Genomic DNA, 72,089 nt, shown 5'->3' on the forward strand with positions numbered 1-72,089 from the left:
GGTTTACCTCTTTTCCACCAAAGCCCATTCACCCCACACACAACCCCATCACTTCTCCTGTAAAATCTGCTTTCCCAAGGACTTCAGCCCCTTTTTTTTGTTAATTCCTTCTCCATAGAATTAGTTTTCTAATTCTAGCTGTTTTGACAGGAGGTCACAGGTCTCAGCATGCCTCCAGCACTCCTCAGCCTCCCTTCCTTTCTCTTAAAGAGCTACTTGTCCTGTGCATTTGCCAGTAACATCAAACCTTCTAGCTTCCCTCATCACCTACCTCTTCTTAGCATAACCACGTTCCCATGAGGACAGTGGGAAAGAGAAGGGTTCACACCATGCCAGCTCTCCCTGGGTGCTGGTGACTCGGAGAGGGCTTGCTAATTGCAGCCAGCTGCACACATCTCTCCTTGCCCTCCTACCAGTGACAGTGTGCTGTCACATCTCTTCCCACGCATTGCCTGACCCTCTGACAGACAAGTGGCCTTTGACAGTCTCACTATCTCCTTGCCCACACAGGATTTAGAGCTGGCTGGAGGGTACTCGGCTGCAAGGCCCTACCTTTAGTGGTATGAAACCCCACAACACTCCCAGACCTTTCTGCTCCTTACAAGGGCCTCCAACAGCTTCACTTAATCTGCTTACCAAACATTGTTTGCAAAGTGCTTTTGGGAACTGAGAGCTACCTGAGAGCAGAAGTATTTCAAAAAGAGTCATCCAGATAAAAAGCTATTGGTTTACAAAGAATAAGCCCTGTGCTCTTGCTCAGCTCCATCTTGTTATCTTCCTTGACTGCTCTGCAGGAAAGCTATTTAAACTCCACTTAGGAGGTAATATAGTCACTCTTGCTTTTTAGTGAACACATGCCATGCCCTGTAGTATTAAACTTAACACAAGCTATCATTTCCTAAAGCAAACACCCTAGGTGAGATTCGGAGCTCTCCTCAGACTGAATTCACCGTTCCTACTGAAAAGGACTATGTGCCTTCAGCCAGTAACCTCTTTGTGTTTTCTTCTCTCACTGATTCTTAATTCAATACCAAAGCCCACAGAAAAGATTTTTTTTTCAAGGCACATATTGGCCTGCATAACCTAAACAGCTTTTTCTCCTACCTGCAGTAGATGTGGCTCTGAAGTCTGTCCCATAGCAAAGCAACTCTTTGGTGAAGCACCACACCATTGAAGATAACCGATTTGTGAATGGTCTGATGGACATCTGATGTGTGGAACAAAGATGCTCAATGAATAAAACTGGATGGCCAGGCCGAAGGGGATGAAAATATGTGCTGTGGTCTTTGATTGCTCCTAGAAGATAATTCTGCTGTCTAGAGACAAGGGTGTTATTGTGCCCCCAGGACCAAATAGACCCATGCAATTTTCTCAGAAGAACATACATTAAAATCAATGAGACATCAGTTCGAGGCATAGGAGCAGGTAGAAGAGAATCCAGTGAGGTGGATGATTGTTCTGGCTGAGAAAATGAGACACTTGGATAAGCTGCTGCAGGGAAGATGGAAAAAGAAAGGTTACAGTAAGGCTTTATCTAGATAATTGGGAAACAAAACCAACCTGAACAGCTCTTTGTTTTTTGTTGTTGTTGGGTTTTTTGGTTCCTCCCCTCCTCCATAGGAGGGTGTATGAAGGAACAGGGGTGTAGAGACAAGTAATCTGAAGTTCAAAATCAGAATTATATTGACAAAATCTACATTAATCTAAGGAGAAATGTAAAAATATCAGGATAACTTGCATAAAGTCAAAACAGCAGGAAAACTGGATGACACCCAGTTACAGTACAGGAGCAAAAGGACACTGAATCATACCAGAAAGTGAAATACTCAAACCTAAAGCAATGCTTTTGCCACACTCTGTATTTAGAAGGTGAAATTCTCTACCTCAGGATATCATGAAGGCCTTGCACTTGGCAAGTTTCTGGGCAGGAGTAGAGTCTTGCATATAAAGAACTCTCCACAGAGTTCCATTCGGATACAGAGTTCCACAAATCTATATAGAGTTTTGATATTAGGATGTAGAGATCTATAACATCCATAAATTCATTTACATATGTATATTTATTAACATGAATTCTGGAAGGATAAGGCTTCATCCCTCAGGAAATCAGCTAACCACTCATTTAGAGGAAAGGATATTTTCTAACTGCCTCAGTTACATTTTTTTTTCCTCTCAGTAAAATGCTGTAAGGACAATTTTTAATATGTTAAGTTTTCACTCAACTGAAAATTCCAAAGCTAAAAGGTACCTAAATTTTAGGTATGTGAGGGCAGGGCAGCAGAGAAGTCTGAATTTCTCTTTTAAAGTTCTACACAAGTGCTTCACTTAGTTATAAAGTTGCTTCTCATTGACAAAAAAGTTATGGTTTTGATCAGAGCTACTTAAAGTCCTCAAGGTCTAACTAAACTTCCTGATATAGAAAAGTGAAATTATACCGTTATCTTAGGAGAATAAAAACTTAACATATAAAGAAAATAACATCACAAAACTAGTCAACTCTAACTGTGAACAACAACCTGCATCTTTACCTGACCCCTCATTTATCATCATACTGGTAAGGCAAAGGTGCATGGACAGCAAAGAAAATCCCCAGCAGTCCAATTAAGGGAGGCTATTCCAAACAAGCAAGTATCAGTTCTGAACAAGTCCTACGGAAAGACCCTATGGAATAAGCCAAAAACTGGACATGTTTTTATAATGTTTCTCATTCATTTTATAATATTTAGTAGAAATAAGTTTTTGGTTTAGACTGTCACTAGACAGAGGATGAAAAATCAATAGAGTGGTAGACACTCATAAGTTTTGTATTTCCCCTAAGAGATATTCCAACTAGCCACAGATATTTTTAATTAAGTTAATTTCAATCATCTTTGGTCCCATTTAAGTTACAAAACCACATAGTACAGGCACTAAACACATACATAGAATGATTTCCAAGTCCTAGGAATAAATATTTAGATAGCCAGCAGTGTTTACTCAGAACCAAATGCAAAGCATCAGGTAGTCCATCTGTGAGTAATGGATACACATCAACAAGAGAAAGGTTAAAAATATGCTGTTGGACATTGCATGAGGGAAAGCATTACATTTATTTGGCACAGCATCTCCTACACAGGCACACTAAAGCAGCGTCAGCTGGTTCATAGTAGGGTCAGTCCATAGAAATGATGGACTTTTGACTTAACTATCACATCACCAGCTCCCCATACCAACAAAACCATACTACAGTGTTTGTCAGTTTCAAGTTTCTTCCCCTTCTTCCTCCCCAAGACAATCCAAGCAGAATCCTTTTAAATCTCCTCTTAAATGAGTTACTTTGTTCATTTGAAAAGGAACAATCTTGTAATGGAATAATCAGGGGCTGTATTTTGCATAACAATGGCCTGTCTCAACATGAAAAACATGCACAAAAGATTAGTTGCTGGAAGCACTGGTACCTGCTGTACTACTGTTGCCTTCCAGCTGCCAATGTAGCCCTCATCCGGATACACTTAGTCAAGCCCTACAACAGTAAATTACATAGTATTTGTAATACCTGGCAGAGACTGATGTGTCAGTGGCAACTGACAAAATGTGTGAGACACCAGTAATGTGTAATTTGTCATTAATGGACTCAGCTTGATAGCATTCATGGCCAGTTTAAGAAACTTAACTCGGAACAAATTCATTCATACAAACATGACAATCAGGGAAGTCAATCTCTGTCCCACTAAGTGAAGAATAAAAAGATGATTTAAATATGAATTCCTATGAGAATATAGGTTTGGCATGAAGTACTCAGCTCTGGAGAATAAAAACTTGTTTATCTGCTGAAAAGTATCATACCAAGAGAGGCAGTTTCTCCAAAACTGCATTTATTTGACATACTCCTACAATGAACTGGTGAAAATATTTTCAGAACAGAGAGAAGCTCACTGTTTTCACCCTGACAATGCTGTTTAAAAACAATGCAGTTAGCAACTCTTGTCATGATAGTTGGTGTCTTAGGTCCCCCAACCTTAATAAAAATTGCATAATAGATACTATGCAGGATTATAAACAAATATCTGAGATGTGCTTAATTATTACCACAATGAGGTACTTGAAACAGAAACACTCATTTCTGCATTTCACACTTTGTGACACATTCATAACCCCATCAAGGCTGTAGATAATCACCACTTTTGGACCTGTTCCTGCACAGAGAGTATTTTTCCAAGAGGTATTTCAGATTAAGACCATATGGTACCAGCAAGTCACCAGCACTGTTAAATTCCTTTCTTTAAAAGTATTAATATGCTTTTTACTGATATATGTATATGTCCCTCCAAACACCACTACTCATTTTTGGGATGATTCGGAGATGGAGAAGAGAACTATATTTCTAATGTATTTTGTCACATTTACACATCAATAAATTACAAAAGGGTTAGTGAAAAGAGCCATCAAGTTACATAAACATCCCATTCTGTATCTTATAGGTTGCGTGTAATCGATAGTGGTAATATTGAAAATGCAAACACATTTGCAGGGTCCAAGATGTGTGCAGCCATTCATTTCACACAAGGGAATGGCAAAGGAGGGATGCAGTAGGACTCAGGAAGTTTGCCTAGAGGTGTAGAAATATCCCCACACTTGAATTACTGTCAAAAACCAAGCATCTATTCTACGGGTACCAGTGGCCTGTCTGCTTTAGGTGAAAGACATGAGGCAGCAAACTGATAAAGGGTCATCTGCAAATAGTAGTTCCTAATTACTAAGTTACACAGTTGTAGGCTGATGCTGAGTAATTAAAACAAACCTCCTAATTTACAATTCCATGGCTAGCAGATGCATATGTTGGCCACATGGATGCCTAAATCTGGAAAGCAGTATTGAATTTATTCACAAGGAACCCACGAATGCAATGTGTCCTGAAGAAGCACCAGTATAGAGCAGAAGGGAAGAGATGGGAAGCAGCCGACGGTTTAAATAGTAAGCAATACAAGGCTTCAAACATGGCACGTGAGATTTTTAATTCTTTTAAAATAAATAGCTGACAGTTAATGCTAAGCATAATAAATTTGAGGATACAGTGAAAACACAATTTTGTATTGCATGAGATCTTATTTATAAGGCACCAATTTGTAAGTGTTCCATTATCCATGAAAAAGTTTGTTCATTTCCTTGCCTCATGAATTCTCAACTCATCTCTTGGTTAATCTGAAAATTTCTACCTGCAATTCAGTTTATTTTTCACTTCAATCTCTTGCTAATTACTCAGGCTACAGAGCTACAAAATACACAAGTGAAGTGAAATATCTAAGAGGCAGAGTTCAAAAATATTCTTTCAAAGACTTCTGTAGATAAACATCTACATATAGGTTATCTGCCAATATATTGACACAGAGCCAATGGCAGATTGCGAACTTTGACTAAGTAAAAACAGGAATTCACATGCAGCAGCATGATTTTAAACTAATAGTTCAGTGACTTGTGCTCCAATGGTAGATATACTAAATAACTAATCCTGTCTTTTCATTCTATCCTCCTAAGACACTTTCCTCAACTTCCTATAGTCATCCATTCCGAAGATGACAGCAAATATGCTTTCCCACATTGAAAACAGAATAGTTTATCTATGTCTGTGACCTACTTGAAAAAGTTTATATTTAACATGTATGAAATTCTATTCACGAAGGATTACCTTGTTATTCTGTGTCTAGTTATACAGAACAGAAATCACAAAACTTCTCTTGACTGCTAGTTACCCTCAGGATTACATTTCAAGGTCTTACTGTGAAGGCTGTAAAGGACTGGGAAGCAGGATTTCCTCATTCTATTCCTGACTATTGGCATTTTACTGTATAACTCTGTGGAATTTCCCTGACTTCTGCAAGCCTTACATCTCCTGAAAAGGTGTACAAGAGAAAATAAAAGAAAAGATAGATTTAGTGATGCTTGAAGGGCATTTTGAGATCCTCCAGTAGAAATGGTTCAGTGCAAATCTGTACAATAAAAAATGCAGCACAACTAGTCCAAAAGGTTCTGAGTCATAGAATGATTCAGTAGAAAGGACGGGAAAGATCTCTTCGTCTGAAGAAATAAGGTATTGCCAGGTACAGAGTATGCAGTATTGAGAAAAGAGTGGACAAGTTTAGACCATACCCTTCACCACACCTTCCTTTTCTGCAGTCCAGAACTACCAGAGCCAGCTCACATCTTGCTAACAAGGACAAAGACCTGCCACGTGCTACCACTTCTCCAAGTCACCTTTGGCCATGCCTGAAAAAGGTCTCTTCAACTGAATCAACACTACAAGTTTTGTAATTACACAGGCAACTTCAGCTTCCACTGAGAACAAAGTCATGGAACAAGTATTTCCCTTACAACAAAAAGATTCAATCTTCTGAGCCTAGATCATTTTCATGTGGATTACGTAAACTTGTAGAAAGTGCTTAGAAGATTGCAGTGAGGGACAGGAGTCCAGGGGACATCCTAACACAAAAGGAGGGCTAGAGAGGATATTTGTGGAATGAAAAATGCATCTGTACCAAGCGGTAAGTTGGAGGGGAGAGTTTGGCACTAAGAACAGGAAATGTTAAGGAGGGCGATAAATTCTGTTCTTTTACTTTATCCTTGATTAAGTCTGAGGTTTAATGCATAAAAAGGAAGCAGCAATTTCTTTCCCTTATAACCTCTTATTCTTTGATCCATCCATGTTCCATCTGCCCAAACACTGAATAATTAATATGCTAGCTTCACCTGTAGAAATAATTTCAGTTTTCAGAAACATTTAGGAAAAATATTGCCACCAGAAGCCTTGTAAGCTGTTTTGGTAGCAGCAGCCACTGAGAATGCAGAAGAAAGTGTGGCATGAGACTACTTTCCTTCTCCAAGGCTCATGTAACCTAAAAGGGGAAAAACATCTGACACTGTTCTACTAAACCAGCTGACAAATGCAACTATCCTTTAGCCAGTGGAGCAATGTTAAAGCCCATGTGCAAGCACTGCATGGGTAGTGTCTTAAACACATTTTGCCTTCTACCATCTTCTTATGTCCTCCTTCTATTACGTTAATATCCAAGCTTTTAATCCTTAGGAGTGGTAGTTCCACATTTTCTCAGAACAAGAAAAAATAGTACTATCTTTATAAATATTCCTGTGCTTAAGACCACATACATTTTCTGGCAACACTGGAAATTCCAGTTTCAACTACCAACAGCCCTTGCCTGTTTACCATGCCCTTCCATGCATGCTACAGTTTTCTGTCTGAAAATGAAAGAGAGGGAAGACTGCTGCATAAATTAACCTCAGCTGTCAGGCCAATGCTTTGTTCTTTCTTATATGAAAAGTGAGAGCATTAAGAATATAGACATCCCATAAGTAACTACAACTCCTCAGCAGGAGACATGTTTTTCAAAGAGGACACAAAAACAAATACCTGTCAATACTTCAGAGTCAGAGCTGAAAAGCAGGTGTTCTCTTATTGCTAAATCCCAGCAGGGTCAGCTCACCACCTCTCTTCATCTCTACATTGTAGGGCTTTAATTGAAAAATTTAGCAAGGAATAAATTTTTTTTTTAAGTCATGTTCAAACTTCCATCTCTGACGTCTTGTATTTCACACCAGTCTAATCTTACCATTTCCTTTACAATACCCTATTCCTGAAAGTCTAGCAGTTCCTTCTAGATAATTTTATTCATAAAGAAAAAGCATCTCTAGATCTGAACGTTAGCTTCTCTTGACCATTTCACTTACATACGCATGGTGACACAAAGGTTCAGAAAGAGGGTATTTCTTCACAGGAGGCTGGACACAGGTACTCAGGAGGTCTCTAACCCTCCAGCACTGCTTAGTAATCAAGGGGACTGACACAACATAGGAGCTGCAGGCAGTGCAAGGGGTAAGTATGCACAAGAAAAGCAAATGGGTGGTGGTTCTAGTGTAGCAAGTTGTCTTCCCTGCAAGAGCTAAGGAGATAGAGGTGGCTTTAGGTCACCTTTTCAATTTCTCAGTATTTGGCTAGCACAGGAATGGGCAGTTTTCCAAAGCAGATTAAAGGAGCTATACATAACCCTCTGCTAAATTTTTGCTCGGGTTCAGCAGTCATGGAAGTAATTGCTGACTACACTCCAAACACGAGCCAAAAAACCTCTGATCTGGATCCAAGTTTCCCTGAAGCTTAGAGGTGCTTAGATACAGCTTTCTGGGTCACATCCAATTCTAAACTCCTTTGTTTATCTTCTGTAGGCTATTAAGTCTCTGTTAGATGAGGAATTTAGAACAGCAAGTAACAGCACAGCCTTCCCTGGAGTACTGTGTGTGATGGCCATGCCATCCAAATAAGACATCTCTTAACTAGAAGAGACTCAGAATAGTGATAAAAATGAGCAATTGCTTAGGAAAAAAGCTATCATCCAATAAAAAAATAGAAAAGACCTGGACTGGGAAACAAACTAGTGAAAAAAGGAAAGAATTTATAGAATGGTGCACAGCCTGAAGAAAAAGGGTTGAAAGCATCTAGACTCCCTGTCTCATAGGATGAGAACAAAGTAAGCTGAAAGGTGGAAAAAGAAAGGAACATCACTCACACAGTGTGAAATCAGGCTGGGGAACTCATTGCCAACATGCCAAGATTCAAACCGAATTCAAAGGGGGAAATTATGCATAGCAAAAATATCCAGAATTATAACAGTCACTTTTTAAAGGAGGTATGTGGAAGGAAGAAGGGAAGACAATTGCGAAGGACAAAATCTGTTGCTTTCAAGCTTAAGTTGATTTCTGAAAGTTCAGGAGACCATAGGAAGTGCCAGATTATCTCACATCTCCCTGGTTTCTGGAAACTCCCAAAATTCCTAGTGCTGCCCTGTATCAGAGAGCATACACTGGAACAGCTGGATGCCACACTCTGCTTACTGAAATGCTGCAACTGAACAGAAAGACCAGGGAAAACAACAAAAGTCTTTCAAATGAGTTTAGAAGTTTGTGGAGCATTGCAGTATAAACAATATTTCACTAAACTGCAGGGTCTGTCCTCACTTGCTTGCACCTCAATGTTATTTTCTTTTACACTGATAGCTGCCTATGTGGAACAATTTACACAGCCATGAAAGATGCTTAGCAGCTTAATGTGCCCAGAAAGCCCTGCACACACAGCTGCCTGTGACTGAACAGTCACATCACGGGCAGTAATTAGAAACTGTGAGTGAAATGGAAGCAGAGCCTTTCCAGCCAGTGCTCCCCAACCACTGCCAGATTTCTCTGAAAGGAGAAGCCCTTTACAACCAAAAACATCATCCGAGGAGCACACCGAGTCAGACCTCAGCCAACAGCTACAACCTATTGTGAACTGCTCTGAGATACATGCAGCTTGCAATAAATATGGACTTTAGTTTCAAAACAATCCTCAAAGCCATCAGGTTCCTGAGTTTTATAGGTACCATCTGCATTGGGTCTGGAACTGTGTGCTGAACAATTACTAAAACACCAGCCCCTACTATGTCTGCCCTGAAGTATAAATAGCAGGATTTTAGTTTTCTTTATGATATACTTTCTAGTCAGCTCTGCTCTGCTTCTTCTACCCCAGAGATAATTCTCCAGCTGTCCGCTTCATCCTTCCTGGCTGTCTGTACACAAGGAAGGCAGTGCAGGGAAGATCAAGCAGCAGCCTACAAGAAAAAGGGAAAAAATAACTGTCAGGTCTTGCATGCAGGAGAGAGAGGGTGGCTCGGCAAGATTCAACTCCAGAGCTGCAGACAAACAGGCAGTGGAAGACTGTTAGACTCAGATGCTGGATGAGTTCCGCTGAATTCACCAGTGCTCCCCATCACTCCACACACTCCAATATCTTCTCCAGAATTAGGAACAGGATTTATTTAGTGGCAACAGATACTGATGAAAACTCATGTCCTTACAGAAGCAACTGCCTGAGACTACACATAACGCAGACAAACATCAGGGAAAGACTAGCCCTTCAGTGTATCCTCCCTGCTAGTGTCCTTAACAGGTGATGTATATCATTCTCTTGGCACGTGGCTCCTCACAGCATGTGGACGCTTCTCAGTCCCAACAAGAAATATTCCCAGCCTCAGTCCCAAAGCTCTGCAGAAGTACTCCAGAGGTAGGAGGCAAGGCACTCCCAGCACCAGCTGTAAGACCCCTCATTGTCCAGCCAACAAGATCTAGCATGACACAAACCAGCCCTTACTGTCACAAATCTAGGTATGATTAAACCAAAAGCAATGGCTGTACTGTGATGTTCCTATCACCTATCGTATACTGGATTCAGAAGACTGCCTCTAAACTTACTATTTACCTGACCTATTCGAACACAAATTTACAACTGCTTGGAAGGCTTTGGCCCCTGACAGATACCTTTGAGCTGCTCAGACAGAATTTACCTTTACCCTCATGACCTTGAGTGTCTTCAACTCACCTCTGTTTTATCAGTTCTCTGTCAGCTACAGGATCGCTCTACCTTTGCTGCAATGTTATTGAGATCCCAAACTGAACAAGACAGGCATTTAAGACCTAAGTTAGGAGGTCAAGACTATTTTAGAATTTATTTCCCAGTAGAAAATTTTATATTTTAAGGTGTTTGAATGGGTGGTTTTACACCTTTGCATTAAAGTTTTTTGCATTAAAGTTTTTATGAAATAATTGGTAATGTTTTTATTATTTTTCATTTTAAAATACTCGTATGAAAAATATTTCACTCTAAGAAAAGCCCTCAGTAACCATGTTTTTCTCATTGCAAAATGCTTCTCGACTTTCTCTTCAAGTTAATGTTTTTTTATCTCTTCCAGATAAGAGATGGTAACACATGGCAGATACTAGCAAAAGATTTGCATAACAGCAACGACACAAATTTATCCCACACAATGACCCTGAAATTTCTCCTAAAAATAACTAACAAATGAGATTAATTTCTGGAATGGCCTCATCGAATTCACTGTGACTTCCCTTATGCTAAATCTGCCTGAATTGCCCCTGGAAGCTTGTCCTCTGAGCAAATCATCAAAACTGTGCTTGTGTCAAAAATTCCCAAGAAACAAATGTATGATGACATTTACAGACGCCCAAGACACACACTGGCATTTGACTGATTTCGGTTATATATCACTCAATGTAAGACCTTTCTGGTCACACTAATACAGGTTAGTTCTAGTATCCTTTGAAAATTCCCTGGATTTTTCCAATTCCTTTGCCTAAACCATTCAATCTTCAATTCAATGAAGTGGTTTCATTCAATTGTGAGCCACCATGTAGAAAAGATTAATGGACTTTTGGTCAAGAAGCCAGTGGCTTTAGTTCACCTTCATCAGCAGCACTGATTTAAAAAGAATCCACCAACAACTTGGCAGCAAAGCACTGTAAAGACAAATACCAGAGAAAGTGCCCTGTAGAGAGCTCTTGGTTCCCTCATCATAGTTAATTTGCTGCTGAGCATTCAGAGATCATAGTTCTGAGACTTCTCAGAAATAAAGTTTAGAATAACCACTGTGCTTCTATATTCCAGGATATGTTGAGATCTAGTTAGCCCAGACAGCCCCAAGAATATTTATTAGAAATAACTACTGAGGAACTGCCAGGATATAGCATTCTTTTTCAACCACATCTGTCAAATGCATTGGTTTCTAAACATCAGTGACATCAATTGAACCCGGATATAGGGAGGAGATGGTCACTCCCTCTTCTGTATTTTATTTCTTATAACAAGACGACTGGAAAACCCTTCCAGCTAGCAGTACATACTGCAGGCTCATTGTCAAACTGGACAGGTGCAAGTGAGGGCAAGGTAACACCAGGAAGCAGTGCACGCACAATATGTTTCACCTAACATCTGTGGCAGGGAGATGGTCCATATTTATTCAGCCAGAGATTAAGGCAAAAAGAGCCACAAGGCTAAGACCTTTAATGAAGATATTCTTTTTTTTTTTAAAGACAATTCTCCTGCAGAAGGCAGAAAGGTCCCCGGTCTTCCTGCATCTTTTGCTAAGTGTGAAAGATTGTTTCCCTCCCCTCCTCCTTCTGCAGTGACAGCTTTTGCTACAGCCAAACATTTTCCCCTCCTGCCCACAGCATCTGCTCCAGCACTGTGCCTTCCAGATAAATGAGCTCTTCCTTCGCATTAATCATCCCTAATGAGGCAAATACTCTTCCTGTAAATTCACTCCCTCCTTAGCTCTTTTTGGATCCTCATGTGGAGGTCTTTCATTGCAATCCTTTAGATAGAGGGAGGCAGTTAGATCATGAATTTTATTCGATACTTTGTTTAGTGTGGCTCAGCAAGAGGATGAGAAAGATGTGGTACAGTCCAAGGAGAGTAAAGGATTACCTTATGCTTTCAGAAATTACACCACCAAGTCACATCTACCCTTGCTTTAGGATAGGTGCAGTGGACTATGTTGAGTGCTGTTACCCCTCTTCTTTCATAGCGAAAAATGGCTTCTTCCCATCCCCTTCACTCTTCATAGCTGGGAAGGGAAACACCTTTCACACAAGGTTCACCTTTTACAAATGCAGACGTCCATCTTCAGTTATCATTTGGTACCATACACTTAACTTCATGACAATAAGTAAAGGAGGGTGGCAGCTCTCCAGCAGGTACTCTACATGGCAAGTCCCATAAGCCTGTACCTGCTTAGGCACGGCAGCAGGGAAGCAGGAAATGTAAGTCCTGTATCTGTATACAAGTATATGAACTGCCATGCTGTCCTCTCTCAACCAAATTATGAAGAGAGTTTTGTCCTTGACCATTCTGTGCCTCTAACTGTCCCTAGTCTCAAACAATCCTACCCAATCAACATCCCACCCAGACAAGTTTAACTTTTACCTCTGATGCTGGACATTTCAAGATCCTTTATAAGAAGGAATAAGCCATTTCAAATGTAAGAGGGATTTTTGAATTTGAGTGTTTAAGAAAAAGCAGTAATATATACTTAATCCCACCTTTGCATTATTAGAGACGACCTCTTCATATAGGTAATGTACTGCTTTGAAACTCTTGAGTCTGGCTCTGTAGGGCTTCAGGGAACTGAAGCTTTATTAAAGAGAAGTTCTCCAATACAAGTGTTTTCTATACTAGAATCAAGAATCTTAGAGCCAACTGAGGACTATCCCACTGGCTTCAGTAATAAATATGTCCCGGGTTCTCAGAAAATAGATTTCTGGATTTATATTATTATTCAAGGGAGAGGAGTGGCTGAAGTTATACACATATTTATTTTTCCCCAGTCTCAAAGCAATAGACGCATCCACTTCAGTTAAATAACTATTTTGTTTCCACTTTCTCTGAGCAGACTCCCCAAGTCAAGGTAACAAAATCCAGAAGAGACTCCTGACATTTTTGGAAGCACTTATTTTTTGAGAAAGTAGCCCTTGCAAACAATAACCTTACAGGGAGTGAAAATTGAGTGCTTGAACTTTCCACGTATCCTGATGTATCTACATGTACAGATTGTCTCTCTGTGGAAAATGGAAATTAAATCTCCATCTGGAGTACTAGGAAGATTTCAGGCATTCTTGTTCCCTAGGTTTTACTAACCTCACCAACTTCAATGGCAACAAGTCCATAGAGCATAAGAGGTTTGATGCAAGAAACAATCATGTTGAAGGAACTCAACCCAAAAAAGTCCAGTTTACTAGTGGCGGGCAGCCAACTGCATGCAACCAACTTTTTAAATGCTGTCCACACAGACCTGTGGTACAAATACCCCGTCTTTTGCAATTCAACTTTAACACAAAAGATTTGACTATATCCTCTGCCTGTGTAAGTTGACAGTATTATCTGATTCTTAGGCTGCTTTTAATGGAAGCAGATGTTCAGAGTTTAGTTTGAATTTTCTGTTTGAAAACAGCCAGAGAACCTACAGTATAACTTCCATATTACACTATATATTGTCAATGTGTGAAGTCAGATATACATAAGATCTTCTCCAATAATTCCTTACTTCATGAATTATAGTCTCACTTGTGACAAAACAGGGCTTCTGATCAAGTTTAGGCTTAAAATACTTCTGTGGTTTCAGGTGTAACAACAGATAGGATATAATATAAGGGAGATCTTCCTCCTGCACCCTGAGTCTGTATTCAGCAGAGGTCACACTCTTTATCCTTTCATGGTGAAAATAATTCCTAAGCAGCACAGATCTAGGGCTTGCTTTCCTTCCCTGCATAGTTTTTACCATAGCATGTAATCTGATTTCAGCTGATTTAGGTGGGTGTATGTGAGAAGATAACTGGGCCTCTATTGTCTCTAAACATAGTGTTACTGCTACATTAATTTAACTAGCAGTGCTTCCTGGCAAATGGCTCACATTTCTGCAGGGACATTTAGGAATGACTTTGCTCTAAAAAAAATAATATTAGGTTAATTAGACATCTGCTCTTCCCCCTGTTTACACTGCTTTGTTTATCTGCTTTCTCATTCTTTCTCAAAGCATTGGCACATACAAATAATTTAACTTTCCTCTCCTATGTTCTGCAATAAATTCCCTCCAGGTTCAGCCCTGGTTTGCTCACAGCCCAATGCACCTCTGCTCCTCCTCAATCCTTCTGCTTCATTTCTCTTCTTCCTTTCCATCAGTAATGGCTCATCATCCATCTATTTCTCTTGTCTCCATTCACCCAGGTAAGAAGCATGTCAGCAGCATAGAGTACTGTGTAAATGTTACAGGGCTATATAAATGTTTTGAAATAACTCCTTTGGGGCAAAGAGGAAAATTTTCCTCCAGCTGAATTTAATAAGACAATCTAGGAAACAAGATGAGATGAATTTGTTTGAAATTATATCCTAATATTATGTCCTAAATTTGTTCCCAGCACTCTCATTCTTAAAGGAGTACAATAACAGTGGATCATCATGACGTCACTTTTTTCGACAGAAGAATTATCCATCTCTTTTCTGTATCCATGCCAGCAGACCTGAGCACAACCATGGACTCACTTAAGCTTTGTCATGATAAAACATAAGCATCGGAAAAGAGTGCTGCAACATACTTGTGTTTCAAAAACAAAGATGAGGGGCTGCCCTATACTCATGCTGAGTTTACAAATGAGATGCCTCGAGTTCAAAAGATATCCTGAAATAATGAAGTATTCTAATTATCTGGAATAATAATCTACTAAAATAATAATAAACTTAATATGATAGGTAGGTTTCAAAGGCTTAGGAAGTTTCTTTAAGGGTCAAAGAGAACAGAAAGCCTTGCACTGAGGCATCTATATTCCTCCCCATGAATTAATGCATCTTCCTGAGCACGTGTTGTTCTGTGGACCAGCTAGCTTCATTAGGAACCACAGAGCTAAAATAAGAGAGAACAAGTCCAATCATCTGTTCAGCATCCCCAGTGTCTGACCAGAGCTCAAAACCTGAGACAGAAGTGTTTGGTACAGTGAAGGCGCTAGCAATCATAGGAAGAATCAAAGGCCTCAAAATTGAGAGCTCCCAGATCCTTTTTAAAAATGAAGCAGGAGATGGTGGCAGGCCACGTGCTTGAATTCAAAGACACCATCACACATATAACCAATGCTAATGTGGGGAAAAAAAAAAGACAATTGTGTGATAAGATGGGATTTAAATTTCTGGGGACAAAAGTGCAGAAATTTTCTACCTGACAACTTACACAGCAGCCTAAGTGGACTGAGGGGAAAACAAAGGTTATTCTACAACACCTTTGAACTTGGACCAACTCTAATGAAATGGATCAGTAGTACTGCCTTGAATAGGTTCAGTTAACATTCATCTCAGTTGAACATAACAGATGTGCTAAAACCAATCTCAGATCACAGTAAAGTGATAGTATTTGGGGACAAAGTACAAGCCTGGAAACAGGCAGCCATTCTGAGCTCATTCCACTTTTTCCAAGCTGGAGAGAAATGAGATTTAGGGGTGTTATATTCACTGCTAGTACAGAAAACGCCAAACTGTTTGAACAAGATGAGTGCCAAAGGCTTCCTGGCTGTTTCTCAGAGTTCACTGGCTGGGATGTTATTCCTTGTGGGAATATGTGACAACAGACATTAGTCATTGCTGCAGATATTAACTCAGCAAGCCAACCCAAAATTGCATGCACTGATTCTTCCTTTGCTTTCAGTGCAAACTCCTGTCAACAAGCAAGCTTAAACAAAGGCTAGAAGCTCAGCATTCCCCTTGGGATGGGATTGTGCTTCAGGTTCACTTCTGGAAGAATGATGCTGCTTCCAACTCAAAGTGCAGTTTTGCACAGTGCATTTTGTTTTATCAAATGCATTTAGCAGAATGTAAGCATGCATGATTCTTGCACTTCTTAAAGACATGGACCACCTCTTAGCTACTATAACACCCAAGTCAGTGTCTCCAGGACTTTCTGCCTTTCAAGTATCACTCAACTCTGACTTTGTTAATGGCAACCTGCAGGGCTCAGAAGGGCTCCAGAGGTGAGAATACAGGGCTGTAGAGCTCCATTAAACTGTTAGGAGGATCCCTCCTGAGGTACAGCTATCTGACAGTTGCCAGGGACTTGCGCCAGGGAAGAATTTGGATCTCAAAGATCATCTAGTTCCAACTCCCCTGCATTGGGTAGGGACACCCTCCACTACACCAGATTGCTTAAAGTCTCATCCAACCTGGCCTTGAATACTTCCAGGGATGGGGCATCCATAACTTCTCTAGCCAACCTGTGCCAGTGTTTCACTACCCTCGTTGTAAAAAATTTCTTCCTTATATCTACTCTAAATCTATCCTCTTTCAGTTTAAAGCCATTGCCCCTTATCCTATCACTACACATTCTTATGAAAAGTCCCTCTCCAGCTTTCCTGTAGGCTCCCTTCAGGTACTGGAAGGCTGCTAGAAAGTCTCCCCAGAGTCTTCTCTTCTCCAGGCTGAAAATCCCCAACTCTCTCAACCTATCTTCATAGCAGAGGTGCTCCAGCTCTCGGATCATCTTCGTGGCTCTCCTCTGGACTTGCTCCAGCAGCTCCATGTCCTTCTTGTGTTGGGGACTCCAGAACTAAATGCAGTACTCCAGGTGAGGTCTCATGAGAGCAAAGTAGAGGGGCAGAATCACCTCCTTCAACCTGCTGGCCACACTTCTTTTGATGAAGTCCAGGATACAGTTGGCTTTCTGGGCTGCCGGAACATTGCTGGCATGTGCTTCTAATCCACCAGCACTCCCAAGTCCTTTTCCTTCATGCTGCTCTCAATCCATTCTCTGCCCAGCCTGTACTTGTGCTTGGGATTGCCCTGACCCGTGTGCAAGACCTTACACTTGGTCTTGTTGAACTTCATGAGGTTCTCATGGGTCTGCCTCTCCAGCCTGTCAAGGTCTCTCTGGACAGCATCCCTTTCCTCCAGCGTGTCCACAACACCACACAGCTTGATGTCATCAGCAAACTTGCTGTGGGTGCACTCGATCCCACTGTCCATGTCATCAAGAATGATGTTAAATAGCACCAGCCCCAGTACTGACCCCTGAGGAACTCCACTGTATTACTCATCATGACATTATTTGTTTATATACACCTCTAGAACAGGGTGTCATCACACACCATCAGGTAAATGTTTGGCTTGGGTCTTCATGTATAGTGGTATAGTCTAGCAAGCAGCTAATAAATATTCTGGATGTATTAAGCTATGACGATGATTTAGTCTGTGTTTTGATCCTAAAATCTGTACCCAAACTCAATCTTCTGAACTCTTAACCTCACTTAAAAGCTGTTCTGACAAACCAGATTTCACCTAGGGGTTCCCATGAGATTACAATCTCTTATTAGGCATCAAAATAAGACATGGGATTGTGCTACAAAGCACCTTCATGTGAAAAACTCAGTGTTCAGCAAGGAACCAAGTGTATGGCATGTATGACATACTGCTGCTTTGGCTGAAACTGGGACTAACTGCAGAGCTGAGAGCAACCGTTTGCTGTTCATAGGGAAGCCTAAAATTCTGTGTTAACAAGCCAGATTCTCATGTATGAATCGTGAAATAGAAAAATCCCCTCCCAACCACATTACTGGAGAGAATTCTTGCTGCTACTGTACTGAGCATACTGGACATACATTTTTAATATCTTTCTCCTGCCATGAGTCATAGACTTTGTTTCCCCCCCTGCCCCCGCAATGGAGATGCACATGAACAAACAGCCCAGCCACCGAAACACAGATGAGACAACCAAATTGGCCAGAAAGAATGATTTTATCTCATTCTATTGCTGTGATTTTTGTATTGCACTGAGAATTGAGTGCTTGCAAGAGGCAATAGAGGTTCCTCATGCAGGAAACCATGCAAGCAAAGCTAGAAAGTCATCTGTTGCAATATCCATTGATATCACTCTGACCAGGTGCAACTGACAAAAACCTAGAATATTTGTTTTCACAATGATGGGAACATAGGATACTGATCACCTCATAGCTCATAATGGAAGGAGAAGAATGATACTGAGGCTCAGCAGAGGATACAAGGGAAAGAAACTGAGCATTCTCTTTAAAAGGTTTAATTATGCACAGATTCTAGTGTTAGAGACTGCATGCAAAGGCTTGGAGAAGGTTAGTTGCTAGTTATAACAGGAGTGCTTCATTGGCCTGAGGTATTTTGTGGAGGGTCTGGCCTCTCATCTATACTATTGCAAAAGGAAAGAAAGAGGAAAGATCTTAATGCTGCTTCACGGAAAATGCTTCTTTCACTTTAAGAAATAATGAGTTCTAGAAAGAGACTAGAAATAAGGTTAGCTTTTTTACTTGCTAAATAGTCAGGGCCTTGTAATTCATGAGAAAGGGTCAAAAAACCCCACCTTTTTGTGTCACTCCCAATATTACATGATCTTCTAATTTTCTGCTTTTGAGAAAAAAATACAGTTGTTTGCAATGCCTGGGCTCATGCTCACTAGGGTCAAAAAGGAGAAGGATATACAGACCAGATTGTCCACTTGCAGGACTACCAGAACACATTTATTATGCATACATACAACAGTAAGCATGTCTGCTGGTCTATTGTCAGTCTGGCTAGGATTCTCACAGGGGTGCCAGAGAGATACATTAGAGGTTTTCTCCAGTCCCCAGGAGAAAACTGCCTTGTCTGGAGCTTGATTTAGTGAGGTGTTCGTTGTTACTTACAGTTAAAGAAACTGGCAGTATTGTAGGATTGGGCTATGAGAGCTGTGGCTACAAGAGCTGGAGCATCCAAGAAGATTATTTTACATGAATTATGATTTTGGCTATCTTCAACTCCATGCCCTAGATACTGCCTTCAGGATGGCTATTTTGCACTTGGCAGTCATCTGCCTCTCCAACTATGTCCAAGTTGAATCTATCAAGTGCAAACTGAGAAGTGGAAGATTTATGAGCATTGCATAACCCCTTAATCAGTGCAATAGTGTTTTCTCAAAAGAGAAATTAGATGATAGATGAAATATATGGAAAAAGGAGGGGTTAGATCTTGGCATTTCACCATGGCTAACAGTGCATAGTGAATTGATAGAAAACCAATCTTGCCTGAAACAAACACCAAGCATAAGCCAGCGATAAGATGCCAGGTCTAAGCCACTCAATAAGGAGCAGGCAGAACTGAGGCTGTATATCACAGCAGAAGCAAAAGCCAAGAGGCACCCGGTCTCTGGCCAGTTCTTGCCAAGCAAGAAGTGCTTCAAACCTCAAGGTGCATATTTAGAACACAAAATAACATAGTACACACACTGAGAGCATCCAAAAACCTTTTCAGAAAAAGCTTTGGTTTCCAGTGTTTGCTGTGGACAGTCAGCGCTGGGTAAGTTTAGATTGTTTCCTAAGATTTTTACTTTAAGTACAAGAGAGAATTAGAAGCTCATTAGGAGAAAACGTGTCTCCAAGAACTCAGACAATATTATAGTTCTCAGTTATGGTATTTTGAAGAGATTATAAACCCTATCGCTTAAAGTTAGTACAAGTGAAGGGTACAAAAGTAACATGGTGAAGCCTTCACTCCAGACTTCTTGCCACGTGGAGAAAGTGTCTTGTCTTGGACAAGAGATTTTAAGACAAGTACCACTGAGCTCCTTGGTAGTCTTATGTCTCAGATAATTTACTTCCTGGGGCACCTTGCTCAGTTTTTGCTATTGAAGTCAGAGTAGACTAAAAGAAAGATCCAGGCTCTTTTCAAGTGATGTCCAGGGACAGGCCAAGAAGCAATGGGCACAAACTGAAACACAGGAGACTCCATATGAACATCAGAAAACACTTTTTCACTGTGAGTGTGACATTACTAGTACAGGTTGCCCTGAAAAGTTGTGGAGCTCCCATCCATAGAAATTCTCAAAAGCCATTTAGACATGGTCCTGGACAGTCTGCTCTAGGTGAACCTATTTTTGAGTAGGGTGGGGATAGGCCAGATGACCTTCAGAAGCCCCTTCAAACCTCATCCACTCTGAAATACCAACACATAACAAAATGTTGGGTGAGAAAGTGTTTGTTTTAAAACCATGTTTCAAAGTAGAGTCATACTTTACCTCCTTAGCTTTCAGCCTTCCCTCTACCCTGTGGCCATTGGCCTCAGTATAAGCTCCTACCTGGAACACTGCATACAATTGCTGTCAGAGCAAGTAACTCCGGACCCAATTTTCTTCCCTCCTGCGAGTTACACTTATCTGCAATGCCAGATACTGACATTCCTCCTGATTAATATCAGCCCATAGAGGATCCCCTCACCCATTACTCTGCCTTACTGCAATAGTAACCCCTGTTCAAAGTTTCTCTTAAAATATTTGTCTTTAAACACGCACAGATCATTCTGTCTCCTCTTGACTGGAACCAGAAATCACCACCTTCTACCTTTTCTCCTTTACTGTTACTGCTCTGCTTCAACATAGTAAGGAAAAAACTGGTGACCAGAAACACTGTAGCAGAACTGGGCAAGTGAAGTGGTAAGATTATTCCCCGGTAGCTGAACTAAGATGTGGCTGAAATTGCTTACAATTATTTTCTGACAAGTGTTTAGCAAGGAAGAGGGAGAAAAGACTAAAGAACTCTAATGCTGTAACCAACTCTCTGAAAGATGTTCCATTTCGAAATAACTTTTTTGTACAACAAATGGTCATGACTGCAAACTATCCATTGAAGATTCACTGCAAACCTTTAGCAGCCCAGCAGGGAAGGCGTAAAGAAGCTGTGCTTGGATGAAGGAAAGTAGAGGACAGAGTGATCGAGTAATTGATTACTCAGATAACCTCCTAGATGAAAGCCTTTTTTTCTACTTCTTCCTCAAAGGCATTAACTCTCTCACCCTCTCTTATAACTTAGAGAGAGGGTCAATCTGTAAAGGTGTAGTTATTTTAAGAATAACTTGGCCTCTGGCTAGTCTGCTTTGGGAAGAGGACTAGGGAAAACTGCTTGTTTGGCTCATAAAGGAGAGGTGAGTGAGCTAACCGCTGCCCTGCTCCCTGCATTCATCTTTATTAGGCAAATCTAAAGCTCTAAGAAAATGCCAAAATAGAAAGTTTCAGTATGAGCTGACCTGAAAAACATGCCTCTTGCCCCCTCAGAAAACCCAAAGCTATTCTAGTTTGGTTTTCATCAATTGTTTGTTCACTGAACATGCACATAAGTCATCCCAGGAACCCAGAGGCAAACAAAGGCTGGACTCTTTCAGACTGCTGCTCTGCATAGGATTCTGGTGCATCTGGTGCCAGCTCTGTTGGGAGGTTTTTTCCATACTATGCATATGTGTTTTTGTGTGTGACACACTATGGGAATCAGCAGCATCAGTGATATCTCTTCCACCCAGGTTTCAGAGTTGAGAAAATTCCGAAAAGTATATATTTTAAAATCACTTTAGGACCTTAAGCCTACTCCCCACCACACTTATCTCCCAATGAGTTTAAGTCACATAAGGGAATTGAGTCTTGTTTCCTTAAAAAGACAAAACTTGCAATTTACAAATCAGCATCACATGCTCAACTGTGAAGACTAATGTTTTTCACCTCCTGTCAGTAAGTTGATTAATCTACCTGATAATTTTTCTACAAATTCCTAGAGAATACACTAGTGTTCTCCCCTGTCTGGGAGCCTATAGCACTTCTCTAGATAAAAACAGTGCCTAGGTATATGAATACAACACCAACTGCTTCATGACCCCCACCACACGTCCTCAGCAATACCTGTAACACCAGACACCACACAGAAATACCACTGCACCCCTTCAGACCAACTAATCACTCAGAAAAATTGTTATTAAAGGCAATACTTACTGATATCCTACTTCCCTGTAGCACCATCTAACTGCTGCACTCCTAGACCCAGCAGCTAAAAACCCACCTGAGGGTTCATTATATACCTTGGCTTCAGTTTTCCATTGGCTGCAACTGATACAACTCAGCTGATTTCAGTAAAGCAGATCAACTCACTTTAGTATGAAACTTAGCCTAATAAATTCCTGGAAAAGTGTCATTGCCCCAGAACTTTATCCAAGTCTGAACATAACTCTTATCCAATACTCCCAACAGCTACAATTGATCTTTCCTTGTTTATTATCTGGTTGACCCACTATACACTGCAATAAACCAGTCTGTAAGTTCATTGGGTTGTTTTATAGCTTCTCTGTAGAACGTCTTAATTAGTATGCCTGATATTCTTGTAACACAAATAAAACGATAAAAATATTGGCAATATTATGTCTTTTGCAATATGATCATTCATGTTCTTGCGTGGTTCCAAGAAGCATTTTATGACTAAGAAGACAAGCACCTATGGTAAAAAGTTCCCTGGTCCTGTATAATGAAGCTGATGAAAGGTCAGAAAATCTTCCACCTCTTGTGAATTCCTTTGGGCATCTTTGCAATATTGTATTCTGTGTCCAACAAAAACAATAACAAATACATCTCTACAAGATAATGAATTATCACTCCTCATTTTCAGTTTGATACTCCTGCTATGAATTCCTGCTATGGGAGAACCATCTTTTTCTGCTCAGGTGTAAAGCTTCGCAGCAATTGATAATGGTGCTGCCTCCATCACCCTTATCTCTCTAATTCCTTCCATGGTGGCTTGACAGTGCTGTTAATATTGACAGTTTTCTGGTTTGCCAGCTGGTGGAAATTCAATGTAGACTTATTTCACGTTTCAAAAGAATATGAAAATGGTTCCACACATGCCCTGTCTTACTTTAATTAATGGCTTTGTTTAGTATTACATGTCAGAAAAAAAAAATAATCTCTCTACCTAACACAGCATTGTCCATCCTAGATTAATTCAGACAGCAATAATTTCTAGTGAACTGTGCATAATATCATGTCTATTTTTCCTCAGTAATACACTATGGCTTAAAATGTAATGTAAAAAAACTATTGAGCAGCTTCTTAATGAATTTTGTCTTTGTCACAGTAAACTCATCTTCAAATTGTCAACCTTTTCTCCTCTATGATCAGTATGCATGTCACTGTTAGCTAGGTAAAACAGAGCCTTCATGTTCTGGGACCATGTTCCACCACAGGGAAGTGAGGTCTGCAAGCATGTGTGGACAGCAAGAACACCTGAGCTGTGAGGATACCTGGTTAGTGGCTGTGCAGGTGTAACCTTGGAGAAAGTCAACCAGAATGCCTGTTAGAACTCTACTCATCCATAACAACCCCTGCATTGTAATAAGCATTATATGGGAAAATCTTCCTCGGCCTGGATGCATCAAGAAGCATGCCAATGGTTATACAGCAAAGGTGATAGTGAGACCATATATATGCCGTGACCTTCCCCATTTAGCTTACCAGCATAGATGAAGCCTTGGGGAGTTTGTGTGACGTCAAGCCAAAGCTAGATATCAACTGGTGCTAGTAAGCCCAGCTGTAAGCGCTGGCTCTGCAAGAGACCAGTTTGGGTTCATCAGGGGAGCCTGCACAAACCGACGCAGAGAAAGCATTTGGACATGAGCTGTCCCCAGAATAATACAGCTTTATTCCTGTACTGCTCTGCCTGGGAATGAAGCCTACCCAAGGTGAGCTGGCTCTGCATATAGCCATCACAGGTATCTTTGTATCTGTGGTGTAACTAATCTTCAACCTAAAAATCTACACATAGGAAGAAAGTGACCCAGAACCTATAGCCTATAGTGGCTATAAATAATTCCCTTTGAGTTCAAGCAGTGCCAGTCAGTGCTTTGTCAGGAGAAGGATGGTCCAAGTCTTGCCTTTGCCCTTGCACTTAGGACCTGGAGACTGTTGTGCAGTTTCTTCCAACCGTGAAACTCGTGGAGTTTATACTTTCCTCAAAGAATATATTAGCTCTACAAAATCGTTAGTTAATTACAGACATCAGTTTCAAAATTACATGTATAAATCCTTACTTGCATTAACATACTCGATCATTAAACCTGAAATAGGATTTTAAAAGTCTAATTTACTTTTTACCATATCTTTTGTCATTTTTTTTCCTCCAGTTGTCTTCTCAAGCAATGAAAGGAGGCCAAGAGACTTGTCTGTCTGCTTTTTCTGCTCCAGCATGGTTTTACCATATTGGGATTGTGACATTTACATCCTAGCAAGCCATCTTCAAAACAGAGCGTGGAGCCCTTTGCAATTAATATTGACAAAACATTACTTGGACTGCAAGCACTTTGGGTACAGGCTGGCCTGTTGTTTCATTGGTTTTTTTAGGCTATATAATAAAACCAATAAAATACCTTTTATAGCCAAATATAAAGTTTTCTTTAAACTTTTTGACTTCTCTCCATCTCTGACAGAGGTGAATGAAGAGGGCTGCAAAAATTAGCAATTTTTCCTATGTTTGTTATTTCATGCTGCTTCCCAGCATAAGGCTTCTGTGCTGAATTGTTGCTTTTATTGCTTTGTTTAGGACAGTGTGCATTAGTTAGATATCTAGCCTTGGTTTTCTTCTCTATGTCACTTTTCTGTAAAAGTGTATGAATATTTCATTGTTACACTTTAATGGGAAAACTGACTCTCGTCAATAAACACTATCGATTTAAAGCATTTAATATATTTTTCAAAGTGCTGACAAAAATCTATATATTTAAGTCCTTGAAGTGATCTTATGTTTAGCTCACCACTTGTGGTGTCATGCTGAGATCAGTGGAACTGCTCATGAGCATTAAGCACATGACAGTCCTACAAATAGTCCTTTTCATTACTAGTATTTTAATAATGATATCCCTATTTTACAAATGGGAAGTCTTGCATCCAACAGAAAGCTGGTAACAGAGCTCCTGCTCCCAGCAGGAGACCTGAGTTTCAATCCCAGACACACTATCCAACTACATGCAATTTTTTCTTTCCATTTCCTTCTCTTTCCCAATACACTTTCTTCTAGTGTATTGCCCCAGTAAAGTACATGAGCATGCATTTTTGGGAAACAAGTGCTGGCATGCTGATAATAAGCCTCCTTTTACATTAAACTTCTAATTTGAAAAAAGTTTATTAAGTGACTCCACTTCGATGCTGAAAAATGAGTAATTATTAGGACAAGACTCTGATTTGAGGCACTGCAAACTATAAACAGTTTTAAATGCTTGTACTATTAGGGATCTTAATTGATACCTACTGAAAAAAACAAGTTGCATAGCCAGTTAATCACAAAAATAGATGTAGTGTATCTATTATTTTAATTCTTTACTTATGTTAAAGTGTTACATTTTTAAAAATTTATTAAGAGCTAGGTCTCCATTCTCTTATCTACAAAATTGCAGCATTGGACTAGACCACTGTTCGGTTGCTTTTTCTATTTCTTTCATGCTTGAAATAATTTCCTGGCATATTATATTCGTGTAAATGAGGAATGTAATGAGACAGTGATACTTCCCTTTGATATTTTAAATTACCTGCTTTGAAAGCGAAGTGGGGGAAGGGCGCATGGAAATCTTCTTCCTATGTGACAGCAGACCAGGTAGAGTAATTTCTATACTGCTTGCTAAAGTAAACCACTCATATGCTGAATTATCATCAACAAGCCCTAGAGGCAATGCTCAGAGATGCAAAGCCATCCACTTGCACCCACTGAAATCTCAGATAGAGAAACAGATCTCCACTGGCAGTGAACAAATGTGATTTCAGGTAAGAATGAAACACTGCTGTTGCCTCAGCAGAAACTATGACACTGCATGCCAGCAAAAGTGCAAAGCCAAAGCTCACCAAGATTGTAAAGAATTGTCTCCATTTTGGGCAGCAAAGGTCCCCATCAGCCACAGCACTCAGGCTGCTGGCCCCTACCACTAAGCCAAGGTGTCACTCCTTCCCTGTGGGTCAGTTGGATGAAGGATGTAGGCAGATCTGCCTTCACAGCATAGGGAGAGTTGTGCTTGGTTTGCGGCCAAGACAGCACACCTCACTTTGGCCTACTTTGGGTGCCCAAGGTCCCAGCTGGAAGCATAACCCATGGTGCTGGGCTGCCTGAGGCTTCACCCTTGATCTGGGACTTTTCAGGAATAAGAGAAGGGACTATAAGATAGGAGCAGTAGAAGGAGATTTGACAAGACTGATGGAAACACGTGGAACTAGCCATCACAGGGCAAAGTATTAAGTGTTTGCACCCTCCTCTCCCTGCGTGGGAGTGTCAGTTTTCCTCTGTGACTCATGGGAAGAAAATGAGACCAGAAAATGATGGAAAGAAAACACTCGCCTTGCTTCCTTTCTCTGTATCAGATGCTTGAAAAAGAGGACTGTAGTTTACTCTTCAGAGCTAGAACCTCCTATTTAATACTTAAACTCTAGAGACACGGGGCCAAACTCCACCCGCACTAACTCACAGGGTTAGCAGAGCAAGAATCCAAAACCACTCTCTCAAGTGGGGAATGTCTCTCCTGTGTTTCACTCCTGTTTCGTTGGTAACTTCATCTACCATTATATTGCAAGCCATTGAATCTTGCTGAGCAACCTTATGAGGGTGAATGACTGAACAATAAAATGACAGGTGAAATTTGGTGCAGGCAAATGTTGTCATCCACATTCAGGGAACAATACTCTGAACTTCACATGAAAAATGATGGGCACGACACTAATAGTTGTATCTCAGGGCTTGGGTATTACAACAGATACTTCTATGAAAACCCCAGCTCAGTGTATTGTAGCAGTCAAAAAGCACATAAAATACTAGGAAATCACTAGGGAGCAAAGCAGGGAACCTTTTTTGCCACAGTATGAGTCTAAGGTTTAGCCACATGTTGAGTATCATTTGTAATTCAAGTTCTTTTGTGTCATAGAAACACTGGAGCAATATTATCAAAGGCATTGGACGGCTTTCTTACTAGGAGTACCTGAATATGCTGGGACTTTTTACTCTGGAAAAGAGACGTTGAAAGGAGAATACCTAACAATCTATCAGAAGCGACACAGAGAATGAAGAAAGGGATGACTGCTTGCTGTCTCCATCAAAGCAAAAGCTAGAGGCATCCAATGGTGCTAGTGGTAGTCAGAATCCAAATGAACAAAAGGTTTCGTGTGACACATAGTGGCGTTCTGACACTCCTTGCCAAAGGATGGTCATGTACCCTCAAAGCGAAACTGGAAAGTTTTGGAAAAGAAATCTACTAATGCTTGACAAACACGCAGAAACCTCGTTTGTCTTACATCAGGAAAACCCTGACCTGAAAAAGTTTGAAAGTGAAGAAGTAGAGGGGGAGAGTTTTATATACTTTTTTATTCCTGTTCTTATTCTTCTTCAAGCTTCTACTTTTGGTCAATGTTGGAGCACAGATACCGCGCTAGGCTGATTTTTGCCCTGACCCAGTTATGTCTGTTCATATATTCTTAACCTTTCTTACAGATGCCAAATTAGTAAAATCCTCATATTGCTTCTAGCAGCGCATTGTAAGTGAAGAACTGCTGCCTCCCCAGCTTCGGGACTCTGCACAGCAAGCATGGCTGCTCCTAGTGCACCGGAGGAAAGGGGAAGGCAAAGGCCAGGATGTGACATGTCAGAAGACTGGGTCCAATGACTGAGATATCTGCCTTTAGACCTGGATATAGACTGGTATTTGAGGCTCTTAATGGAGGAGAAAGCACTTAGCTCGAGGACTCGAGCTACCCATAGTCTTTCCTGCAACCAGTTCAGCTCCACGCCAGACATATTTGTGGCAAGTTTCAAGCAGTGACTCAATTAAAGCAGACTGGAATCTCAGATAGTGAGGTAAAATCGAAAACAAATTTCTGTGCATGGAAAACTCTGAATAGATTCTGTGCTCATGTAGCTGCTGGGTTAAAAGGTGAGAAGTTACCACAACCAAGGAGCCTCTCATATCTGAGTATGAGTGGGGTCTCCATCGTTGTTATTTCCGGCTGTCCTCAGCAGCTCCCATGGATGTGCAATACATAAACATTAGGTCAGTTACCTGTGCTGCTTCTTCTGTTCAGGTGCAAGGAAGCAGGAATGAGTCCACCTCACTCAAAATGGCTTGGTCCATTCTCTGAAGCTTTTGGCATTCATTACAGCCAGCTAAAGTGGGCTGCAGGACAGGGTTATGCTGCCGGAACTTTTTACCATCTTAAATGACAAAGAAATTCACCATTATGCACATCCTGTCATTTTCACACTGAATTTTGAGATAAAGTGTCGGTATGCAAGACAGGACTCTCAAAATTCATCTTCCCCTTTGCATTAATTCTCTGCAGACTTTCTAAAGCCTCTTTTATCAGGCAGTGGGATCTGACCCCAGCCATGGCTAAATGCCTCCTTATGATGAGCAGAGATAGAAGCAAAGAAGAAGGAACTTTTTCCACAGGTCTGCTGCTTCTGCATCTAATTTCCAGTCCCCTGCTAATATTATTTCTAAGTGGTCCAATTTTTTCTCTTGGTTTCCATAGCTCTCAAGTGCAAATATATTTGAAAACTCCATTATGATTACCTTAAATCAGCCCTGCAATTTGACTTCTGGTATTTCATTTTACTCCTTAGATGACAGTTTTAACTCATTTCTGTTTATTCCTGTAGCTCTCCACAACACTGCTTCTTACAGTATTATTTACATTTATTTATTCATTTATTCATTTGTTCAGGGCATAACCAGGAATATAATTTAGCTATGGCTAAATGCAGCTGTTTTCTCGTAGTTCCTCCACACCTCAGCCTGTGATTTTCTGTCAGCACCCTTAAATTGAACTAGATAGATGCTCACTTGAGAGAAACCTGAAAGCACTGGGAGTGGTAGTTTTGGGGATTCAGTGGGTGGCAATCTTCCCTTTGAATCAGTACCAAACTACTGTTTCAGAGCAGTGTTGTAAGTGCCATGCTGCTTAAAGTGCTGTCTTTGGGAAAAAAAAAAAAAAGAGAAGGATGAGGTTGTAACCCCTTAAGATGCCGTGTAAGGCAAAGCTTCTTTTTAGACTGTAGACAATAGTCTTGTTTTAATACTGAGAACTCCCCATATTAAAAGAGTCAGATTCTTTATTGATTATTTTTCTGAAGTGGACCTTCATTATTTGCACAATGTAGACTAGGAAAAAACTTGCTCACAGATGCTGAACAAAAAGGTTTTATTGGAGTGCTGTCTATTAGTACTAGCACAGTAACACTCATAAAGTGATTACAAAATTTTATTGCATTCTTAAGCAATGTTAAGATAGCACAATGAATCACTCCAAAATCATGCAAGATCAGAATTAATCTTGCACCCTTTATCTTCACTCAGTTTATATGAGTTCAACACAGTATCTTCCTTCCCCAGCTTGGGCTGATATTGCCACAGGAAGCTTTTACCAGGTGGCCTGGGAAAAGTTCAGAGATGATCCAGTTATACACACCTGGAAAGCTGGTAGGAAAAGAAACAATGGATGTCAAGTCCTTTCCTGTCCCCATTATTATTGGTGTGGTAAAGCATGTCCACCAGCAGTGCATGGTGTCCTAGCAGCCCAGGACTCAAGAGTACTCCTTGGGTCCTGATAAGCTTGCTGTTTTTTTGAAGCCACAGTACTACGAGCAAGCCACACCAGCTAGGTGTTAGCTAGGGCTGCAGCCAGGACTGCAGCATCCTTGGCCTGGTGCAGAGGTGGCCTTCAGCTGGAGGAGACGGACACTAACTCTCTGGCCTTGTGCTCCGATTGATTTTGCCCTCGGTGTGACAAACATCCAACATGCGAGCAGTTAGCATTTGTCAGGAGTGACAAACAAAAACTCACTTAGCTGACAGAGGGTAAACAGCCTGCCGGTGCCTGATTTCGTCTCTGTGTAGGAGCTAAGCTGATTTAGTCCTCTCAGCAGTTTGGATGAGTGACCGCTGTGAATAGCTGGTAGTCTCTGTTTTGTTGCTTCTCTGTGCTTGCTCTTAATGATTTCACCTGAAGAGCTGCTTCTTTTGCACAATAGGTAGCCCTGCTGCTCTGAGATGAAAAGGTGTCTGGGTCAATTTCTTGCTGGACTTGCAAGTCTCATTTAATTCTTTCTCACTTGGTTGCTTTCCTGTATCCTCTACCGCTCATATTTGTCATGATGTACCCTTACCAGAGAGGACATTACTTTGGGAAAGGTGTCCAGTTTTGTGGTGAGAACAGGAACAGCGAAGAAAAAGATACAGACACTATCTAGCTCTGGTGAGACCTTGTTCTACTACCTTGGATGAATCATTAAACATCGTTATGACATCTCTATTTAATATTAAGAGAGAACAACAAATTCCTAACATACCTATTAGAGGTATTGTGAGGCTTATTACTCCAAAGACTTTTAAAGTTCTCTAAGATTGGGAAGTAGGAAAAACATATTTAAAAGCTAATAGATGGCACCAATTTTGCTGTTGATCATTAGTTTTAGTTAATAAATAACACCCGCATAAATTCTTTGAGATGCGTCAACTCCATTCACTAGCATTAAAGAACTTAAGACATATAATGCAGGAAAGTATCTCCCATAATAAAAAAATTCGCTTCCCACCTGAGTAGCATGTTATTCATGAAGACAAGCTACTATCCACCCCAAAAAGGGCTGGGGTGTTACTGTGTCTCTCTGAGTATAAAAGCCTCACAGAGAATTACCAGATTCTGTACAAAAGCCCAAACTATGTTGGATTAAAAACCCTTCGTGTAAAGGAATTACATTATTCGCATAGCTTTGTCATCAATAAAGCACATAACACTATTTGTATGAATCACTATTAACTACCACTAGTTTACATCTGTTTGTGGGGTTTTTTTTCATAAAATTTATATGATAGCGAAACTGGCCAAACTTCTTCAACATAAACACTTTTTGGGAAAGATCTAAGGATATTGATATTAATCTTTGATTCAATCTGTTATACCAAATTCTTTGTTTATGGAATGGAGAGAGAAAGAAAATCATGCATAGGGAAAAATAATATAAATCTGACATTTTCTGAAGAAATTTAGATTTCCTCATTAAAAATAGCTTTCATATTTTTTCTTTAAATGTGTTTATAGCTGCTTGAGATTCAAACAGATGTTTCATTTGACACCAAAGAAACACTTTTAAATTATCTTTTGGAATTGACAGTAAACCAGGTTGCATAGCTTTATGACAAAAAAAGATTATAGCTGAGATTACAAAACCTTTCCCATTATAACTGCAGAATGGTATATACGTTTGTAACTTTCCGAAGAATTGTACTGATGAGCTGCTTTGAGTTTCCAAGAAGATCCATCCTGCCATTTCAAAGGCTTCCGCAGAAGTCTCTGTAAAACAGAGGAGAGAGAATTTAAAACCATACTCTACCCATATTTTTTCACACGGGGTTGATGTTAGGTGCTTGGAAAAATATGCTAATGAACAGCACTTAGTGAGGAGTAGTGCCTTCCTGCTTTTTGGGAAGAGAGCTGATAAGAGACCCCATAAGACAGCCTCCTACTACAGTGATGGCTAGAACTGAACATCCATAGATAGGCAAACCAGTACTTGAAAGATAATTCACTGCCGTGCACAGCACAACCATAAGATTTACAAATCATTCAAATACTCAGTTAAGCTTTATCTCTGATATTATAAATAATCCAAAGACTTTGAGCTGATAGTTTAAAGAGGGGTGAATTTCACCCAGAGTGAACAAAGAGATCAGGATCAGCAGATGTCATGTATGTCTGACTAGCAATACCAAATTGAGCTTATCCTTTCTCACTGCATTCATGAGTCCATCTATCCATTATCTCACTTCCAGCTTTACACCGTATTAGCTCTTTCAACATGAGGAGAGAGCAAGCTACTGGTTTCTCTTATTGCCTAGGTAAGTGTCCTCAGGGTTTCAGATCAGCATGATGAATATATTGATTATCATTTTTAGACTGGCGTGATTATGAATTACAAATCCCTTTGGTTCCCTTACTTGTAAGATGAGTCATGCAGATGCATCCCCTCGAAGCAGGATTTCCTTGAATTGATTTCTGTATTGTGTTGGGTAGTCTGGGGAATTTCCCCACTTAAATATTGTTTAAAGAGGATGTCTCCCTTAATCTCTACAGTGGCATGCAGCAAGAATCTTCCTCCCAAGACTGCACAATGGAGCCAGGTTGATTTTAACAACCTTAGCTTGCCATAGGCAGTCACATCCACTCTCTCCACCTAAGCTCTGTGTGAGTGGGAACCATTGGACCGGTGGTGGTTCGGAACTGTTCCTGGATGGCTCTGGGCTTTGAACCCTAGTGCCTGACGCAGAGGGATGGACTTCCCACGCAGCTGCCTATGACATTCATGCAAGCATCAGCAAAGAGTTCGCCATGATTATTATCACTACTATGAGAATCAAATAAGGGCAATTAGTTTGACAGTTACAAAGTGCTGCCCAATTTCCATAGACTGTATAAATCTAGACAGAAAAAGCATCTGCTCATACATTGTCTCCACTCAACCCTGTAAGCACTGACTGAGTAGACACATATTTACCCTTTGCTGAAGTTATAAAGCACAATGATGATTTTGTTCTTGTTTTACCAGAAGGCAGCCACAAGTTTGTACTACCAGAGGAAAATATGGCTGGACATGAAAATGGAAAGGCAGAGCCCTGACCGGTGTAAACCAACCTCTCCATCTTGTCGCTAGAGAAGCTGCACAAGACATCTAATCCCTGGTCTCCTGCCAGCATATAGAGGCTGATGTTTTGTTAGTAAATGAATGCAGATTGTGTACTAACTCCTGAGTTTAGTAATTTCTTTTTTTCGTTCTGCCTTTAGAGACATCTATTAGTGATATGCTGTACTTGTAAGGCTGAATTCAGCTTCTGGAAAGCCTGCATGTCAGGCATGATCTCATCCAAGGTCTCAGTTTAACCTGTGGCTATTTCAAACTGTAGATCGAAAGTCATGTCCCAGTAGAGATTTTTTATGATTGCTGATTCCAATAGCAAACATCTAACTTGAACTTTTGACTTTATTTAGACGCTTTTGGTAAAGTAGATATCTCAGTGGACAGGGTGAGTACAGGGATAATATTCGACAAGGAAAAAAAAGCCCCAACAGTTGTTTTTCTTCTTTCATATCTCAGATTATAATTTGTAATCCTTTAACCTGCTGTCATGAGGATCTGCTCCATTCGTTTCCTAGAGAAGCACATATCAATCGATATGACTTTGTCAGCAGCCTCTGGTAGACTGGAGCTCCATCAAAGAGTAGAGATAAATGAGAGAGACTGCTGGGGAACTAGACACAGGTATCTGGACCAGACTTAGCCCTGAACTAGGTGAATGGATTGGGAGAAGCTAGGGTGAACTATCCAGCTTTGTAGTAGTACAAAAATACAGAAAAAAATACAGCCTACAATCCATACTATGAAACAGAATAGGAAGTCATCAGAGATGACTGGTTTCAGAATTGCCCTTAAATTCCCTGGCTCTGCCATAGACTAGTTTGTTTTTTCTTTGGGGAAGACGTTTTCTCTCTTTGCAACAATAACAATGGAAATTGAAAAATAGCAAGAATAACAAGTGAATGTAAAAGAAATTTCCAGGCCAAATCAGGTTATGGAAATAGCAGAGCTATTTGAATCACATAACTTTATACACTTTCACAAAATGAATCACGTAACTTTATACACTTTCACAAAATATCAGCAATAGAAATTCCAGCACGAAATGTTAGAGATTTGACTCTGATTTGTGTGTGCGCACGTGTGTGTGTGGTGTAGAAAGAAGAGAGGAAAAATAATTATATAAAATATTTATTTTGCAGGAATGTATGTTTTGCTCTTATTTAAGGAGAAGTTCCCATGTCTGTGAGCTCTACTAGAAAGAAGGTGTCAGCAGAGCTAGCATGAGGTGCATGTTCCTCACTCCAGCAGCCACTGGCACCCCTCACAACCATCTGCAGGCTGCTCAGCACCCTTCACCCTGCAGCAGTACCACCTTTCTCATCCTCCTTTAAAGGTCACAGAGAGGCAGGTGCAGACTAGCCTCCAGGCTCCATCATGCAATGGAAAAACATACACTATCTGCTGGATGGAAATCTACAAACTCTCTTTTTCTGAAATAAATTAGTTCATTTTTACTGTTGATTCTTAAAAGGTTCAAAACCCTTTTGAGGCAACTTAAATCAGTTCCTCAGCCCTATTTGTTCTCTTGGCCTGGCTGCAGAGCTTTCATGTTATCCGTGTCTCGATTTTATCCCTATAATGTTTCTGATGCACTGCCAGAAGTGAATATCAGCTAGCTCTCAGGTTCACCTGAGGAGCCTGGCGTTTCTTTTTTATGAGATCTTACATCAGAGACAGGACTCAGCTTATAACAAAGCCCACATCCTTTGTTGTTGCTGCTTCTTTTCCTCTAAGTGAATTCAGTGGCAGTGCAATGAGCCAAACTTCCATCCTGTAAAGCAAAGCATCCTCTGCAGCCAGATCATCACCAGCAGAACTTTCCTCCCAGAGCCTCCCATAAAGACCATGGTTATTTTGATATAAAATTTTGTCTGTATCCAGCCTCCAGTGGATTTCATAAGGATGTTTGTGGCTATATTCCCTAACAAACTTTAAAAACCTCACCCTATGGACCAGTAGCATGTCAAAGTTTCACATGGCTGTGAGAAACATGCAAATAATTTTAGAATCTCCCCCCCCAAAAAAAATTGGCAGTGAGTGGGAATGAGGAGTGAATGAAAACAACAGCCTGTTTTTTAAATTAATAACATTTTATCTTCGCAAATGACAGCTCTTCCACCAACAGTATTTGGTGGCCTATGGCTTTTTTCCCTAAACAAGATTGAAGTTCTTCAAGTGAAAAAAAAAATAGAAAAGACAGAAACATTGTTTTAGAGGATGGCACAGAATATAGAAACCGAATCCTTTCGCTGAATATTGCTTCAGCTAGTACTAGTGAAAACAGCTACAGCTTCATGTAAGCAAAGGGAATTACGTATAATTCAAACTCCAGCTCTTACCCCCCTATATACCAAGGGTCATCATCTGCATGATACTCTTCATCACACAGGCAGGAATAAATGAGGACCTTGTTAGGGAGGTAATAACCCTCCTGACTGCTCACCTTGCCCTCACTGAGGCTAACAATAAGTTATGACCATTGATTTTTAATGTCTTGATCGCCGCTACAGTATGTTGATGCCCATGCTTTGCAATTACCTCGTCCACCTTCTCCTTTAGGCAGCCCCTTGCTCATCAAAGCTCCGGTCCCTTCTGGGGACCAGGACAACCGATGACAGGACGTACTGACAGGGAGGAAAGGGGGAACAGCTCTGTACGTGACTGTCTGGGTCTAGTGTTTCGGTTCAAACAGTTCCCAGCAATGAGAGACGTGATCAAAATGACAAAACACCCAGGAAACGTCGTGTTATGGCTGACACACCACATACCGCCTGCTGCCACACAAATGCGTACTGTCATTAGAGACAAGAACTCAGGAGCAAGAGTAGGGGTAAGGCATTTGGAATCTCCTAGCTTTTGTCAGTTTGCATCAAATCTTCTGTTTCACTGGCAATGTTCAAATCAAATGTAGATTTATCCATTTTTGCACTGATTTTTTGCTGGTTCCTAAAGCAAAATCAAACCATCCATGGAAGGTTGTGAAACACGCAATGTTTTCCCAGGAGATTGCCTGTTCTCTCTAGGAATATCTTGTTTTGGCTCCTGCAAATGCATATTTAAGATCTACTTGTACATGTATTTATGCATTTTTTTAAAGCTTCCTTTTTGGTCTATTAAATACATTTTCTGGGTCAGACTGTCTTCGTAGCCCCACTCTGCACCAATCAGGTAGGATCTCGAGTGGCATTTTATTCCTATATCTGTGTCTCCTAGCAAACTGTGATACCAGACATTCAGCTTTGAGATGTCACAGCAGGATTGAGTCAACATTTGTTTAAAGCCACTGGAAGCAGTTCTGACAATTAGTAGAAACAGCGAAAGAAATTCACTCAGGCACACACAGAGCCAGGAAACAGGAAGCATACAGTAAATTTGTCATGCAAGCATGATGAACTTTAAAGCACTTCCCACTGTGAAAGCTCTGTCTAGTTAGATTAGAGAGAATCAGCTTGACACTTTGATTAATATGAGCAAGAAGGGGCTTTAAAATAATTAGCAATTCTACACTTCAGTCCACCTCTTGCATTCTGGATTCTCAGAGAGCTTCAGGAACAGTTGCTCATGTCTGATAGTGATGCTGCTACCAGTTCATCCTCACTTCAGAGGTAGGAAAGCTGAGACACGACGGTGTGATGTGACCAAGGTTGCAGGAGCTGCTAAGGGACCCAGAGATATGTTGGTTATTGCTCTTCAGACTCATTGCAACTGAATACTTTTTATTTTTCAATATAGTTTGCAAATAGGACTATTCACTTTAGGGACCAGAATAATCCTCCTTCTATCATTATTTGTCCAGATAGTGTCAGGGAACTGCAACTCTTTGCCCATTTCCCTTCGTCTATTGAATGAGAATAATGTCACTTGGCCTTCCTTGAAAATTGCCTGTTGTTATCTCTGAAAAATTAGAGTTCATCACACCAGCAGGATTCCATTTTTGCTTTTCCCCATCATAAAGACAGACTAGAATTTATTTAAAATGAGTGTTATTGCATTCCACTGTAATGGTGAAGGACTGCCATAACGTTACCCTCACAAACAGAGCTGAGGAGGGGGAGTGATGATATTACACTGCCAAAATGTCTCCTCTTCAGCACTTCATGAGGCCGCAGAGCCTTTTGTACTTTCTTTCATGATACTTTCACAGCATAGAGTGCAGCTGCTATATTTACATATTGCCAGAGCAAGGGCTTTAATTGTCCTTCAGAAAGGAAGAGGCAGAGAAAGAGGCAGAGGAGGAGGGCGAGACCTGAAGGACAACAGCTCTTGCTATGAGGAAAGCAAACCTAGTGTCCTCCTTCCACACTGCCCTGGGGGCATAGCTATCATAGCCTCTTCTAGCTTCTGACCCAGCTGTCATGGTTTGATGTGGGGGGGTTCTGGTGGTAGGAGAGGGGATTTGCTCCCTGTGAGCTCCCTGTGACCTCCAGATCGGACTCCCATCCCCCTCGGGGTTGAGCCAATCGGTGCCTCTGCGAATTGCCCTATTTAAGTCGGGACAAAGGAACCGGAAAGGTGTGCTTTGCCCAGGAGTGAGGAGAGGGGAGGAGGGCACTGCCCCCACTCCCTGGCTCCCGGCCGGGCGGCTGCCCGCGCCAGGCCGGTGCCACCAGCTGAGAATGGCGGTGGCGGAGTCGGCTGGGGAACTTGGGGAGCGCCCCGCTCCCGGGGTGCCCGCTGGGCCAAGTTCACCCGGAGAGGACTGAGATCTGAGACAAATGGCCACACTGACACCAGGTCAGTGAGGATGGAACAGGAGGAGGTGTGCCAGAGCTGAGTTTTCCCTGCAACCGGTGACGAGACAGCAGGCGGCCCCCCTGCAGCCAGGAAGGCCTCAGTGGAGTAGAGACCCACTCGCAGCCCGTGGAGAAGACATGTCTGAGCCTGAGGACGGTCGTGAAGCATGGGACGCACAACAAGGTAAAGAGGCATCCAGAGTCTGTGTGACGGCCCACGCCGGAGCGAGTGGCAACAACTCCCTAAGAATCTGGGACTGTGGTAAAGCCCGCACTGGAGCAATCCAATGGGGAAGGATTGCATCCTGTGGGTACGACTCACGCTGGAGAAGTTTGTGGATTTTTCCTCATGAGTAGGGGATCCACTGGAGCAAGGGAAAGGGTGTAAGGACTTCTCCTTTAAGAAAGAAGCAGCAGTAACAGCACGGAATGAACTGACCTGCACTCCCCCATTCCCTGTCCCCCTGCACCGCTGGGGGAGGAGGTAGAGCCGGGAAGAAAAGGAAAGGAGGGTGTGTGTGTGTGTGTGTGTGTGTTGTTTTCAAGATCTGGCTTCGTTCCTTTTTGTCCTCTCAAGTAATTGGTTCTGTTTATCCCTGTTCTTTTAAGTAGTTGTTAATAAATTGTGTTGCTTTAAGAAAACCGAGTCTGTTTTGTCCGGGACCATGGTTGGTGGGTGCTCCCTCCGTTCTTGTCTTGACCCTCATTCCTTTCATTACATTTTTCTCCTCTCCACTTTACTGGGGAAAGAGTGAGAGAGCGGCTATGTGGAGTTTAGTTGCTGGATTGGCCTAAACCACGATCAGCACACAGCAAAGACACTATTTTTCTTAGTTTCCTGACGGTACCTCTTACAGCCAGGCGTGGGAAACATGGAGGGATCTGCAGCAAAGGCAGTCCCACCCAAGTATGGACGGACATCGACCTTTATGAACACGAGGACTAGTGCAGTGCCCTCTGGACAGCCAGTCCTCAAGGGTGCTTGGGAGGATGCCAAGGTACAAATGATGGGCTTAACCACTGTGATGTCTGCCTCACAGGGTTGTTTTTTCTTTGTGTCATATCCTGAGATCACTGAAGTACCTGCTGGTAGTCATTTCCTCCTCTGTACCTTGCAAAGGAGACATGCTGCTCTTTTGTAGTGACTTGGCTTGTGTTTGTTCTTGGCTTTTGTGCTCTCCAAATGAAAAGTAAAAGCCTGTCTTATTCTTAAATAACTGCCTTATTCTTTCCTTATTGAGGATCCTGTTACAGGCAGAGGACATTCTTCAGGAATTGGTTAAAAGCATCCTGGCAGTGAAATACAGTTTTGTTTTGCTTAGCTTTCTTCAGATAAAGTGTTTGCTGTTTTGTATGTTACACTTACAGATATAGATAAAGATAGAGACCATCCTGTAAAATTAAGACAGAGATTTGAAGTTTCATACTACTCACAGGCATCAGAATCCCTCATGATGATGTCTGAAGAAGAGCAAATAAATAAAGAGAGAAGGTAAACACATGGTTACAATATAGATTAACATTCTACATCCACAAGTAATCCCATTGAAATTGTAGCAAGGTACTAACCACTCATAGGAGTAAGGATACGGAAATCTGCCTTGAATGAGTGGTGGAAGGGTGTAGGGAGACAAGACACAGAGTCATCTGGAGTTGGTCAATGGTTAGTAGCTGGGAATGGATTCCTGAAAAGGTATTGTTTGACTTCTTGTCACAAGGAGTGGTTTTAGCCTAAAGACTATCTTGCTATCCTTGTAAACAAGTGGTAAGTATTGGTGGTGAAAGTTTTCCTTTTCAGATGTAGTTCCTGTCTGCTGTGTCAAGAAAAAGACTACCAGGTCACAAAGCGACTACCTTGTTATCATTTTCCCATGATGTTAACTTTAGCTTGTGGCGTTTTTTTGGTAGCCTTGGGATCATGTCTGCTCTGCCTCAGGAAGAGACATGACGACAGATAACACAATCATGTAGTACAGAGCTCACCAGTCTCTGTGTGACTTCCAGATCAGAAGGGAAGAGGTATCTCAGGAGAATACCAATCAAACCTGAAGCCTGTATCTCCTGAAACCCCTTGCCCTCTGCCTCTTTCAGACATGAGCTGAGAGCTGCAGCCTGACATGCAGGTGCAAGGACAATGCTGTTTATGCTCCTTGCTCCACCTTTCCACTTTATCAGACTGAATCAGCAATGATTTTCCCCACTGCGGTCCTGCCCGAAGTGACCACCTTCTCCTGCCTCCTCCTCACTTAGTGGTGAACTCAGAAAAAAAACTATTTTATGAGGCCTCATCGTCCTTGCTGCCTGTAGGCTAATATGGATAACCTGACATGCACATGGAGCTCAGCAGGGTTATTCACCGGGACACTTACAGGCGGGTGATGTGGGAGACTCCTACGCAGTGCTGTCCTGTGGTCTCCAATGTGGGCCTATTTTGTTGTTTCTCTTTAGGATAAAGAAATATACCCTCCCTTGTATCCCATCCTCTCTCTCTTAATCCATTCAACTCATAAGCTTGTGCATTAGAAGTAAATTTAGAAATGTCCTGCTCTTGTGTCAGTTCAAGTCATGCGACTCGTGCTTGTCCAGCCATCCCCCAGGAGGTGGATTTGTAGGGTATGAGTGAGAGTTGCCGTATTTGCCAGTGCCATAGGGTTTACATGTTCAACAACAGTTTGCCTCCTGGAGCTAAACAAGCTGGCCCAAACCATAACCTAAGAGATCCCAGAATTAGCTCTGTTGGAGCTGAGGTGTTTGCATTAGCATCTGTGTATTTTCAGTACATAAAATCCTGATCAGTGAGTGGGCAAAGTGGCCTAGACTTTTGCCTTCATTTACTTTTTTCAATAAAGCACTTTAAATGCCACAGTAACGGAGCTTTCCTGTATTTATTTAATTCCTTTTAAGGTAAATAGCCTCTGTGCTCATCTTCCCGTGTTGCTGAATAGAGTCCAGAGCTGCTACAAATGCCTGAAAGGCATTTTCCCGTGTAAATAATTCAACACAGATCTTGTGCATGTAGTTTCTAGATGGCTCACAGAGGGGGAGTCTTACATTTGTCATCTGTAGAACTTTTATTTTTTTCAAAACATATGTGTGTGGATTTGTTCTGAAGGCACTGGCAGGTCTTCTAAATCTTTTCAGGTGCGGGGATGAAAATGAGAGTGTGCTATTGGTTTGCTCAGGAGACCAGAGAAGACATGCTGACCTCTTGTTTATCTCACGTGATGCTTGGGTATCAAGCAGCCTGTGTCCCATACTTTGCCTATCCTGAAACCTATATGAAATGAAGTGGGGGTTTTCAGGACTGTTCCTAGTGAGATCAAGTGCCATGCTGACACAAACTGCCCTCAGATCTGACCCTTCCAGTTGGCAGCTTCAAGCACTGTCTATGAGCCGTGGAGACGATACGTTTTTTCTCACTCAGATGTTTTTGTCCTACCATCAAGCTCAAGTTCACCAGACAAAGTCAGTGCAGGGTTAGCTTATCTGCATCCACCTTTTCAGGTCTGGAAAACAGGTGTCTCTCTGCAAAGCCTCTCAATTACCAGTTTGTGTATCAAGCTCAAGTGCCACATCATGCATAAAATTTTCTGACTTCTTTTCAAAGCAGTGCATTGTCCAGATTCTCTGCCTGGCAATCCTTACTAAACCTTTCATTTATGTCTTTCAGACCGGTTATTTTTTTTGTCCATTTTTCCATTTCTCCCGCTTAGATCCTGTGATTCTGCAATTCCTTAAGGTTGCTTTTCCCATGCTATTCATTCTTTCAGCAGCTTTTATCTGAGAAGCATCTGATTTTTTTATATCCTTCTTGAGTTCTCTTCTCTCACCAAAACATAAGCAACCTTCTAGTGGAAGGTCAAATATGATGGCAATGTTCAGTGGCACAAAAAGAAACTATTGAAAGGAAAAAAGAAAATAAAATGGAACCTTTCCATAAGAAATGCACATCTCGTAAAACACACTATAGCATTGCTGTACACTGACCAGACAGCAATGAAGAGGGAACCTTAGTCCTTCCTTCAAAAGGAAATAATTTCTTTCTCATGACAAAATTATGTTTTCTCCTACTCGTAAGCATTTGTTTTAGGCAGAAATAGAAGCAACAGTAAACATCTATCAAAAATAGTTTAATTAGAATGTTAAATACCTTTCTATAGAGAAATCTTCTTTCCCAGCAATAAAACCTCACTACAGAGTTAATTATTTAAAGTAATGTATTTGCTCCTCTATGTCTGTATGTAAGAGATTAACATATTAATGGGCATGTAATTATGTTATAAAATAGTTTTTTATTTGCACTGTGTTTCAAGATGCAATGTTTCAATGACATCTGATGTTTTTCTTCCTTTGTAACCTCAAGCATACAGGGCTCATTTTTTAATTATGATTATTATTATCATGGTAAAATAGGAGATTTGAGTGTCACAAAAATGAAATTTTCCCATTCCTTCATTTTCTCTAAAGGTCTTGAGTTCGTTTTTTTGAATACGTATAGTATGTTTTCTTATGGGTTTTGCTCCATAAATATTTGTTTGTATATGAAGCTTTTTCCTTTTCCATTATAAGTGTAAAGCTTATTCCTCCCTTTACTCACAAGAAGCTGCCAGAGGGTGTGTTGAGTTTTGTGATCTCAGTTCACACCACCCAAAACGTGCGTGCACGCCACTGAAACCAACCCACACAACACATACCTTAGCACTCGTGTCACAGCCACAGAAAAATTGATTCCTCTTGACTTAATGACCTGGTGCTCAATAATGATAATATCCCTGCATCACAGTGGCAAGGTTAGTGTGTAGCTTTCACTGCTGCTGCACCCCTTCCATGGCCTGAGAAGAGAGCCAATGAGCTGTCATTTCTGATCAGCATGGCCGTGCAGGGAGAAGACGTTCACATCACCAACATATTCAGACTTGGGCTGGCAACGCCATCCCAGACTTTGGTCTCATGAAGAAACCAGAGACAACTGATAGCAAACCAATGGTATATTGCCTCTATGGAGGAGCTGGTGCTGGTTGCCTGATGGCATGAACTGCTGGCTTGCCCAGAGGCAAGAAACTGCTAATTAGTATTATCTTTTCTTCATGCAGAAGTACTTGATCCTAGTTAGTAAGCTGAGTTCTGGGCTCAGCTGGATTGAGGAGCTGGGCTCTTGCTGGCAAAGGTAAATTCTTTTGTTTCCAAGAGAGGCAGTGGTTCCCATTCCTGTGTGTTGTGCAGGATCTGCAGGCATCCAGTGGAGGCTTTTGACTGGTCACCATGCCAGGCCTCTGGACATGACAGAGAGAGGTCTGCTCATTTGGTAGCCCTTGATTTCAACTATCCTGGGCTGCAAATCCACAGTATTGACCACATCCACAAGAAGTTGTCTATGTCTGTGGATGGTCTTTGGTAGGAAAAGTCTTACATTTGTATTTCCCAGAGCATCTTGCTCACATTTCATTGGATTTCTGGTGGCTGGGTGAAGAGAACAGAACACTATTACTGAGAACATTATTTGATAGTTATGATAGTAAAAAAATTATATTTTCAGCTATCAACTGTTATTTTGCTGAACTGTCTAACAGCATCTCCTCTCAGAAAAAGCAGAAATGAAAGTTCAAAAGAAATTATTAGGCTTCAGTTATAATTTAAGAACTCAGGTAACTCTCTAACATATGTCTGAATATTTTGGAGAACACACTTGTTTTCGGTCATTGAAATTTTAGGTGATGTCTCTTCTAACAAAGTCCTGATCTCTTTCTCCTTCCTTTCTTGTTCTTTTTCCTCTCTAAATCTTCCACTCTTTTCTCTAGATCTGCAGCAATATGTTCTCCTGTAGAGGTCCTGCCTCTACTTGTACATCCTTTTTTTCATGCCTGGCAAACCCCTTAGAGTGTGCTGGTCCTGAAAAGAAAGAAAAATTGAACAAGAACACTGTATTCTTCTTAAGTGCGGGTATGAAAGGGACTTTGTTTCTCTGCTCTGTGAAGGTGAAGGCAGATTTTCCTTTATTTTACTCTAAGAAAACTGTCAGTACCTAAGTGCTTCAGGTGGACAGGGTCAAGTCCATTGGAACAAAACGCAGAAAGCCATCACTGCTGTATGCAACTTTTCTCTCTTCTACCCATCCCATTGGTCCTTCCAGTCCAGGTTTGATTCATTCACCCCATTGGTTTCAAAATGATTTCTCTGTAATCATTCAACATTTTCCAGGAATTTCAGTAGTTATTTTCCTCGGTGATCTTGCATTACTTCTGCATGCCTTCTGTTTCCCATTTCAGAAAAAGCTCTCCCTTATCTGTTTAATATCCTTCTTATGAAACTAATTTTTTTTTCTCTCTCTTGGTAGTCTCAGTGCAGCCCATCCTTCTCCCTCCAGATGAATTGAACTCTAAGTGAAGAAAGAGCATGCTGGATGGATTCAGCTGAAGGAGGATCCCAGGAGTCACTTGCATGCCATACAAGTAGGCCTGCATGCCTGGCAGGGGGCAATCCTGAATCAGCAGGACTGAGTGGTGAGCATAAGGCCACAGCCTTTGGCACAATAAACCTGAGCTTTCTTGGCAGGCATGTATTTTAAACACAAATCCTTGTAAGTTGTGGGAAATCCTGTCAAAGTGTCTAAAATTGGTTTTACATAGAATGAGAGCAGTGGTTTAAATACCTAGAAGAAAGGAATAAGGCGGATGAGCAAGTAAGTGCATAACACATTGATACATCACATGGAACCAGCCATGGATTTGGGCAAAAGACAAGCAGGAGGAAAAGCGAGAAGCATATGCTCTTTCTCAGTCGATAGGAAAACAGTTCCTCTGATGCAAGACAGCTTTGGAGCTGGTCCAAGCCCCCTAAAATGTGAGCTTAGCAGGGCAAAAAAAAAGATGGAAAATAGAAGTGTACAGTGCAAACGATTCCCCCTGGCCTGATGAAGGGCCCCTCTCTATCCCACAGTGGGGCAGAAGTCTTAGAGGTAAAGATTGAGTTTCCTCTGCCCCATAATTCAGATCTTCTCTTGTAATTTTACCTTCAACAAAAACGGTTGCTCTAAGCAGCTTGCTGGGTGCCATAACATCTCGTTTCTTCCCCTCAGAAGCAGTAGCACTGAAGCATTCCACTAGAACACTGACAGGCAAGGGCTGCTGTGGCCAGTTGACCCTGGCTGGATGTCAGGTGCCCACCAAAGCCACTCTGTCACTCTTTCTCAGCTGGACAGGGGAGAGAAAATACGACAAAAGGATAGTAGATCGAGATAAGGACAGGGAGATCACTCCGCAATTCCCACCCTGGGCAAAACAAACTCTACTTGGGGAAATTAGTTTAATTCATTAACAATGAAATCAGAGTAGGATAACGAGAAATAAAAACTAAATCTTAAAACACCTTCCTCAGATGTCTCCTTTCTTCCTGGGCTTAACTTTACTCCTGTTTGCACTACCTCCTCCCCCACAGCAACGCAGTGGGACAGCAATGGGGGCTGCAGTCAGTTCATCACACATTTTCTCTACTGCTTCTTCCTCCTCAGAGCAAGAACTCCTCACATTCTTTCCCTGCTCCGGTATGGGGTCCCTCCCATGGGAGACAGTCCTCCACAAATTTCTACAACATAGATCCTTCCCACAGGCTACAGTTCTTCAGGAACTGCTCCAGCATGAGTCCCTTCCATGGAGTGCAGTCTTTCAGGAACAGACTGCTCCAATATGGATCCCTCACAAGGTCACAAGACCTGCCTACAAACCCGCTCCAGTGTGGGCTCGTCTCTTTCCACAGGTCCACAGGTCCTGCCAGGAGCCCCCTAAGCACAAATCTCCATGAGGTCACAGCCTCCTTCAGGCACATCCACCTGCTCAGGAGTGGGGTCCTCCAGGAGCTACAAGTGAATCTCTGCTCCACTGTTAACCTCCACGGCTGCAGGGGGACAGCCTGCCTCACCATGGTCTTCACCACGGACTGTAAGAGAATCTCTGCTCTGGCACTTGGAGCACCTCTTCCTCTGCCTTCTTCACTGGCCTTGGGGTCTGAAGAGTTGTTTCTGTCATATATTCTCACTCCTCTCTCTGGCTGCAGTTGCTGTTGTGCAGGTTTTTTCCCCTTAAATATATTATCCCAGAGGTGCTACCACTGTCACCGATGGGCTCAGCCTTGGCCAGCGGTGGGTCTGTCTTGGAGCCGACTGGTGTTGGCTATGCTGGACATTGGGGAAGCTTCTAGCAGCTTCTCACAGAAGCCACCCTGTAGCCCCTCTGCTATCAAAACCTTGCCATGCAAATGCAATACAAATGCCTTCCCCAGACCACCACCAATTCTCATATCTGGCCTCACAGCATGTGAATGGTTAAGTGCATCTCCCATCCTGCAAGGACTTTGGATCCAGCTCTTGGATCCAGTTCTTTTAGGCCTTGCTTGCCCTACCTGAGAAATACCCTAGCATTGTTACCTTTGCTTCAGTGGAGGAGAAGTTGGTGCTGGGACAGAAATGCTGGAGAATGGGGAGCCCCTGTAGTTTGCTCCATTTTCAGCATTGCATTGCCCAGGCTCTTCAACCTTTTTAGAGGTGCTAAAAATAATCTTGGTCACTGTAGCCCAGTCTTTTATTTTGGTTAACTTTGCCTCAGAGGGGAATTCATCAGGAGTTGAGGGAGTACAGCTAGAAGGTCTTAGGGAGTATGGAGACAGTCATGCAACTCTGAACTAAACTCAAATACCCGGTGGCTTTGGTGTCGTGCAAAAGCAGTCTATTAGACCTGTCAGTCAGTAACATACCTGAATTTTTAGGAGATGGAGGGAGCCACTAGCAGCTCAGGAGAAGCCTTGCATTTCAAAATTAACTCTTCAGGAAAAATGATTGCTCTAAGCTCCCTATTGTGTACAATAACTTCCCATTTCTCCCTCTTAGAAGCAGTCGTATTAATGTAACTCGATGTGGAATTGAACGTTCAACCTTCCCTACTGAATTGTCACTTCTTTAAGCTGCTTTATTAGTTTAATGAGTTTTTTTTAATTAAAAACATTCTTTAACTAAGTGTACACACAGCCTTCACATAGTTAAACACATTTTTACTGTGTATTTTTTAAGATCTTCTTGGTTTTGGGGAAGATATCCTATTTATTTGTCTTTTTTTACTATAATTCAGTGTGGCACAAACACATTTTTTCCTCTCATGTCATCTCCTTTGAACTACCGGAGTCTCTGCAGCTTTCCTCCAGACACCAAAGACCAGTTGGTCCTTGAAGCTATGTCAAATGATAGTTGCCTCTTAGATCTTAAGGGTATACTGTCTGTGGAGAGACAACCAGGCTTCTCTGAGACACAGGGCTCACGTCTGCTCCCTCTGCCTTTCATGAGGAGTTTGGGCAACAAGTGTCAGACGGTGTCCTTGAGGGCCAGTTACAATCCCCATCAAGGTTCACTTTCCTTCTACCTCCAACTTCAAAAGACAAATCAAGCACCCTTCAAAAGCCTTTCCACGAACTATCCCAGGGAGCAGAAAGGGTGGCACATGGGAAGCTCCCCTTCTGCTCCTAGAGACTTTGTTCCCTTCCTTTTGATGTTGCAGCCAAAATCATATCGTTCTCCTCTACAAAAGTTCTTCTGGCGACAAAGGAAGCAACGACAATAAATAGTTGCAGGCCCTACAGTGAACAATTAGTATTCTAAACATGAAATTAATTTGCCCTGTGAATATAGGAACCTTGTAATTTGGTTCACTTTTATTTTATTGTCAGATACGATTCATTTTCTGCATGATTTTATGGTTGGATAGGATTCATTAGAATTTTCCCCAAACTACCTCTATCAAATGAAAGAGTGGGGGCAAGATCCTTTCTGTTCTTTTCACTGCAAATGCTGTGCTGGCTTTTCTCCTGCAAATGAGCCTTAACTCTAATCTATCCACACACAATGCTTGGCTCTGTAGCCTTAGATTTTTTTTCTTAAGTTTCGTTTTAATTTTCACTGCCAAAGAGATATTTCTCTAAAGATATTCAAATAAAGACTTAAAAAATAAAAAGAGAGACTAGCAAAGGCTGCTTAACTATAGGGTGAATAGACAGGCTCTCTTTTTTACGTCAGATTTTCAAAACTTGCCTTGAAGTTAGATTTATTCAATTCTGTGCCTTGTCCCTGTCTAAATATGTGGCAGTCCTTGAAGGGAAAGAGTTTGCATGGAGACTCCTTCTATTTTGGAGTAGCTACATAAGCAAGAACGTACCAATAATCAGACACATTCTTGAATGCTTAGCTGTGACTTAGTTAAGTCAACTTCCCTCTATATTGAGATGGACAGTAAGGACACATCACTTCTTTCTACAGGAAGGATGAGAAGTGCTGTGGAAGACATTTTCCAGCCCCCTGCACAGGCAAGGTATCTCAGCAACTTGTCTTTGTCATCACCCCCTCTTCCACTATAATTTTCTGCCAGATCAAAGATCATCTCTTCAATTTGTATATTTCCTAATTCACTTTCATGCACTGTTCTGATTTTTTTGTTTGTTTATCTTCTTTAACTATCAAAAAATAGTTAAACTATCTCCTAACTATCTAATCCTACCTATTAACTGTCTCATTTTAATAATATATTACTAATTCACCCTGCAATCTCTTGCTGGAAAAGGGAGAAAAGAAAACATTCCATATACACAAGATTCTATGCCCAACAAATAAATAAACAAATGAAAAATCACTGCATCTACCAGTTCTGAAAGTCAATGTGCTTTAAAAGCATTTGCGATTCTTTATTGCCTCTCCGCCTGAGACAGCCAGCCTGAAGAGCGATCCTGGCGGGAGCTCGGTGCTCAGCCTGCATTCACAAAGCCAAGGTTCAAGGAGTAGGAGCAGAGGGGTGCCACTTCAGCAGTGGGGACAGGTACCCTCTCGACAGGGGCAGGGCTAGTTGTGGAGGGGCTGCTGCAGAGCCGTACTCCCCTGGGAGTCTGCACTGCTGGGCAGAGGTGAGTGCTGGGCATCCTTGTTTAACAAGGAAGGGTGACCCCCTGGTTAAAGCAAAATGAGCTTTCTGTTCCGTGATGCAAGTCCGCTGTGACTTTGAGAAAGTCGTGTCAACCTGCAACCATAAATATTTATAGGTGTTTCTGATGTATCAGGAGACTGGGGGGTGGGAGTGGCAGCGAAGGAGGCTACAAGCTGCAAACCTCCGTGCTGTGTAGTGGGATTTCTTGATAACACAGTAGGGCAGGAATGGTATGGTCACCTTCACTCCCATTGCAGATGTCCAGCTCACTTCAGAGTCAGTGTCAGGTAGATGTCAAAATACCTTGAGGGATCTAGGCTTAGTTTACCTTCTATGATTCCTTTTTAGTCCCACACAATGGCAACTGGAGCTGTGTAAGTGTCACAGCTGAGCTGACCTCTCCGGTACAGTCAGTGTGCAATATGGCTGATGACACAGAAACGGCCAGCACCAGCATCACCCGAGACTTCTTGGGAAGGCCTGTGATCAATCTGAAATCCCTGGATCTAATATTTATGTTGGAGTGAATTTTTAGCATACAGGGAGAAAAAAAAATTGCAGATGTCAATATGTGTAAGTGTATACTTCTGGCCATTAACTGTGTAGTTGACAGTATGCATGTCCCTGCCAAGAAATGACAGCAGTGCACAATGCGTGCTAAACTTCTTTCCTCCATTCACTCGTTGAACTTCACTGTCTTTCTTCAGAGTAAATGTTCACTTGTTTACAATCAAACATTTTAAACAAAGCTGTAGCTGGCCAGTAAAATATTTTTCTGTCTCACTTAGAGACTTCTTACAGCAGGGAAAGTGAATGACTTCAGTTATAGGTTGCATGATAAGTAGCAAAATAAGAGGATGAGTCCTCTTTTCTCAGGAGGAGAAGACAAAAAGGACAACATTACTTCTGAGGATCCTAATGAATCTTTATCTTATCCACAGCCAAATGATGGAACACTCCATTCCTTTGCCTGTTGTTGAAATTTGCTACAGATTTGGCACAATCTATATCAGTGGCTATCAACCCCATGGCCATGCAAATGTTTTCTTGGCCAACACCCTGGGGGCTGAAATAGAAATCCTGAGAATTAAATGACATAAATTTATCCTAGGAGGTGGTGAATTTTCTTGCTGTGTGTTCTGAGCCACTAACCTCAAAACAGAGACACTCGCTGAAAAATAAATAACAATAAACAATAAGTCAATAAAAATACGTTTTGTTATGTTTTTTCTTGTTCTGTCATCATTGATGCTTTTTGCAAACCTGGACAATTTTCATAGCATTTTCTGTCAGACAATGAACCCTGTGTTCCTCATAGGTACTACTACTATGACTGGACTGCTGCAATCATATATTGTCATGTCATGACTTCAGTTCTGGAGCAATATTTGTATTTGAAGTGGATGAGGAGGTTAAAAGCTCAGAGATGTTCTCCTAGATTTTTTTTTCCTGGGACGTGCTTGTTCAGTCAGTCTTACTTTTGGAAAACTTAGTTTGGAGACTATCACTGATCAGTGGACCAAATCTGTGCTACATACCTGGCGTGACTAGAAATGACAGCAGAGTATTGAGATGTCCTCTGGTTCTTACCCAGATGTAAGGGAAGGCCTCATCTGGAGCTGCATTGGTGAAAGCTTTGCATCATATTTCTTTTTATTCTATAATGACACATCTATAGTTACTGCATCCTGAAAGCTCATCTGTTCACTGCTATCAATAGCTAACCAGCTCTGCAGTGCTAATTCAATTGCGGGCAGCAGTGGCAAAAAAAATCCTGTACTGTCTACAAAAATGTGCAGTTTTATTGAGCCAGAAGACCAGACAATGAATAAAACTTTATTTTTGGGTAGGTACGGTTACAGCTCCCAGGTATATTGAACCGGGCCATAAGTGTGACTTGAGTACTGGGAATTTGTCCTCTACACAAACCCCTGAATTTTACCAAGCGAGCAGGATTTCAGCCTGTTACGATGATGCCAGCCTTGTCTTCTTTTTCACCTATGGTAATCTAATTTCATAGTCTTTATACACGGAAATGGCATCTCTATTTCTTCAGTCCATCTGTAATACTTAGCTCACCTGTTTCTCCTTCCCTTATAGCAGACTGTTTTGACAGCACCCTGTGGGAAAGGAATGTGATATCAGTATACCAAAGTGGCTGCATAGTGAGAATATAATAGCCCAGAAAATTACGGGGAGGAAAACCGGAGGAAGCTGCTGAAGTTGGACACTGATGGGAAATACCTGTCCCTGGTGCTGGTCACTAATTGTTTTGCACAGCTTCAGTGTTTGGGTGAGAGGAAGGGAGAAAGATTTCCTCAACAGCTGGAGGAAATATTCAAAGAAATACATCAAATACAGCAAGGCACAAAATCAATGACGTGCTGAGGCATTATTTCAGGGGTTTGGGACATTTTTTTAAATGTATTGGTGATTTTAAGCAAGATTACTGAGTTTTCTGTGCTTATGCTCAGGTATACACACAAGATGACTTTATTTCGGTTTATGTTTGGATTTTAGTATACCAGTATGTATTTTGATATTTGTATGCTTTGATTTTATTACCATACAGGAGGAAATGGACTAAGAGAGGCCATTTCTATGAGCCATTTAATAAATCAGTGCAGTAAAGGTGGACATTTTAATGACCTATTTGAGATGCTGAACCATGAACATAAACACATTAGCCATGTCTCATTATACATAAAACAAACAGACCGAGTTAAACATTGTGAGTGGTAAATATATACATTCATATATTATTAACCAATGTTGTGCAAATTCAAAGCTTTTTGCAAAGCTCAGGCAAAGGGATGAGGTGGAGCACTCAGGAGAGTTTTGTGTTGAGGTCATAGGCACCCAGGGCACAGAGAAGACCTAATAAGGTGGAAGGAGACAGGGCTACCCATGGAAGAGGAGCACTCGGTGTTTCAGATGTTTCACCACAGATGTGCAGGCAGTGGCAGGGAGCTGTATAAGGTCCGCAGAGACTGCAGAGCAGCAGGCATAAGGGGACAAAACAGAGTCCACAATGCGGTCTCCAAGCCAGGAGTCGTTGGCTGTTTTTCCCTGGGTTTTAATATTCCATTACAGTGCTCAGGCCACCACGTTCACGCCTCCTACCCTCCCACAAAGCAGGGACCATTCGGCAGTATGTGATAGAAATGTGTAATTATCCCCAGCTGCACTACCTAAAGGAGGACATCAAATTAGATTTTCCACTAGAGACAAAAGTCTGTGTTGTCCCCAGAATGCTTCTTCCATGTTGTGATGGACACAACACCACGTCAGATCAGAACTTACTTCCAAAGTTCAGAAAATGCTCTACTTAATGAGTTATATTGAACAGATATGACAGAATCCGGCGTGTTTAATAGTTTTCTTCACCATTCCAGTGGAACAAATGTCCACAGGTGTAACTAAATAAGAAAGCGTTTGTATTTTCTCCTGCTGCATTTTTGTTCTGGTTTTGATTTAGCTGATGTTCCCTTTTCTTTTACCGCTTATTCACTCGGCAATCGTATCAATGAGAGTAACTCTAGTTTTATCTTAAGGTATATGAAGGATAGATGATTCCTCTCTCCAGTTGTGCTTTTCCTTACAGGTCAGTAGATAGACTAGAATTGGATAGGATCTAGATGTCATGTAAAATATTGCAATTTTTTTTTTCTGTTATGAAAAATATCTTAAATTTTAAAAATAAATTTAATACAAGGTTTTCAGGAATGGTTTTTTTCTGTTACCTTTCCTAAAATAATAAAACAGGAACAGATTTCATCTTATTAATAATTTTTAAAATGTTCATTTTGAAGAAAAAAAACCCTGAAAAGATTCCATTATTGTCATAACCCACTTTGTGTCACAGGTGAGGAGATTTTCCGAAACAAAATTTCGAAACAGCTGTCACTTTTTCAAAATGTTCCTGCAAAGAAATGTGCCTTTTTAGCACAAAAAGAAAAAGATGTTGTGACTGAGCTCGGTAAGGTTTAAAATAAATTCTGTAAATTAAGAATCAAATTTTGAGGGGTCACATATCTGGAAGGTTTGAGGTTTTCTTTCTGTTTTCATGACAGCTATAAAAGAAAGATGTTGCAAGGTTGTCCTCTCAACCAGGAATAAATCAGCACAAGCCTATCGAAAAGGTGCTCATGTCAAAATCTGGACAATGTCAATTTTTATTTGGAGTGACAGGCTACTATGTTGTACTTACGTGTAGTGAGAAGGGGTTCAGGGTGCTCCAGGTTCATCAGTTAGCCTTCTCCTAGCTCTTGTGCCTCAGACTTGACGTGAAACCACACCTCAAGTTAACAAAAGTAAGGTAGCTGTATTTACAAGCACCAGTCTGTTTTACAGGAGAGGTTCAAATTTCATGGTTTAAAAATACTAATAAATCACCTGAAGAATTTTCAAAAGGTTAATTTTAAAACTATTTCTCCTTGTTTACAGAAGATTTAGGTAAAGAAGTAACTTTTATACATCTATTTGCTTGAGTATCCATGTTGTGTATCCAATATAAAAGATGTTACTCTTGCTTGAGAGTTGCATATAAACGCAGGTAGTAAGGACTTTTAATATTTGGAGTCAGGCTCTGAAATATATGAAATAGCAAGATAGGGCAAAGTTCAGATGCCTTGCGAGGACTGGAAAATAAGAGTTGTTAAAAGCACATGGGAGTGAAGTGCTTTGGTAGACCAGAGAGTAAGGTGGGGATTTTCACTGCAGCTTTTGTCTGTTGCTCAGAACAAGGCAGCCGTGAGACAGATTAATGTGCACAATGACACCTTTTCACATGCTCAGACCAATGAATAAACAAGTCATCTATCATCCCCCTCCCTGAGCTCCGAAGCCCTGGTGTGTCTTTTAGGCATCTGACCCAGCAGAGATGCCTCCTCACCCCCAGTAACCAGGCCAGCACCCTCACCTCTCCCCTTCCCTCCTCAGCTCTTAGATGGTGTCTATGGGACACTCCCCACCATCACTCCTCTGATACTCTATCCTTTTTACATGGGTCAGCAGTAACATCTCTGTGAAATATGAAAGCAGTGCAATGATTTCATAATGGCTGTTGATAAAAACTAATGAACCGTTGCAGGTACTCAGCCACTACGGGTGTGGGATATCAATGAGCTGTTTAGTGCAATTGAATTGTTAGCCACTTAAAATTCATCTTTTTGCATTCTGGCCCACACCCAGCCTGCCTAAACTAATTTCACTACCTACAGTTGTTCCGCAGCCAGATATCATGTGAATGTTTTTGTATAGTAGCCCCATGTTTGTTTTTTGATCAGCTTACATGGCAAAGAAAACCAAGTCAGGATGCTTTGAGTCTGTTTACCCAGTCTTCATCTACTGCTGGCAGTACGCTGAATTGGTAGACATTTGAACAAAGAGATTATGCAAAGAAAGCAAGGTAGCAAATGTTTATCTATGATTTTCCCTTTCATAGCATATCTGAGATTATTTCTCATCCCCCTCCCACAAACAACACCGTGAAGAGTGAAGATGAGCCCTGGGCTTGGGATGCAGCACCTGGGCCTCATGGGGAAGAGAAGTGGTTTTGTGGAAGACCAGGGCAGATAGTAGACATCAAGGACAAAACTGACAGGAGCATTTCAAAGGATCAGCGTGAAAACCAGGGATGTTTATTACTCATTGTCAATCCCAGGCTGTTGTTTTTTGCATCCATCATGGTGGTATTTGAGTGGCCTCCATGGAAAATGAACAGCAATGGCAAAGCCACAAACAGACTAACTGGAGACTCTAGGCCTCCCTTTTTATGACCCATGTAGAGCTTAAGGTTGTGTTTGCAAAGCTGCTGTTAGATGAAAAGAGAGTCAATTAGATTTTGAGACTGGAAATAGTATTTCTATTAGAGTCAAAAATAAATCTCATATACAACTTCTTATTTAATTAAAAATGTTTGCTTCAGCCAAGTGGCATTTCTAAAGAAAACATTGATTTTGTTTCAAAATGTTACTGTCAAATATCAAAATAAGAGAGAATCTAGAAAATGTAACTCAGTTTTCATGCTTCTCATTCTCTTCTTAGTGAAGACAGGAAAAGAAATGGTCGAAGTTATTTTCTCTCTTTCCTTAATTTAATCGAAACCTTTCATTATGTTTTTTTTCCTGTGGACAAAATGAAAAATGAGATAATCTGAGGAGAAAGTTTACAAATTAGATATATTTCCAGAGGCCAAAGTTCTCTTCAAAGCATGGCTTGAACAAAGTCACTGCACCCCGATCTGTGTCTGCTTCTGGATCTGTAAATTTGAGCTAGTACTGTTTTCCTCAGGGAGGTGGCTGGAAGACAAAGGAGGGCCTGTGTCATGCCTCCAGGATGCAAAGTGCTAAGCTGCTATTTTTAATATATGTCTTTCAAACTAGCTCTTCACCTGCTCCCTCCCCAACTCTGTTTGGTGGTGATCAGTCTGGAGAGAATGGTGTGTGTGGGTAAGACAGAAAGGGATTTCTGTACTCCCTTGGCAGAAATTGGATTTCTTTTTTCAGGATGTGTCTTTACAGCTCACAAGCCCCAACTGCTAACAAGGATTTTCCTCCTATTGAGGAGCCTGGGCCGGGGCACAGGCAACTGGAGAGACCTGGACCTTCTTCACTGCCAGTCTAGTGACAGTTCTCAAAGTCCTGCCTGGCAAGAGGTCTGTTATACACTACATAGTTCCAGGAAAAATTTCTATTCTGGGCTCCTGTTCCATGTTTGTCAACCTTTTGCTAACTGCCTTCTAAGCCACCGTCATCATGGGATTAGGGCTTTGGACGCCTGTTCAACCATGAGCAATTAATCTCCATCAGTTCCATCCTTGCTTGTTATTCTTATTCTTGCAAGCCTTGTTCAGGCCTCCTCAAACCTGAGAAAAATCAGTCCCTGAATGGCAGAGAGTTTTCAGAGGGATATTTTTTTATGGATTTGGAAAATCATTGAGGCTTGCTTGATCTTGGTGGCCTTTGAACAGCCATCAATCTCCCACCCTCCACATAACATAATCTTTTCCCTGTGTGAAATGTTTAGCCTACAGTTTGTGAGGCTTTGATCAATTGAAGGTGAAGCACTCACAGTGAATTTAAAAAAAAAATAATGAAGAGTAGAAACAGACATGCAGCCAAGTAGCAGCTGATGGTAAGAGATCCTACTTTATAGCTGTTGGGATCGCTACTTTCCTCAGTAGTTGCAGTGTTCAAATACCTTAGCATCTATATTTGTTATGGACTTAAAACTAGTAAATAGGCATAAGTTGCTTAGGCAGCAGCTAAATCTCTCTTCAGAGGTCTAGATCTTGAAGGACTTAATGGGAATTTTATTAAATGAAAAAACATCTCACTTATTCAACACCAAGTAAACCACTCCAGGCCCCACTTTGCGCAGGAAAGGACAGAGAGGGGCCAAATATCCCTGCCCTAAAAGGCTTCACTCCTCCATGGCAGTGCAGCTCTAGCAGCCAGTGCATGGTGCCAGGTGAGTCCTGTTTCTCCTCCAGCTCATCCCTCTTCCTTGCCTTTTTGAGCTCTCTCTCTCGTTTGCTAGAGAAGCAAATGCAAACCCCTGCAAGCCTCATGGTAGACGGACTTTCAGAGAGGTGACATAATCACTTGGCAGAATTAATACTGTGTGGAAAACAGATGGTCATGGGAACTTCTCAGTTATTTGGAGAAAAGCATTAGAAGAGCCAGTGACTGTAAACGATCCAATATGGCTCTGAAATGGGAGAAATTTTCCTAGCAGCAAAATTAGTTAAACACTGAGGGAGTATACAAGAGAAAGAGAATCTCACTGTTGCTTATTGCCTTTAGGAAGACAGTAGGTATCCTTCAGTACAATGTGCTTGACTTCAGCATCCTGGAAAAGACCCGATCAGGGAGAATGATCTGGCTTGTGTAGACTTGGAAAAAATGACAATCCCAGCAGTACTTCTGGCTTAAAGGTACTTTAAGCTTTAATTCACAAGCTGGACTGTCTCAGTCTGAGCTGGCTGAGAAAGGCTCTCACCTCCTCCACCTGTACCCACAGACCCTGTGCACTTCTTGCAGAGGTGCCCAGAGAGTGAGTAGTAAACTTCATCAGTTTTGGCTTCTCTCAGTAGGACAGACTGTTGTCTACACTTTTCTTTTCCCCTCACCCCTAAGTCACAACCCCTAAAATTTCTTTCGGAGAACATATAACCCAGAATCTGGCAGCAGATGGATGTTGACGGAGTATGCGTGCCCTTAAGGAGGTGTGCTTGAACAGAACAGGGCATTTTATTTTTTCCCCACAGGAATTGAATAGTAAATTGAGTGTAAATTCAATGAAAATAAAAAAGATCATAAAAATTTCAGTTTGGATGCCATCATAATTTGAAAAATGCCAAAATATTACTTTTTAGAATTTGTGAAGAAAAATTGCTCATCTTTTCATTTCAGAGGGCTGTTTAAAAAAATAGCAGAACACTCTAAAAAAGAATAAAAGATTAACTGAAAGGGCTAAACAGCTCCAAAAAGGAAAGAAAAAGAAGCATAATACTTTTATACTTTTTTTTTTTTTTTTAAATCATACTGAGGTAAAGAAAAACAACCCAAAACATGTTTTTATATTACCTAGACTAGGTCTTCACCCTTTATTTTTTTCTCCTGTTCAAACATAGAATCATAGAATCATAGAATGGCTTGGGTTGGAAGGGACCTTAAAGATCATCTAGTTCCAAACCCCCTGCCATGGGCAGAGAAATCCTCCACTACACCAGGTTGCCCAAAGCCTCATCCAACCTGGCCTTGAACACTTCCAGGGATGGGGCATCCACAACTTCTCTGGGCAACCTGTTCCAGTGCCTCACCACCCTCAATGTAAAAAATTTCTTCCTTATATCTAATTGAAATCTCCCCTCTTTCAGTGTGAATCCATTGCCCCTTGTCCTATCACTACACGCCCTTGTAAAACATCAAAGGAAAAAAACTCCACAAGGACCATACTTTCTGTCTTGTTCTGCGCAGGGCCTCTCTTCCTGTTTATTATTTGTCCTTGGGTCTGTTCTTCCTACCATCATCAGGATTCTCTGCATCTTGTTTATCCAAGCCTCTCAAAACACTTTCTTTATCTAATCTATTTTAAACGTGTTGAAGAATCCTTCATGGTAGCATCTCAGCACTGAAATCTAATCTAATCCATCAGCCAAGAGTCTAGCTGCTTTATAAACACTAATGGCCAGATGCTGTTACCCTTTCCTCAGACTGAAATCGATTGCTCTACTCTGCTCTGAATAAAGGCGTCAGAATCTGTCCCTCAACTCATAATATCTAATTCTTATCATCATTTTGCAGCTGGGGAAACTGAGATGCTGTAAAGTAAAGCTGCACAGCGTCACGCAGTAATTCTTCCCAAAATAAGAAACCAGAAGTCCAAGCTCCCAGCCCCCAGTTCTCACCAGTGACTACAAGCAGTCAAATTGCTGCTCAAGGAATTGGCTTGTGTTTAATGCATGCAATGCATTCAGACTTGTGCCTTCGGTAATAACAGCTTAACTGTGAAATAAAAGTCCACAACCATCATGTTTGCTTGTACTTGACTGTTGTCTGCCAGATGAATAGAAATTGCTTTCTTGAGATCATCAAAAATAATAATAAAAAAAATTACAGTTGATCAGGTTTGTCCTCACCCTGCAGATACAAGGAGAGCAAAGTTATAAACCAGATTTCAGGCTGCACTGGGCTCCCTGGACACTCTACGCTGCATCTCCTGTCCTAGACAACCACAGGACAAGGCATCACTCTAGGAAAATAATTACAGTTTGTTTAAAAAGAAAAAGAAATTGTGATGATGAAAGTAATTGATTCTATAAGGAGTCCTTGAATAACTGATTTGAAGGAGTTTTGCTGGTATGCATCATATTTTCTGGGGTTTTCTTCTCAATTCAAACATCACATGCATTCTATGATTCTATTTAAAACTTTAATATTCCAAGGGATATTCGAATGCAATACAAATTCTTCTAAAATTGCCTGCTTCTCCCCCTATTCCCAACCTGCTGTTGTAACCTTATGTCTGCAAGTTATAGAGGGAAACAAAGGAAATACATGGTAATTTTGAACTTTGTATATTGCAGTTACACAACACCACACATTTAAGGGGGTAAAAAAAAATGTATTACAAAAGTGCATTAATTTTCTTATCTCGTTTTTTAGAGATTGGGGAAAATGGGATTCAGACAGCAGGAAGAACTTGAATTTGCCCGCTAATCACAAAACACTCCCCTGATTCCGTACAGTTATATACCCTTCCTCCTCACAGGAAGACAAGCTTACAGCTGATGGTTGGAGAGGCTAAATGGAAAACACACCCCAGAGAACAGGACAAGTGGATGGGACAGTCAAACCACAACTCCCATGAGGCATAATTGGGGTAGCATTTCAGAACAGAAATACCAGAGAGCAAAAAGCAAAACAGCACACTTTCACAACAGAAATACTTGCGAAAACTAAGACCAAAAAAATTGGAGGAGGCAAACTTAAACACAGAAGCAAAATATCCTGATGAGCCAAAGATAAAAAATATTTCCATAATCACATTAATGAGCGTAATGTCTAGAGTGTTACCGAGAGCACAGCTACACAGATGATTGCAAGTAGAGAAATCATCCTTTTTGCACGTTTTGAATATGCTGGGTGCCAGCCAGTTTCAGCCAAAGGATGTAAAAGCTATGTTAGCATATTTCCTGAATTTCATCTACTGTGCCCTGTTGAACAGTTGGTCTTAGAAGGTCAAGGACAAGTGTCATGGCAGCATGACTGTGTGTTTTTTGCATGATACCTGGCTTCTATCTGACCTGCCCAGAGCACAAGCAGACCTCATTCACCCTTGACTTGCGCATCCCTCTAAAGTGTACCCTAAAGCAAGAATTGACTGGGGCTTTCACTCTCATACTTTGAGGTAGAAGTCTGCAGAACATTGAAAAGCTGACTTATTGGAGTGAAACTGTAGGGCTATTTTCTCTTACTCTGCATCATTGGGATGTTTAAAAATAGATGCTAGTAAGAATTTACTGGTGTCAGAATCTGCTTTTTCTTCTGATATGAGCTGTTCACCTGGAAAAACTCAGCTGTGTCAGGCCTGGGATTCCAAAATGATATTCAGAAAAAGAAGACAGAAAAAGTGGGAGTGGTGGATCACTGCAGAATACCTAGAACAGAGCCCACTGTAACACATGGATACCCTTCCATGGGCTTCAACTTTTTTTTTTTTTTTTTTTTAAATTACAAATCGTTGCATTTAAAGGCAAGAAGATACAATTTGACCTTGTTGTCTGACTTCTGACAGCTAGATGATTTCACCTAGCAAACCCTGCATCAAATCTCTTTCAGAGAGAGAGGTTTTCTGACTGACTCTTTGGAGAAAGTCTTTACTCACATGAGTGGATCTTGTGAAATTTATTCTTACCTGTATTCTTCACCACTACCCAAATGAATCTGGGGAGAATAGTCTATTGTGAACCGTTATCACCATCAATAAGCTCAGGTTGTTACGGGAGACAGAGTTATATAAAGGAATATACTTAAAATGCATTTAATACAAGGAATGCCATCTTCTAATACAAAATGTGCCATTGTTCATACATGCATAGATTCAATAATGCTGTAATTATTATGCACTGCAAATAAGCTTCTTGAATTCAGTTCATAGCACAGCTGAACTGATGCTGGAGACAATTTTTCTGCAAGCATAGACAACACCACACTGTTAGGAATCATGGTTAAAATCTATTTGGGGTAATATAGACAAACCAGAAGGAAAAAGAGGAGAGAAAAATAAGATATGAATCTGTAATTACAACTGGCAGAAGAACGTTGTACAATTCATTGGACAGCAATAACACCAGAGATCTGCAGAGCGTCTTGTCTGTAAACATCATCTGAATTAATCACAAGGAGAGACATTGTAATAATTGTATTTTATTAAAGCTGAACAAAAGACTAAGATATTGTTCTGAATAAATGAGCTAACTGTAATATGACCCACTTCCCTGAAACCTCAGCCATAGCTGAAGTGTCTGATAAATTGTGCTGGAGAAAGAGGCAGAGGAAAGGGGAAAATCTGCAGAACCACTGCATAACCTACTTAGGGAAATGGATTTTGAGTAGGAACAATCCTTAAGCCAGCAGGCCTGGTCCACATCTTTCTTTACTTTCTTTACTTTCTTTAGAGTAGTCATTGAACAAATATTGTTTGTTTGTTTATTAGGGAGACAGCATCTTTTATTTTCAAATTGCCTTTAAGAGATAATACCTCCTGTCATATCAATATCTTGTTACAAAGAGAGGTAAAATACTGCTAGAATTTGAGGAACTATTTTAGTAAATGATCAGAAGGGAATAATGAAGGATCATTTTGAATCAATGAGTTTAAAGCATGGGAAATTCTGTATGTATGAATAAATAAAGCAAAAGACTGTCAGATTTCCAAGATATTTCATTCCTTTCTAGAAACATTGTGAGAAAGCAATGTATTAAACAGCAAGATGATTATATGGTGGATATATGACAGAGATAGCTATAGATATATAAGGATACAGGCAGAGATATCAATATTCTATACATGTGTGTAGTACACAGGAATTTACTGAGTTTTTGTCTGAAAGGATTTCAAAAGCTGGTGTGTCTTGCTGAAGCGCGTGTTTCCTTACTCTGTTGCCCTATATCACCCAGGTTACTCAGGCTCTGCATCTCCACACATCTCTACCAAAAATAGTCCTCAATATAGCAGCCTCTGATGTTACAGTCTTAGTTTTCAGGCATATTGCTTCTTAAGGTCTGTAGCCCTTTCCTTATGCAACACTTGCTTTTTGAACCCTTTCAAGGACTGTAGAGCACTAGATTTAACATCATATTTCTTCAGCAGTACTTTACCTTGTGAAACTCTTAGCAGGCCCAAGCTGTCAAAGCACAACTCTCTCTGCCTCTTATAAAAGGCTGTGCCAAGCAGAGATTGAAGCCCATTAGGGAGAAGACACATTTGTTGTCATGTATACAGGTAGTTTGGGTTGTAATCTATGCTGTGGAGCTCTGATCCAAGAGCTTTTGCTTTTTTTCAATTAGATCTAAAAAAGAAGCAGCAGTCTGCTCTCCTGCTGCAGACAGGACACTGAGACCTTTGGACCACAAGCATTTAGGGGGCTGTTTCTGTTTGGCATGTTGTTTGCTGCTGCTGTGTAAGTTTACTGGGCTGTCTACATTACACATTTAATAATAAATTATTAACTGCTATGATTTCATCCAATTGACTTCATTTCATAGAATCATAGAATGGTTTAGATTGGAAAAGACCCTAAAGATCATCTAGGTCCAACTCCCCTGCCATGGTTGGGGACATCTTCCCCTAGATCACGTTGTTCAAAGCCTCATCTAACTTGGCTTTGTTGACTTTGAACACTTCCAGGGATGGGGCACTGTCGTGGTTTAGCCCCGCTAGCAGCTAAGCCACCATGAAGTCGCTAGCTCACTCCTCCTCCTCGATGAGGTGGAGGGGAGAAAAATGTAACAAAAAGGTCCAGATAAGAACAGGGAGGGATCGTCCACCAACCATGGGCCCAGGGAAAACAGACTCAGTTTGGAGACAAATCAATTTAATTAATTAATGGCTTATTCAGAGAGAATAACAAGAAACAAAGCCAGATCTCAAAACCACCTTCTCCCCACCCCTCCCTTCTTCCCACTCTACCTCCTCCCCCAGCAGCACAGGGGGATGGGAAATGGGGGGGTTGCAGGTCAGTTTGTCACACGTTTTTTCTGCCGCTCCTTTCTGAAAGGAGGAGGAATCCTTACACTCTTTCCCCCTGCTTCAATGGATCCCCTCCTCATGGGACAGTCCGCAGACTTCTCCAACATGAGTCCTTCCTGCAGGATGCAATCCTTACCCATCAGATTGCTCCAGCTCGGGCTTCTTCCCCACAGAGTCACGGCTTCTTAGGGAGCTGCCAGCTGCTCTGGTGTGGGATTCTCCACAGGCTTCAGGTGCCTCTCCTCCTCGTCATCAGCCTCCAGCAGGTCACTGAGATCATTCTCTATGACCTCCTTCAGGCACAGCCAGCCCTGCTCCAGTGTGGGGTTCTCCACAGGCTGCGGGTGGGTCTCTGCTCCACCGTTAGTCTCCACATGCTGCAGGGGGGCCGCTGCTGTCTCACCATGGGCTGCAGGGGAATCTCAGCTCCAGCACATCTCCTCCTGTTCCATCTTCACAGTCTGTGGCATCTGTGAGGCCATTTCTCTCAGATTTCAGTCCTCTCTCTGCTGCAGCTGTGCTGGGCCCGAGTGCTGGGCCCGATGAAGCTCAGTAGCAGCAGCCCAGCGTGGGCAGCTGCCCACCTGGGGGGCCGGGGGGCAACTCCCACCTCCTCTCTCTTCAGTGTAGGTCCAGCCTCGGTTTGGGCTCCTTTGTCCCAGTTTTAAACAGGGCAATTGCAGACGGGTTGATTGGGTCGGTCCTGGCCGGAGGGGATGGGGAAGTTTTTCACAGTTTTTTCAGCTTTGGAGCCGGGGAAGCTTTTCACAGCTACTTACAGGGGCCATTTCTGCAGCCCTCCCATAAACTCAACACATATATCTAATATCTTATATATATTTGTCTTTTTTCTCTTCAAACATTGCATAAACTGTTTTGTATCAATGGACTACGCAGACTACATATCTTAATCAACAGGGTGTGTCAATCTACCATACAGTGTTCTACAGAGACATGTAAGGTTTACAAATGCCATGAAATCCATCTCAAGAAGCAGGCTATATGGATGCCAAGTCTTTCTAATAACATGTCCTCCTGACTCAGCCTTCCTCGTGTTATGACTCCAGTCGTAAGAAAAGTCCTGTCTTTCTGTGAAAGTGAGACTGATAAGTGTAGTGGTCATCATAAATAAATATAAGGAACAATATTAAAGGTCTGATTCACTTTCCATGACGTTGGGCTAAATGAGAAATAAATAGGCTAGTATTTACAGAATTGCTTTAGGGAATAAAGGCTTATGCAGGGGGAATAAGTTGCATGTATTCACTGACTCTTGTCCTAAGTTTTATCTGAAATATTTATCTGAAATATCTGATCATTATATTTAATTTGCATGTGTTTTTGTCTAGGCTGGTAAAAAGGGAGATAGAATATACTGCAAGGTGATCATGATGACATTAGAGATACAGACTGTAAATGAATTAGGATATAAACAGTATAAAGAAGAACAAATCTGTGCAAACATGCTCATAGCAATTCCAGTAAATTTGTCTTGTATAAGTAGCCAAAGCTCCCTGTCATAGATCCATTCCCCCTCACCCTTTCTTCAAATGTCTCTGCAACAATGATTCAGTGATCTTTTGCAGGATGGTGCTCACATTGTTTGCATGGAAAAAATGCAGGCTGACGATGACTCTTGCCATCAGTATAGTAAATTAAAGATCCAAGCCATGCTGTTGAAATAGATTTTTTCTCCTTACTGCAGACAGACTGCACAAGAACATGTTGGGAGGAGGAAGATATGCTGTACATGCTAGAGCTCTGAAAATATCCAGGGGTGCTTGCCAGTATCACTCTATATGCTAAATTTGTACAAACACAGCAGTTAAGAAGTTGTACTCCAGTTAAAGTGTCGTTTGACAAGAAGAACACATTTTGCTGTCTCCTCTTATCTTGTGAATGTTTATCTCTGGAGGAGAAGAAGAGCAGATATTTTCTGTCTTTCAGATCCAGCCCTTGTGTTAGAGTTAGCATTCAAAGTACCTCAGAACTGAAGAGAAAATGTGAGTCCTCTTCCTCTGAGGTCTTCAGAATAGTGAGAAGACAAGGACTCTTCAATCTCCAGAGTTTAGGATAGTTAATAATCCTGAATTTAATGTGTGACAAATACTTTTTCAGTCTTATATATATTCTTATTATCACCTAAGGGCAATGGAAATATGGCCCAGACCTTACCAACACTTTCCTGTTCACACATTACTTTTTCCTTAATTTTTATTTAATGCAGTGCTTCAATATGCAGCAGAACAACACAGCAGCTCTTGGAATTCAGCCTTAGACTTTTCCTAAAAAGAGAAATTTTTTTTTCAAAGTTCAGGAGCTAAAGGAAGGAAATGCAAGGTGCTTATCATCATTTGCATCCTGTACAATCAATGTCACTGGAAGTGTGGCATCTTAACAGGAACATCTGATGGTCACATGGTTTCAAATGCTTTGTTTTCTGAAAAATCAGGTTATTTTACTTGTCTAATATTTTGATTACATCCACCCTTCTATTTCTCCCTCTCCTTTCATGTTTCTGAAAACATGCCCATCATGGATCTTTGTGTTTTGACTTTCTTGGGACTGATATGAAATCAAATGAGACATTAAAGAAATCAAGAGAGAACCCTGTCACTCTGTCAGTGACAGAAACTTCTTCATTAATAACTTTGCATAACAACCCCAACAATAACTATAGTTATAATTCTCTTCATCTTCCTGCAGCAACTCTGCTTGAGTTTAGGGTGTCTGAAAATATTGATCGCTGCTGTGAAGTGCTTACTTTCTAAAGCCTGAATTTTAAAAAAAGTACCTAATCCAAATTGATTTTAACAGAAGTTAGTGCTAAATCCTTCTGGGTATCTGGACCTAAATGACTAGAAATTGTCAGTGGTTGTTCACTGATCCTGAACGATTATTCCACTCCTTCCTTTGTTTTTCTTTCTCCCTGAATCGGTATATTGGAAACTAATCTGAGGCTTTGGTAGTACTATTGCTAAGCAGCTCCAGAACAACAGTTGTTCAACAGTTGTTAACGTTTTGAGGTACAAGAAGGGAGTATGGCACCTAAGTAGAAGTAGTGCAGAAACAGCAGTGGCTGCGTTTGACATGCCCACACAGGAAGGGAACAGAAATTTTGCTAACAAGCTGCCAGACACGTGTGCTCAGTACCAGCAAAAACACTTATCACAAGACACTCTGAAGGCAACTTTTGCAATTCCCAAGACCTTTAACCTACCCATTGCAAAAAGAACACATGCCAAGGGTGGAATATGGGGCAGGAAGTTCAAGAGAGTTCAAACTTTAACTTGACTAAGAAAAACTATTGCAATTTGCAGCTCCTTCCAGCTGCTAGCACTCCTTGGCACCCTCCAGACATCATGTGCTGCTTCACTAGATATTGTTTTAGAGAGTTTAGAGTAAGGGTAAATTAGTGATGGTGGAAAGGTGTCAGACTGGCAGCTTCCATCTGTGAATCTCTGTCTGTGTCATCTCCTTACTTGTTCCTTTTCTTGGTTGTATAAATTCCTCTCCACAGGCCCTACTCAAGATGCCAATCCACATGTTTCACTTGTCACCCACTCGTCCCTTTCAGCAGATCTTTGCAAATGTTTAGAAAAGAGATCTCAGCCCAGAGACAAAGGATAAAATGCATTCAATTGAGTAGTCCCTCCAAACTCATAAAGGCTACTTTCTGGGCCCTGCAGATACAATGGTCTTTTTAGAACGAACCTTCCTTACACAACTGAGCCATCAAGGAGCACCACAGTCTCAAAAGATGGCCATTAAACATGAACTTTTTGTAAGATGGCTTCAGGAAGCAACCTCTATGTATGTAGTTCTGTGTTTTGTTACCACAGAGCATCAGAATGAAAGTCTTTTTGTTGCTATATTCTGATTTGTCAATCTCATATTTTTCTAGTTGGGTTTCTTCAAGTGGATAATTGGTTCCACCATTGGCAATTTTATGTAGAGATTCTGATAATCTGAGATAAGAAGTTCACTTTCTTTGTGCATGTGCTAGAGAAGGATGAAGACAGTCCATGAATGACCTATTTCCCAAGGGTTCAGATATCCTCCTACATGGATGCAAGGATATTTTCAAAGATGTTTAACACAAAGTCACTGAAAAATAATTTTGGGTACTGAGTTTCTAAATACTCACCCTCCCTCTTCAGTGTCAGAGGAGGTTTGATTTGGGACCTGACACACTCACACATCTCATACACCACATAGCAACACTGGTATGTCATTTTGAGCAAGGAGCAGATCAGAGGGTAGGATCAAACACTTACTATGGCAGAAGACTGAGGGATAGAGTTTCCTGGAAAGAATTGTGAAGAATGAAGCAGAAAAAGCTGTCCACATTTTGCCCCTGGCATGGACATTTGGGAAGAAATCTCCTGGATACATTCCCTGTACATAGGGGAATGGGAACTGAAATCGCTGTGGCAATTGTGGTCATCATGGCAGTACCAACAACATTGACCTGAAATTGAGCTTATCCAAGTTGTGCTGAGATTGTCTCAGCTAGTGTGATCTCTTTATATACCTTACATCTCTGCTCTGGGGGAGCAGAAAACATCAGTCTCTCAACTGGTACTGCTGATTGCTCAGGTTTGTTTCTAGCCCCACTCTTTCATTTTGAAACGCCAACTGTGAGAGAAGAGGATACATATCAGTTAACTGCACGCATCCTTCCCACAAGTGGCGAAGTGCAAAAATGTTGTTTGAGATGCAGATTAATGTTTTATTTCAAGTCTTTATGGTCAGAAAAAGTATACCTGCATGTGTGGCCTTTGCATTTGACTTCTCTGCTCGTTTGTTCCTCATAAGGTGCAGCCAGTATCTGGGATTATCAAGAGGTCTTTGCTTACTTGCAGACTGTAGGTCAAGAAAAAGAACAGTGATGTTACACTTACATGAAACCCAAGGGCCGTGAAAAGTAGGCCCACTATGTACATCCAGGCCTACATTTTCATGGCAAATAACATTTTAATTTAGAAATGACCTATTGATTTCAAGGGAATTAATGGCAAAGTAAAGTATCGATTTTTGTTTAAATCAACGGAAGACCTTCTTCTCCCTTTGATGAAAAGGCAGGCCAATTCCGTTAAAAAAAAGCAACTAGAATACACGAGACATAATTCCTAAGTGAAATCACAGAGATACACTCTCATGGCAGGAGAGAGGATTAAATCACTTCTTTCTTTGAAAATTAATTCTTTTTTCAGCTGCAAAGCAAAAGGACAATCAGTGTAAAACATCTACACTGATTTCAGCAGCGCTTGCACGGGCCCTAAATTATAATTTTTTATATATACCTTTTTTCATAAGCAAGACAACAATTAAAGCAGTAGCCTACAATAAGTCACTCTTGAGTATCATGTGTCTTCACTTGATATTGCAAACTAGGATTTTATTTTCTCATATGCAATCTCCTTCCATGATATCACATGACATAAATGACTTAGAATCATCTGGTTGGAAGAGACCTTCAAGATCATTGAGTCCAACCATTCACCCTGCACTGTCAGGGTCCCTAAACCATGTTGCTCAACACCAGATCCACACGGTGTTTAAACACCTCCAGGGATGGAGACTCCACCACCTCCCTGGGCAGCCTGTTCCAATACTTCCCAACCCTCTCTGTAAAGAAATTTTTTCCTGATATCTAACCTAAATTTCCCCTGGCGTAACTTGAGGCCATTCCCTCTCGTCCTGTCATTCATACCATGGGAGAAGAGACCGACCCCCATCTCCCTACAACTTCCTTTCAGGTAATTGTAGAGAGCAATAAGGTCCCCCCTGAGCCTCCTCTTCTCCAGACTAAAAAGTCCCAGCTCCCTCAGCCGCTCCTCATAAGACAAGTTCTCTAAACCCTTCACTAGTTTCGTTGCTCTTCTCTGAACCCACTCCAGCACCTCAACTTTCTTCTCGAAGTGAGGGGCCCTGACAGCTGTGCACAGGATGAGAAGAAACAAAAGTAAATTGCAGAAAGGACAAGTTAAGTCTCAATATTAGGAAAAATTCTAAAATGTAAAATCTAAGCTGATCCTAAACAAACTGTGTAAGGAGATAGCAGTGTCTATATCCTTAAACATTTTAAGAATAGCCTAGACAAACACTTGTCAGGAATGGTTTAAGTAGATATTAATCCATCCTCAGCAAAGCAGGACAGACTAGCGAACCTTTTTTATTATCTTTTCCAGCTTTACTCTTTATAGATCTACAAATTTCCTTCTAACTTGACAGAATTAGCAGTTCTCGTTGACGATTCTGTGGCTTAATGCATCCCCAAATGATGGGGAAAGTTACATTCAGTAGTAGCGTTGATGTGATTGCGCCTCATTGAAGTAGTTTATTATTTTCATCTTCTACAGGGGCAACAGAAGAAAGTGCTTATGTGATATGAAAAGTTAAGGCAGTGTCGTGGCCTAAAACAGAACTTGGATCATGCAGCTTCGACCAGACCTTGCTTGCTGTTGCAAGCATTCTGCCATGAGTTCGTACTATATTCCTTCTCTCTCACTGGGATTAAACAAACTGTTTAATTCAGATGGCAACAAATTGCTCAGGTGGACCAAATCACTAGTAAGAGCTTTGGAACAGAAAAAAAATCTGAATTAATATGGGAAACTCAAGTCACCTCTTCTCAGTCCACATCTTGTAATAAATCCACAGCCAATAATTTCTCACTTGCTGCTAGTTATTTAAGGAAAAGGCAGATACATGACAAAGGATCACTGTGAAAAAGATGCCATTCCTTATTCTCACTTATCAAAATCTATTATCTTTCTCTTAAGCAATAACGTACTAGATTTTTTTCATCAGCTAATGTTGTGGTTTATAGCTCAATGCCACATTAAAAACGTAAAAATAAATTAGTATGTGTACATATTAATAAGCTGATTCCAACACCAGTAGCACCTCTGGTAGATAGAGCATGCAAAATATACTGTCAAAAAGCAACCTATAGCTCTTTCAGTAGGATGGATTTAGCTTATTTGATAGCAGGCAGTCCAGGTAATAACTGAGGAGGAGAAAGAATATGTTTTGAAGGCAACTGTATGAATTCTACTTATTTATATGACAAACCTATTGAGCCATCCCAGGAATGGTCCAAGGAATAAAGCTGAGGACTCTGTATGAGTCAAAGACAGCTCTGAATTTACCTGTCAGCAATCTCTTACATATAGTTGCAAGTAGATGGAAAAATATTCCAGGTTATTGCTGAACTATGAGATCGTTCACATGTTTTCTCTTTTTAGTCTGAGGAGAGTTTCCAGACAGAGTTGGTTTTCAGCAGACAGTATCAGGCTTGCAATACCCAACCCAAGACAAGATATCCTTACAGCCTGAACATCTTCGCTCTGGGTACATTCATTTGATTATCCAGTGTTACTGCTTCTCTCACTTTCCTCAGCCAAGAAGAAAAATTACCTTACACTATCACACGCACATCCTATTCCAACATGCACACACACATTTTAGACCAAGAGCAGCTCCTGTGTGTCTGTTTAGTTAATATAAATATCCCTCAGTAATTCCTGCAGTGAAGGGAATGAGCCTTCCTCACTGTAAAAATGAATGATGTCAAACTCATTTATTTGCATTGCAATGGTGTTTAGAGACTCCAGAAGAAAAGTCAGGGCTTTATTGTGCTAGGCACTGTACACTTATTTAATAAAAGACAGCCCCTACAACAAACAGCTCACAATCAATAGAGACAAGAGAGGTAAAAAATGGGAGAAAATAAGCTTTTATCAAATTCCAGCTTTCAAATGCAATATTCGTTTGGAGTCACCACCTGAATGAAATTTAAGATCTGAAAGGCTACCTTTATTACTTGTATTCATGAATATTTACGGAAATCTAACCTCAAAATTCCCATGTGCTCATGGCCTTAAATATGCATTCAGCACAAAGGGAATTCAGCATGTATATCAGAGGGCATAATGGTTTGAGTAATCAATTTGATGTTCCCCTCCAAGAGCTAGAGCACTACTCAACTGAATCCTCTGCTTTGTATCAAAATATCAGTAATATATACAGGGACATATAGCCAGCACATCTTGCTAGAGGCTTGCCATGCCTGTTTTAAACATGCCTGTTGTAGTCTGCGCTTTCTTCCAGGCTTTAAAATACCACCTGCCACTCCAGACTCGTGACAGCTGCGAGAGTCCTGATGGAATTTTAAAAATAATATTGCATAATATTTTGAAATGTATGAAATGCTATATATTAGGATGTAAATAAAATATGTTTAGGTCTTTCATTTCACCTTCTGTTGCTTGACATTTTGCAGTTCATAGTCTCCAACTCCTCTATTCCCCAAACTCAAGGACTAGAAATTTTCTCTTTATCCATGATGGCTGTGAAGTTTGTGCAATCCCGTGACTCCAGGAACTGAGGTTTTCAAGGCCAAACAAAAATTATCAAGAAACTTAGAAGAAAATTGTCTTTGCTGTATCATCCAGCAAGTTCCATCATTTGAAGGGCTTCTTTACATCTAGCAATACTGTTATCATTTCATAGTTTTGTTTTAATTTTTCAAGACAGTTATTAATAACTGATCTTTCTTCTGAGTTTGTTCTATAATTCAGATATTTTCAAAGAAAGAGCAGCTTGGACTAGTGAACTCTTTCAAACCTTTAATAGAAATGTAAACTCCCACTCACCAATCTATGTCATTATCTGTGCCAAAGTTGCTGTATGTAATTGACTGGGGCACGATAGCTTATAAAACTGCTATTCCTTGTTAGTATCTTGTTAGCAAAACCTATTTTAAATGTAGCCCTGGTTAATACACTATGAAGGATCTGGTAACTTGCAGGAACACAGCATGTTGCGATATATCTTGTATTCCCATTTCAGATAAAAAGGGAAACAAACTATTTTCTTTATGTAGCAACACACTAATGACAGTAGAATAAAGAAAGTAAATTTCTCTAATCCTCATGGATCACTCTTTTTCTCTAGATACTGTTTTGTACACTTAGACACAAGGGTGGGCAAAAATACAGTGAATTTATCATGGGTAACTAGGAGATGTTAGAAAGGTTTAGCTGTACTTTATTTTATAGTGTCAGTGATTGTATATGTCCGGTGGGATCCAGGAGCAGTATTTCACTGAGGTCAGTCAGGTTCAGTAAGTGACAAACAAAGTAACCAAAGAAAGATTTTTCAATACATTGATACCCGCGATATGTGAAATTAGTGGGAGTGTTGCTTAAATGTTGTGCTATGTGGCTTAGAAACACAGTATTAAAACCATGTATTCAAGAAACACAGAATTAAAACCATGTATTCAAGAAACACACGAATGATATCTGTTTTAAAAACAGAATTCGTAAACTAGAAAATTCCTTCACTTATAATTTTTTTTCTGGAGTAGACATTGAAGAGTTGAAATGCTAGATTTTCACACAGACTAGGATATTCCTTAAGGCTTCTATTTGAAACGCTTTCTTCTAAAATTTTCAGCTGAAATAGGATTATTCAAAATTTTCAGATGGCAAAATCAAGTTTTCCAATCCAAATATATTGTTTAGAAATCCACAATTTTCCTTAAAATAGAGAAAACTCTTTAATAAAAATTCATGATATAACAAACTGATTTTAGATAGCCTGAATATGTGGTCTTAAATTTTGTTTAACTGCAAAGTAAACAATTCATTATTCAGAAACACTGAGATTCAGAAGCACTTGGGGATACCATAATTGCTAGCTGTGCCTGTAGTAAGCTGGGGGAAAATTTTTTAAAGAACCTAAATAAAATATTTTAAGC

The sequence above is a fragment of the Tauraco erythrolophus genome, chromosome 2 (assembly GCF_009769465.1).
Source record: "Tauraco erythrolophus isolate bTauEry1 chromosome 2, bTauEry1.pri, whole genome shotgun sequence".
Lineage (NCBI taxonomy): Eukaryota > Metazoa > Chordata > Aves > Musophagiformes > Musophagidae > Tauraco > Tauraco erythrolophus.